The sequence below is a fragment of the Miscanthus floridulus genome, chromosome 10, assembly GCF_019320115.1.
Source record: "Miscanthus floridulus cultivar M001 chromosome 10, ASM1932011v1, whole genome shotgun sequence".
Lineage (NCBI taxonomy): Eukaryota > Viridiplantae > Streptophyta > Magnoliopsida > Poales > Poaceae > Miscanthus > Miscanthus floridulus.
In genome coordinates this window covers 9,028,718-9,088,505 of record NC_089589.1, presented here as the reverse complement: position 1 = coordinate 9,088,505, position 59,788 = coordinate 9,028,718, and the positions used below count along the sequence as shown (strand labels likewise).

General features: G+C 42.3%; 2 long non-coding RNA genes across 3 annotated transcripts; both read right to left on the bottom strand.

Moving 5' to 3' along the window:
- Positions 1–43,974: 43,974 nt before the first annotated feature.
- Positions 43,975–50,888, bottom strand: LOC136487617 (uncharacterized). 2 transcript variants are annotated; one of them, XR_010767309.1, is made up of 3 exons: positions 50,752–50,888; positions 45,720–45,758; positions 43,975–45,617 (listed from the first exon to the last, which is right to left on the bottom strand). It is a non-coding gene; the product is annotated as an uncharacterized lncRNA (long non-coding RNA). The 2 variants fall into 2 exon arrangements; XR_010767310.1 differs by having other exon boundaries at positions 43,975–45,585.
- A 418-nt stretch (positions 50,889–51,306) lies between these two features.
- LOC136487618 (uncharacterized) lies at positions 51,307–52,074 on the bottom strand. The gene is made up of 3 exons (XR_010767311.1): positions 51,850–52,074; positions 51,570–51,723; positions 51,307–51,426 (listed from the first exon to the last, which is right to left on the bottom strand). It is a non-coding gene; the product is annotated as an uncharacterized lncRNA (long non-coding RNA).
- Positions 52,075–59,788: the final 7,714 nt, after the last annotated feature.

Below are 59,788 nucleotides of genomic sequence, written 5' to 3'. Positions count from 1 at the left end.
AAAGGAAATCTGATTGCTTACCACCTGCTTGAAAGTAGCACAGGTGCTTACATAGAATGGTTAGTTAATGAACCAATGCGGCTATTAATAAAAATCGAACATAAGGACGCACGCTTAGTAATGCTTCCTGCAAATGCAATAAACCTACAAGCCAGATAGCCTTGCATATCCTTGGAGTCTTTTCTTTTCCCTGTCGGGTAAGTCTTGCTGAGTACAATTGAGTACTCAGGGTTTTATTCCCCCTGTTGCAGGCAATAGGTGGAGGCTTGAGCTGACCTTTGTGTGTGGATTCCTCCTGGTGGGCTCAGAGAGGATTTTCTTTACGCTGCGATCGTAGTTGTTATTTATAATCCCCACCAAATACTTTTATAAACGAAAGTTTCATAATCTGTTGCCGTAGTCTATATATCAACACTTCATCACGTCATTAATAGATGTTTATTTCCATTGTAACTCTATTCACATGTTTCTATTTTGCTGTTCAATTAAATTGTTTATAACTCTGATAACATGATTTCATTCCGCTGTTATATTAATAAATATTATACTCTGATGTTGTATTAAAAGTGATGTAAGAAATGGTTACGAATAATATAAGCTTTATTCTCTCATTTGTGATCCTGATGGCAAAAATGTGGATTTTTGGGTTCTCCCTTGGGGTGTGTCTGACGGAACCGAGTAATTTAGTGTTCTCCCTTGAGTGCTTAGTGTCTAATATAAGACAAGCACTCCTATGAGGCATTAAATTAGGCGGTTCTGCCACATCAAATAAAACCCAAATTTTTACAGCTGCTAGATGACTTAGTGAACCACATCTCCACCAAATTTCATGGCATTTGTTTCTGTACATTGTGAGATATGCATTTTTTTTGAAGGGTACAGAATCTGCCAGAAAAGTGATAAACATTGGATAGATCTAGGGTCACTTTGATTGAAAGGTCCTCAAGTTTGGAACATGTTTATAAGTGATTAAGGCACCTAAGTTTGGTTTTGTATTGGTCTAGAAGCATGACAAGGAAAGAGTAAAAGGCCATTTGATTGTGGAATATAATTGGCACACAATTGATACTCAATTGAAGATCAAGACCAAGCTCAAGATGAAGATAAAGTTAAAGTTATAGTGCCAATTGGAGATCATTTGGTAGAAAGGAAAGGACTTAAATAATTAGAAAGAAAACGACTTAAAGAAGAATTCATGGTTACTCATCAAATTAAGTCTTTCACTTGGATCAATTAATCAAGATATTTCAAGTGAGTGTCAAGAATGGTTCTTTGGAGAGAGGTCACTTCTCCCTAGTGTAGTGGCTTGCCGCCTATGTGTAGATAAACCAAGTGTGGTACTTGGGAGGCTAATATGGAAGTGGTGATCCAAGAAACATTTGTTATGCTTAGTTGAAGCAATCAAAAGGTTGGTCAAGAAAAGCAAGCAACACCCAAAAAGAGAGCTAGTCATGACAATTCAAGTGGTATTCACACTCATAGTTCTCTCATGCAAGCATTGAATAAAAGAGGAAAGAAGCCAACCATAACTCAAGATAGTGCACTTGATCATTAGTGGTTCTTAAATCATATGGGTGAAGAATGGACTCTATCTATGATGATCGGTCTTCACCAAAGTATAAATTGGACTTCACATTGCTATTACGGAGGGTAATTGGAATCAAATGACTATCCTCTACTCTAAGATAGCAAAGGTATCATTGTAATATGCATGATCATTTTATCCCTTACTAGTATACGGTTAGTACATATAGTACATGCTTATTAGGATCATGCATCACAAATGGAAAATTTTAAGATTCATAGCCTACCACTATTGCTTGTATGATTAATTAATCTAGTGGTAGTGTATGAGTTTGTTCATGAGCTAGTGAACCCAAGTACTTGATTTAATTTGGATTGCTAACAAGTGACAAGTACAACATTGGTAAGATAACCCTTGCAAGAGGTGTAAAGAAGCTTGTCATTGCTTCAAACCGAACTTGGAAGCTTAGGCAAATCATTTTAGTTTAAGTCAACTTAGAAGCTCATGATAGCAACAAGAGTACGAGCACAAGACAACAATGCAAATGGATATCTAGTTTTTCAAGTGGTATCTAGACTCAATTGATTTCTCAAGTGGTATTCACAAGTGATGTCTAGATCAACTAACATGTGATATCCTACAAGTGGTACTCATGAAGGTAGCAAGTGTTCAAGAAATAGTTTTTATTGACAAATCCAACAAGTGATTCCATGCTAGTAAATTCTTCCAAGTGGTATCACATTTCTACACGTGGTATCAATCATATAAGACCATGGTTCCACAAGTGATCCTCAACTTTAAGTGATCATCAAGTGAAAAAAGTTCCCTCACACTACAAGACTCAAGCTTATCAAGTGGATGACCCATGCTATGACATAGGGGGAGGTGTCCCACCAATTGGTATCAAGGTCAAAGATCCTATGTGTGGTATCCCAAGAGCTATCAAAATGGTGTCATTCCAACATATGTAGTGGTGTCCATAAAAAATGCAAGATTCAAGTGTCAACCATCTACCCCAATGCAACCCTTTGTATCAAGATATGCACACCTTTTATGGAAATTGATGACAAAGGGAGAGAGATTGATACAAAGATATTACAAATGGGGGATTTGGACATGGACAATGAACAAAGAGGGAGCAACATTGAGGAATTGAGAAGGATCAAAATTCTTGGACAAGAGAAGCATACAAGTAGGGGGAGCAAGCTCATGAACTTTGATTGTTTGCATTTGATATGTGCATATTCATGTGCTTGCTTGCATTGCATAAGTTTTTAAATTTGATATGAATGCTTCTGTGGTGTATGCTAGTTGTAGAACTTGAATGATGATTTGATAACTAGCATGCATAGGACGGTAGCTAGACTTGTTTTTCTACATATGGTACTAGAACCTTGCTTATAATGTTGATCTCATGGGGTTTCTAGTATTTTTTGTTGTCTAGCTACACATGGTGCCAAGAATGATGTTAAAAGTGCAACTCTGATTGGTATCACACTACAAAGGTCCATCTCTTATACCTTAGCATCATTTGGTAGACATTACTCTCTCACAACTCAAATGCATGTATATGTGCAAGCTTCAAACCAAACTCTTAGCACATATATAGGGGGAGCAAATGCTATCAATTTGGGTTTGTGGTACTTGTCTAAAATCATTTACACATGGTAAAAATTTTTGGGCAAGCAACATGAATCCATTTGAGCTTAAATTCCATATCTTTATAGAGTTGTCATCAATTACCAAAAAGGGGGAGATTGAAAGGTCCTTGTTTGGTTTTGGTAATTGAGTGACAACCTAGGTGGACTAATTGTGTTTAATGTGAGATACATAGGTGATTAGTCCACAGGTACATCATGTGTGAGCAACCTTTGCCATGGAGGTGAAATGGCTTGGAGATGTTGCAAAGCTCACACATGTGATGAGGAGGTCATTGCATATGAGACATGACATAAAGTCATGTGATCAAGGTGGAGTAGATCAAGATAAGACTTGGCTCGATGGACCGGTTGCAAATGTGAAGGGCAAGTTGAGTGATGACTTGGCACCGATGAACTAAAGCAATGGTGAAGAGCAAGTGAAGTCAAGATCGATAAACCAATACGGTCACGTGATGATATGAAGTGGATCATATCATTTGGTGATTGGTTGGTGCATATGTTGCATCAATAATGGAGGAGATGGAATGGAATGCGCAAGGCAAAGGTATAACCTTGGGCATTTCATTTCACTGGTCATAGGCGTGTATAGAAGTTGATGACTGGGTTTAGGATTGATGGTCGTACTATCAAGAGGGGCAAACTTGTTTGCATATCGGTCATCTAGTGCCACTTGAGCGATCTAACTTTGCGATGTTGCTAGGATCGAGTGGCGTGGTGAATTGAGTGACTAATCCTTTGAAAAATATTTGTGAAAATGCTAACACACTTGCACTTGGTGGTGTTGGCATATTTGCAAAGGAAAAGTTGTTGGAGTTGAACTGGATCAACTTGGAGAAGAGAGAAAGGTTTTTCGGTGTACTCCGAACTATAGGATAGCTCTTGATTTGAAATTCTGCATTGATCCATTATGCTTTGGATCAAATATGCAGGTGGGCTATGTAGCCCTCTAAATAAGCTTTCTAAAATGTCCAAGATCATCGAAATCGGAGTTCGGAGCTAAGAGTTATGGTCGTTTTAGCGGTGAACAGTCACCGACCAGACGCTGGACCGGACGCGAGTCCGATCAGGACCTGTGAGTCTGGTCACAGAGTCCGGTCAGTGTTCCTGAGATTTAGGGGCTGCGATCGGACGCTGGCACTAGGGCGCAACCAGACGCACATGTGCCACTGTTTTGGGCCTCGAAACACTAAGGAAAAGTGACAGGACACTGCGGCGAGTCCAGTCAGTGTTGACCGGACGCGTCCGGTCGATGAAAAACCTCTCTGGAACCTCTCTGTTCGTGACCGGACGTTGAGTGATGGCGATTCCGGTCGATCGACCTGACGCGGAGTTCGTTTGCGCACGTTGGGAGCCATTGGTGTCCAACGGTAACATTCAAATGGCTAGTACACATGGCGTGCGCAGCATGACCGGACTCTAGGGTGAGTCCGGTCAGCGAGTCCGGTCAGTGCGCAAAAATCAGGATGAAAGAGGGTAACGACTATTTTAGCCCTTGGGATAATAAAAGGAGTGTGTGGCCGACCTTGGTACATGTTTAGCACCCTTGGGACTTAGTGTCCATGCTTGGAGAGTGCTAGGAGAGCCTCTAACTCACTTGTGCGCATAGTGGTTGCATCCGATTACGAGTGAGTGTGATTCTAGTACGATTGCATCGTGAGGTTGCATCAAGTGACACTAGGTGATCGAGTTGCAAGCCGGTGATGCTTGTTACTCTTGGAGGTTGCCACCTCCTAGACGGCTTGGTGGTGGTCTTTGTCGAAGCACGCAAAGAAGATTGTGTGGTGCTTCGGAGAAGTGATTATGAGGGGGATTGTGCTCATCCCACGGGAGCCACGAAGAGCAACTCTAGTAGAGCGAGACGCAAAGGACGTCAAGTGGTTCGACCAAGTCAAGTTCTAAAGCTTGTGGTAAGCACTCCACATGGTAGAGTGTGACTTGCGGGTCACCACTAGCGTGTCTCAATGGGAACTAGCGTGTTGGCAAGCACGTGAACCTCAGGATAAAAATTATCGTGTCATCTTTGTCTTTTCATTGGTTTGCATCCTCATTACACAAGTTTGTATTTACTTTCATTTATATTGTACTTGTGTAGTTGCTCTTGTAATTAGTTAGCTTATGTAGCTTGCTAGTTACCTTCTTGCTTGTGTAGCATAGAAGTAGCTCCCTTACGTGACTAATTTGGTTTTAGTAACCTTGTTAGTTACATTGCTTAGTTTGTGTAGCTAAGTAATTTGCGCTCTCTAATTTGGCATTAGTTACCTTGTTATTGAGCATTGCTAGTGAGGTTAGGTGGCTTTGTGCTTCTGCTTACTAGATTGTATAGGAGCTCCCCCGTTGCTTGAAGTACTAGTGGCATAGGTTTGTGTGACCTTACTCCTTAAATTGTTTAGGTGAGCTCTATCTAGCCCGGCACCTTAGTTGCCTATTTAGGACCTTTGTAAGGTGCTTGAGAACTTAGATAGAGGGGTGTAGTCTTGGTTAGATCGATAGTTTTAATTTCACATTTGTTTCGGTTAGCCGACGCGATTGGATTTTTAGAAAGGAATATTCACTCCTCTAGTCCGTCATCTCGACCCTACATATACATATATAAAATTTGATATATTGACATGTTATGCATTTTGATATATTGACTTTAGTGGTATGAATTTTGATATATAAGGTTTATTGATGCGAATTTTGATATATATAGACTTATAAAAAAATAACTTCAGTGACATACATATATGAATTTTGATATATTAACTTCAGTGTTTATGCATTTTGGTATATGATAAATATTGACTACAGTTATTTGAATTTTGATATTTGTAGACTTATGAAAAGAAAATTGGCTTAAGTGATATGCATTTTCGTGTATGAAAAATATTGTCTCCAGTGATATAATTTTTGATATATTGACTTTAGTGAGAAGAGATGGCTGGACGTCATGTCCCTTCGTCGGAAGTCATAGGTTTCAGCGGCTATGTAAAGTGGATAGGATTCGATCCAGTGTTGCCGAATGTACTATTTAATCATCCAAGCAAGCAACTCTATATGTTTACAATAAATTAATGTGTCAAATACGCTTGTACAAATATATTTTCTGATATGTATAAATATGTGATTCTTAAATGTACCGTAGGTAATTGACCCAAACATTTGGCTTAAAGAGGCACTCTCAAATTTTGAGGTTCAGGCAGTGGATGTTCAGATCTTTTATGTAGATAATGATCCATTAATCCAATGTCGAATTGGGTTTTCCATCGCCGCTAGGAGGGGGTAGAGGTGTTGTACAAATCTCAGAGATGGAAATAAAGGCACCCCAGCCGACTGTTGCACAAAGATATGTTGTCATTGCATGTGTAACTAAGCTTGCGAATATTGGGTACACCCTGCCTACACTATCATCCGTGCCGATACAAGCTATAAATGCGGACATGCGTCATGTTGTTCAGGTCTTATGTGCAAGCATTGCTCGGAGCAACCGAAATGATGTGGTAAAGTCAAAATCGAACTCATACCTTATATCTGGAATTGTTGTTATATGTTGCAAAGCTTGGTTCTGATAATTTTTATTTCTGCCAACACTTACAGGTTGAGGACTATGACTTAACATACGTAGGGTGCAGTTTTAAAGGCATTCTAAACCAGACAATGTATGGATTGGGTTATGATTGAAAATATGCTCATGAATGGCCAACACTGACTACGGAAGGATTTCAGGCAAAGCTGCTTGCAACTAAGAGGGGAGACCAACGACTTCTCGAGCACGGTTAAACGTCGTTAGTAGACACTGTGCTCATAGTTGTGAAGCAAGGGAGAGTGCACTGGTTAATGCGTCGGTCTTCATCAATGATATTTTTGGATACCACGTCAGTGACCTACACTTCACCGAATTGAAAATACGAGAAAGTCAACTTCATTTGGTAGTATCGGTGACATACTATGTCTGCATGAACTTTAATTTGGAGACTAACTGGACATGCTTGGTTTAAATTTGTTATAGTTTGAATGAAATTTGATCGTGGAATGGATGACCATCGCAATATTAATATACGACATCTTACAACGTTCGATGCAAGGAAACTGTAAAAGAAAACCGTACAGAATGTTCAATGCACCGGCGGCAGCGTGATGGGCTCACGTACAATATTCAACGCTCAAGGCCGGCCGTGCCGGTGCGGGGGCACTCTTCTCTTTTCTCTTTTCTTCTGGTTTGCTTGCGTCAGCCGCCGCCACGCCGGGCGCTGGCCATTCTCTTCCTCCGCGTCGCGTCCTGCGCTCCCCTTGTTCAATCGCGTCGCACGCAGGTCCGTGGACGGTGGACCGTAGTATTCCAACAGTGCCAGCCAGCTCGTTATGCGTTTCTAATTGGTGGGGCCTCACTCCGCACGCGTGCAGACAGGTGCAGCCGTAGTTTTAAGGCGATTTCGTTCTATTTAAAATTTTAAAAATCCGTTAAATTGCTGATGAACTTTTAAAAGTTGCGTTTGATTCTAAGATGGGAGGGATGGAATAGATCCATTCTAGTTTTCTGGGATGGGACGATTCTTGGACGTCCCTGCTCAGTGTTTGGTTACAAGAACGAGGACGAATTCAATACATCCCTATTGTGATTTGTTGTAAAGAAGGCATCAATCTTGAGCTTTTTTTGGTTGTGTTTTCTGCTGTGTGATCAACCGCGCGCCCTTGCGGAAATGGTTTGTGTTGTGTGGTGATCAGCAGAAATTAAATGGAGGCTCCTCAAAAGTATTAACAAAAAAAAATGGCACCATAACTAATAATTGGTTTTTATATTATTTCATTCTGGGATTAACTCTGATCGAGTTCCCTGCGTGTGCTCCTTGCTGTGAATGGAACGGATTTCTGGAGGCCATGCACACGATGCGAATGGACTGCACGGAGCTACAGATGGTTAGATGGTTAACTAGGCAGCACGGCACCCAGCCCATACCAATACGAGGCACGGCCCGATGACACTTAAGGTCGTTTGGATCCCTTTATCGTGGAGGAATTAAAATCTATATAATAGATTAGGTTATTTAGCTTAGAATTTGATATTCCATTCATTTCCTAAGCTCATAAATGAGCCTATCTCAAATTTATAGGGTGAGAAATAGAAATGGATTCTACAGATCATTATGTTATAATTCTATTCTCCAACTTATAGCACACTCTTCAACTCACTTCCCTACAATAGAAATGCAACGTATAAGTATGTCCCTTGAATGCCTAACAATAAATATACAAATATATTCTATATATACAACTGTATTAGCTTAATTAATCTATGTCTAAATTATAATTATTAGAATAAATTCAATTCCAAGGACCCAAACGGCCCCTAAGAGAATGCTGCCACGCTTTGGAGACTTGGTGCTGAAAATCTTGCACAAGTTCGGCCGGTGAAACAAAAGTGGTATACTTGATTGAATCATTTATTTAGTTTTATGTCGAAATGCATTTTGTTACGCCTTTTTGTGAACTATGGTCTACTCCATCTGTCCTAAAATATAGCGCATTCTAATCATTTTCAAAAAAAAATTAAGGGAGATTAAAAGGCGATTCTAGTCCTCACGATTAAAGGGTGTACTCTTAGTTTCCTCATACAAAAATATGGCAGGTATTGAATGACGTATTTTTATTTAGTATAAACATTATTTTTTTATTCTCCAAATTTCTTATACTTCAGAATAAATTTCAAATACTAGAATGTACTATATTATAGGAAGGTGGGAGTAAATGCTACTCTCTTTATCCAATGCAGTTTTTATTTCACAAGGAGTCAAATAATTTCTAGGTTGATCATATCAATATGTACGATACCAATATACCAAATAACAATATGTATGATACCAAATAAAATTCATTATATCAATCCGTAGTAAACATTTTTGAAGACATAAATATCGATACTATTTTATGTATGGTTATACTTTTTTTAAGACATAAATGTCAGGTTTAGCAGCGGTTCTCTTTACCTTAGTAATGTAAAGATCCGCACATGACAATGCAAACCGTTTCTCTTTTGATTTTGGGTAGACACCCTAGGCAATTCACAAAATGTTATGATTTGTGGTGTCGTTGCTACGCTCTATCCAATTCCGTGTGACTTGTCGGTACAAGCGCTCAAACTCGGCCTTGCTTCAAGAATTTCTAATTCCATATAACAATGTTATTTGAAAAATGAAAAAAATGTTAAGAAGACAAGGAATTTTTTTACAATGACACAAAAATTAAAATCCTTAAATAAAGACTTCAAAAACATAGTACCACTTGTCGGAGACCGTCTCCATGCATATATTTAAGGGTATAATGAAATACTCCATCTTATTTATCGAGAAGGCAAATTTCTTTAAATTTTACTATATTTATAGAAAATATTATCAATTTGAACATGTATATAGAAAGTATCATAAATACTATAATTTTGTAATATATTTGGCTAAACTGAAAAATTAATTACTCCTCGAAAAACGAGATGTACAATTATTTTTGGTACAAAAGGAGTACTGTTTTACTAAATAAAACTGTAGATGTATTTTAAAATTTCTCAGAGTGATTTTCAAATGTGATTTGATTGTACACACATAAGAAATCAATCTTTAATAAGTTAAGAAAATATCATGTATTTTTAAATTTCTCAGAGTGATTTTCAAAATTGATTTTGTCTGTCCGTGTTTTCTCGACTTCTCTAAAAGGTCGTTCCATGCACAGTAGAATGACTTTATGTTAACAGCACACTTCAGATAGAGGGGAATCAGAAGAAGCAACAGCAAGGGGAGCGAGGAACGGAGGAGTTCTTCATAGAGTTCAGGATTTTTGGTTTACAATAATATGCGATGCCTTACACAGCGCTCATCGCTCCCCTTTTAGAGCATCTTCAAGAATATCTTATTTTTTCTTTCTAAAACATGATATTTTTCAACTTCTAAAAAAGTATTGGGAGGAATAAAGACGGTCATCTTCAAAGTTTCAAATATTCCACTTCCAAAAGAGTTGTGATGTTTTGCATCAGGAATCCTAAATTTATTTCTATATCCATTTAAGCCCTCCCACCATGTCTTTCTCTCTTGCGATTTTCTCACATGGAACCCTGTATTTTCTCCTTTTCCTTTCCCACATGGAGACCATGGGAGAAAATGACGGCGCAAAAAGAGCGCGCGACGGAGAGGGTGGATACACGCGACGGGCCGTCCGCGTATCGAGCCTTTTTTTCTAAGTGCTAAAAGATTACGAAGTCATTTTAGGAGTTGTTGGAGATAGATTTTTTTCCATTCTTCCTAAAAAATAAGAATTGGGAAGGATTATTTGGTACTTCTGGAGATGCTCTTAGCGGCATTTAGGTGGAGGTGGAAGAGAGTCATTCAGCTACGCCTCCTGAATGGCTTGGACCCACGATGGGCCAGACGTCTTCAGGTTGGGCTTCTTAGCCCGACGTAGTCTTCCTAGGGACGGCCAATCGACTCCTGCTTCCTTGCTGTGCTCATCCAGGTCCACAGGTTCAACAGGTGTAACATCCTCCACCCTTGAGGGTCTGGTTGTCCCCAAACAGATGCCCGAGGAAAAGCTTGCTGCAAAGGAATGAGGTCTTCCCAAGTTGCTAAGAAACCAGGCATGTTAGACCCGCGAATCAAACCTTGCACTTTGGAGGACGCGCCAGCAGGAACCGTGCGTCGCTGAAGAATGGCCACCGGAATGCTCCACTGAACATCAGAATCTGGTGGAGTAGCCGTAACAGACTGATGCTGACCAACCGATTTCTTCAACTGTGAAACGTGAAAAACCGGATGGATAGAGGGCCAATCTGTACGCCATGGTGCCGACCTTAGCAATCATCTGATACGGTCCGAAGAATTTGAAAGACAGTTTGTGACTGGCACGGGCTGCAACGGAGGATATAGTGCTTCGAATGGTGATCGTCCCACTGTTGAATGAAAACGGCAATTATACCAGTATTCGACCAGATGAATCCATTCACTCCACTTGGACGGATAGGCATGAACATAGCATCTCAAAAAGGTCTCGAGGCACTGATTGACTCGCTCGATTTGACCATCCGATTGCGGTTGATAGGCTGTACTCATCCTCAACTCTACTTGAGACAGCCGGAACAATTCTGACCAGAGCTTGCTTGTGAAAACTTTGTCCCGGTCAGAAACAATTGCGGACGGCATACCATGGAGACGATATATGTTCTACATAAAGGTAGAAGCTACCGTTGCTACTGTGAATGGATGCTGGAGGCCCACAAAATGTGCAAACTTAGAAAAGAGATCCACAATGACAAGTATGGCATTGAAACGGCCAGAAACCGGTAAGCCCTCAATGAAGTCAATGCCGATGACTTGCCACGCGCGTTCAGGTACTGCCAGCGGCTGAAGGAGACCAGGAAGCCTAGAACGATTTGGCTTGTCCTGTTGACAGATGTGGCAAGACGAGACAAAATCATGAACAGAAGCATTCATACCTCACTAGGCAAAGAGTTGCTTGGCATGCCTCAGGGTAACTGGAATACCGGAGTGACCGCTATCAGGGCTGGTGCGGAGAGCAGCTAATAGTTGCTGACGTAGAACTAGAACCTGACCCTGTTAGACTCTTGGAATCAATCACAGTAGGTCATCGGAGTACAATACAGTGGGGTATAGAGGAGGAGGAGCCGGATCCTGCCATCGGGTTGTTGGTTTGATCTCCCAACCACAGTGGCCCAACGGCCACTTGGGCCTTGACCTCGCGCCCTGATCGGGAGCGCCCAGTCCATCTATGGCTGGCGGGCTCCCGTCACACTGCGCATTAAATAGAGGTGGGGGCCGGCGGCTCTCGGTACGAGGTTGCCCTGAGCCGTACGTCCCACCGGCAAACCCTACTCCGATCTAACAGAGGGGCGCAGCCAGTGACGGAAAGCACCTCCGCCGCCACGGCACTACGTCACCACGGTCTTCACCCCGGTCTCCACTGCGATGTCCTTCTTCTCCGACCGTCGTTGCCTAGCGCAGATCTTCACCGGCGAACCTGTGATGGCCGGATCCGCCTCCTCAATGCCTACCGATGGTCAGTGCCTAACCCTAACTCTCCCTCTCCATCTCTGTCCTTCTCCGTACACACTATTTCTACGAGAAATCCAATGAAACCCCACTGATCTACACCACAGATGGTCCAAAAGTATCTAACATTGGTATCAGAGCCAGTTCCCTAGGCGTGTGATCAAGATCGGGGCAAAGAAAAGAAGAAAGAAAAGAAAGCGAAACGAACTTCGGTTCGGAGAAAACGAAACCCTAACCCTAGCAAAGAATAGAGATAAAGGGGAGGGGTACCCGTAACCCTAACCCTAACCCTAAATGAACACAGAGAGATGGACGGAGGGGAGGGACCTACCTGGTTCTCTCGTCGCCATCGCAATCGCCATCGCGTGGGGAGAAAGAGGCCCGACGGCGCTACCGATCTCCTGTGCGAGCTCGCCGCCGGTCAAGATCACGGAGCCGCGCCGCTGCTGTCTTGTGCTCGCGCGCGCGCGAACTCGAACCAAAGGGCGCCGGTCTCAAGGCCATTCGACGGGCCCGCGCGCAGCCGCACGCGTGCACCGGCGAAGGGCCTCACGGCGGCGCCATCCTCTCCCGCCGAACGCTTCTTTCCTGGCACCGGTACGTCGAGCTCCCTTGCGGCGGCTTGCCGGTGGCGTGAGAAGAGCGGAGGGAGAGAAAGGAAGAACGAAATGAGCTAGGGTTTGGGGAGGGGCGACCGGCGGGCGGGGTTTTGATCCCGCGGAAGTCATGCATGGCCGTCCGATCAAACTGAATGGCCATGATTAGCCGGGCTGAATGAGACCCAGGCGGGGCGGCGAATTTCCGGCCCAGGCCCAGGTTGCGGCCTGGTGAAAGGTCCTAATATGGCTAGAGGGGGGTGAATAGTCTATTTAAAAATCTACAAATCAACTAGAGCAATTTGATTAGTATGACAAATAGCGAAATGCAAACTTGCTCTAGCTCTACAAGGGTTGCAAGCCACCTATTCAACAATTCTAGTTGCAATGATAGCTAGACACACAATTTGCTATGATACTACTCACTAAGAGCTCTCAATCTTTCTACTCTAAAGAGCTCCACTAAGCAAACTTAAATAGCAAAGCAAGCTCTCAAATCTAATTACACTAAAGAGCTTGCTACAACTAATTTGCAAGAATGTAAACGAGTGAGTAGGATGGTTATACCGCCGTGTAGAGGAATGAACCAATCACAAGATGAATTTGAAACCAATCACCGGGAAAATATCAAATGGCAAGAGACAACCGATTTTTCTCCCGAGGTTCACGTGCTTGCCAACACGCTAGTCCCCGTTGTGTCGACCAACACTTGGTGGTTCGGCAGCTAAGAGGTGTTTCACAAACCTCGTCCACACGATTGGACACCGCAAGAACCTACCCACAAGTGAGGTAACTCAATGACACGAGCAATTTACTAGAGTTATCTTTCGGCACTCCGCCGGGGAAGGTACAACTCCCCTCACAATCACCGGAGACGGCCATGAACAATCACCAACTCGTGCCGATCCTCCACCGCTGCACCAAGCCGTCTAGGTGGTGGCAACCACTAAGAGTAACAAGCGAAATCTATAGCGCAACACGAATACCAAGTGTCTCTAGATGCAATCACTCAAGCAATGTACTTGGATTCTCTCCCAATCTCACAAAGATGATGGATTAATGATGGAGATGAGTGGGAGGGCTTTGGCTAAGCTCACAAGGTTGCTATGTCAATGAAAATGTGCAAGAGAGTGAGCTTGAGCCGGCCATGGGGCTTAAATAGAAGCCCCCCATAAAATAGAGCCGTTGGCTCAAATATTTGGCTGACTGCGCATCGACCGGACGCTCCGGTCACAATGAACCGGACGCAGCACCGGACGCTCCAATCGTGAATATCGGACGCGTCCGGTCAGCATACCGAACGTGTCCGGTAGCTCCCAGACTGCCACATGTCCAGTTCAAACCAGCCTAGCCGTTGCTGCCCATTCGCCGATGATCGGACGCACAAACACAATTGACCGGACGCTGATCCGCCGAGTCCGATCGGGTCCAGTAAGCCACCAGGGCCGGTCGGACGCGTCTGTTAGAAACTGATCGGACGCTGAGCCTCAGCATTCGGTCGAGTACAGTAAGCACCCACCAACGACCGGACGCGTCCGGTCACACCGGACCAGACGCTGCTAGCGTCCGATCAACTGAACTACCGAGCACTGCGTTTTTTGATTCACACCGGACGCATCCTGTGTGGCGACCGAACGCGTCCGGTCGCTGAGTTTGTCGCCGAATACCGGACGTGTCTGGTCACTCTGTAACCAGCGCGACTAACTCCTTTTCAACTCTATCTTCTTCACCCTTGCTCAAATGTGCCAACCACCACGTGTATCACCTTGTGCACATGTGTTAGCATATTTTCACAAACATTTTCAAGGGTGTTAGCACTCCACTAGATCATAAATGCATATGCAATGAATTAGAGCATCTAGTGGCACTTTGATAACCGCATTTCGATATGAGTTTCACTCCTCTTAATAGTACGGCTATCTATCCTAAATGTGATCACACTCGCTAAGTGTCTTGATCACCGAAACAAAATGGCTCCTATAATTTTACCTTTGTCTTGAGCCTTTTGTTTTTCTCTTTCTTCTTTTCCAAGTTTAAGCATTTGACCATCACCATGCCATTGCCATTGTCATGATCTTCACCATTGCTTCATCACTTGGAGTAGTGCTACCTATCTCATAATCACTTTGATAAACTAGGTTAGCACTTAGGGTTTCATCAATTAACCAAAACCAAACTAGGGCTTTCACCTGGGCGCGGGGGAGCGAGCGTTGCGCGCCGCGTGCTGAGCCATGGGCCGCGTCTGCACTACTGCTACTGTGCTGCTAGCCCACGGGCCGAGCGTGGAGCGCACAGAGCTGGGCCGCGGCAAAGCCACACGCAAATAGGCCACATGCCACTTTTCTGAGGTGGGCCAAAAGAATAGAATTAAAGGGTAGCTCATGGTTTTTTGTTTTATCATTTTCAGAAGCATATTTAAATGATTTTTTGATCAATTTTGAAGGTTTAAATCTCTGGTAAAATTGCACCAACGTGTTAGATTTTCCAGAGAGTAGAAAAATATAGTAAAATGCTTCTAAAAAGTACATAAAGAAATTTTGTCAAGTTTCTACTGCAAAGTTAAAGTTTGTTGTCTTCTTATTAAATTCGAACCAATGGGAGAATTTAATTTAAAGAGCAGTTATAGTTATTCAGTAAATGATGAAAAGTTTATCCTCCGGTTAAAATTGGAACCAACGGGATTTTTTTTTAATTGGAGGAATAGTCGGTTTATAGATAAGATGAATTATAATATTGTTATTTTCTAACTAACGTTGATGATAACAATATTATAAGTTCATTTATGAGTTTAAGCTTAACGTTAAATTATGGTATTGTTATTTTCTGACCAACGTTGATGATAACAATATTATAATTCTATGAGTTCTATGTTTAAAGTTTAAATCTTTGATGAATTTTGTATCAAAGTGACCAATTTTCAGAGAATAGATAAAGATCAAGGAATGCTCTTAAACTAGAGAAATGTATTTTCATGTTTCCGCTGAAATGAAGTTGATTGTCTTCTAATTAAATTCGAACCAACGGGAGAATTTAATTCTGAGGAGCAGTTCTATGTTTTCAATATTATTGAGGTTCTATACATTAATTCCATTTCTGCCCAACGATGATATGGAATTAATGTAGAAGAATGATGTTTTATTCTATTTCTGCCCAACGGTGATATAGAATAGAACATAAAGATTTCAAAGTTTAATAAGCATTATTGTTGAATATTTTTTCAGACAAAAGACTTCCATGCTTTCATTCTTGAAGGTAGTAAGAGAAATGAGTTGGGTACTTGTGACTCAGATGATGAAATGCCTAAGGGCAAGTTATGTATGAAAGAATGCCATTGCTTAAGGGACTGTGTTCTCTTTAAAGAATGGCTTCACAAGAAAAGAATTCTAGGATATTGATCCAAGAAAAGAGATAGATCAATGAGAGTCTTCATTGAGAAATGTCTTTTATGTACTCTCTATGAAGAAGAATTTATTTTCATTTTCACTTATGAGAGTTGTAAAAGTCATATACATGTTTAATTTGACTAACATTGGATTAAACATGTGTGTTAAAAGAATATTCAGATTTATTTCTAAATTTGATGATTGAACATGAGCCAATCCTGGCAATTATGTCCGTTCAAGGGAATTATCTCGCATGGCGGGAAAAGTTTGTGATAGTACCCGCATGGCAGGAAAAGTTTAAGAAAATACCTGCATGGCGGGATAAAGTTGGCATAGTACTTATCCCGCATGGCGGGAGGAGGATGTGATGATTCATGTGCTCTAAAGAAATATCCCGCACATGGAGAGAAGTTTGGGATAGCTCTTATGCTATCCTAGTATTGACCGTACACTCTGATTGTGTCATGGTCATTAAGTACTCAATGAGTTTAAGAACAAAAGAAAGTTGCATGTGAACCAAAAGATAAGAATGATATGCAAGTGTGACTTGTAGAAGTATTGATAATAATAGACTATGTTGAGTTTTGAAGTGTAATGAGGAAAATGTACTCCCATACGAATTTTGTTTGCATGATGTAATCATGTAGATGAAGTAAGTAATCAAAGTTTCCTCATTCACAAGAGTTCTGAATGTTTTGAAATTGTGGTAGAAAAGTTCATACCACATTTTGAGGGGGAGAAATGTAAGATTAATTAAGAAAGACAATTAAGAAAGTTACTTCCCCATACTTTAGATAATGCAATGCATACTATGCATTGAAGGTAAAAGCGATCTATAAAAGATGAATGTGATCATTGAGGGAGTAAGACGGTCATAATAACGATACCCCTAAAGTAAAGAAATAGCTAAATTCTTAGACCTTTTACAGTTCTGATAGGAAGATAGCATAGTCAGCTAGTATTCATACTGGACGAGTTCAGAGTTATCAAGGCGGTGCTAAACGCGCCATATGAGTTTTTTTAGCAGATTAAACCCAAAATAAGAAATTGAAGATACACCATCTTTATAGAAGATTGAGTAATCTGGGGGAGCATGGTATGTAGATACCTAAGGCTTGAATAGAAGTGGGATTACATATCCACTACAGTGTTTTAGAGCAACAAATTGCTTAATACATGTTGATGTTATATGACATATACAACACCTGATGTTAGCTCTTAAAGAAGATGAATAAGTAAATAAGGATCTTGTGATATAGAGCCCCATATGAAAGAAGTGCCACGAGGCCCCAAAAGGTCTCAAAGAATAAAAAAATCAGATATTTCTGGTGACTAAGGAGTCAATGTTAAGAAAAAAATTCAAATGGAGGGTAATTCCACCTCATTTGAAAAAAGCCATGAGAGGCATTCACCCGTCTAAATGGCAAGAAGCAAAGGAAGATGAAACAAATTGGGACTTAGAAGAAATTCCCAATGGAGCCCAAATAGTAGGCTATAATGGGTCTACAAGACAAATGTGACTCCAAAGGGAATATGGAAAGCTATAAAGCGCCACTTGTGGCGAAATGATTTACACAAAGAGAAGGAATAGATTATAATGAGAATGCAACGATTCTTTAAGAATCATAATGGCGTTAATGTCACACTACGATTTACAGTGACATCAGAAGGATGTAAAGACGTATTCCTCAACGGGGATTTGTATGGAAAAGTTTACATGGCATAACTCAAAAGGTTTTGTCGTGGAAGGAAAAGAACGTAAGGGATGTTGCCTAAACAAATCCATTTATGGATTAAAGCAAGCTTCAAGACATTGGTATTTGAAGTTTGACAGTACAATAAGAAAGTTTGGGTTTAAAGAGAATGTAGAGGACAATTGTATTTATGCAAAGTTTAAACATGAGAAAATTATTTTCCTAATCCTGCATGTGGGTAGCACCTTACTCGCTAGTAGTGGTGTTAATCTACTGTTGGAGAAGAAACAGTTCTTGTCCTCAAGTTTCAATGAGGATGATCTTGGTAAAGTGTCATTCGTTCCAAAAATTGGAACTTATCGAGACAAAAGGAAAAGGAGTATTAGAACTATCTCAAGTGTATACTTAGAGAAGATTCTAAAGAAATAAAGTATATATGTGGATAAACCTACACCTGTTCCTATAGTAAAGGATAATAGTTTTGGGAACTTCCAGTATTCCAAGAACCAATGTGAGATTGATTAAAAGGACGTCCTATATGCTTCATCTGTTGGAAGCTTAATGAATGCTTATAAGTAAGAACTTACCCTGACATAGTTCATGTATCTGGGATGTTTTGGCAGAAGTCCAGTCCAGATATAGATCACTAGAATGGAGTTGAGAATGTCTTGCAATTGTGCAAAGATTTATAGGCCTCATAGTGAGTAAGAAAGAATAAGTACTCTTAAATAGTTGTGGGTACAAATGTTAAATTTTGGCGAGATGTTTAGTGAAACCCACATAGTAGCTAACACTCGTAGTTGGAGTTTTATTGTGGAAAAGCTCCAAAGAAACAGTTGTGGTGTCATCAAAGATGCATACCCATAGTATAGCTTGTTATGAGGCTTAAAGGACAGGCGAAACAGTTAAGAGAACTTATACCCGGAATTGATAATGGTATACAACAGCAATAACCATTTAAGTAGTTCGCTCCTATAAGAATGGGTCAAGTGTGCTGCCAAACACATTGACGTTAAAGTTATACGTTGTGAAGGAGAAAGTCCAGAATCATACTAAAAGTATTGAACATATAAGTAACAAGTAAGTGCTTGCGGATCCGCGTACAAAAGGCTTACCACCTAGTGTGTTCAGAGAACACACAGTCGGCATGGGTTTATGGTATAGCCTATGATTTCCGGACAATAAAGGGCCCAAAGTTAAAGAATCTGTTTCAGAACAGGGACGTGTATTGTAGTTGTTAAATCTATCGGCGATTGACCGTGACGATGAAGCATGCTCTATGCACTAATCTGTGATGGAACAAATAAAAGTGAAAGGGATTAAAGTCAAAGTTTAAAGTTAAAGTATGAGTTGAGATCAAGGGGGAGAATGTTGGTTTGATCTCCCAACCACAGTGGCCCAATGGCCACTTGGGCCTTGACCTCATGCCCTAATCGGGGGTGTCCAGTCCATCTATGGCTGGCAGGCCCCCGTCACACTGCGCATTAAATAGAGGTGGGGGCCGGCAGCTCTTGGTACAAGGTTGGCCTGAGCCGTACGCCCCACCGGCAAACCCGACTCTGATCTAATAGAGGGGCGCAGCCAGTGACGGGAAGCGCCGCCGCCGCCACGGCACTACGTCAGCACGGTCTTCACCCTGGTCTCTACTGCGATGCCCTTCTTCTCCGACCGTCGCTGCCTAGCGCAGATCTTCACCAACGAACCTGTGATGGCCGGATCTACCTCCTCAATGCCTACCGATGGTCAGTGCCTAACCCTAACTCTCCCTCTCCCTCTCTGTCCTTCTCCGTACACACTATTTCTACAAGAAACCCAATGAAACCCCACTGATCTACACCACAGATTGTCCAAAAGTATCTAACAGACCCCACCCATAGACGGCCTTTGTAGCGCAAAAGACCATCATGAGGTCTTGAGCATACTGATCATCCTAATAGGAATCGGCCATAGCTTGAGTCCAAGCTGGAGTAGCGAATGAAATAGAGTCACAAGTAGCTCCTGGTTCCTAAAAATGGGACAACGCATCGGCCACTCGGTTTCCAGGACCCTTTCGATAGCGAATCGTGTACTGCAACCCGAGCAATTTGGTAAAGACTTTTTGTTGCCAAGCTATGTAAAGGCGCTGCTCAGACAACTGAATGAGACTCCATTGATTAGTAATGATATGAAACTCTGCCAACTGTAGATAACTTCGCCAACGATCGACTGCCATTATGATCGCCATATATTCCTTTTCATACGCCGATAGGCCTTGAGATCGCGATCCAAGAGCCTTGCTGAGGAAAGCCAAGGGGTGACCCGACTGCATGAGAACTGCACCGATACCCACACCACTAGCGTGTCTCAATGATGAATGGCTGATGGAAATTTGGGAGGGCTAGCACGGGTGCTGAAGTAAGTGCAGTCTTTAGAGCATCAAAAGCTTGCTGATGTTCCAATTTTGTTGGACTCCACATGAGTAAATCTACACAGTGAACATATAATATGGTATGATTTAGTACAAAATTTTTGCTGTGGCTTTAGATTTAGGCTTTTCTATAGTTAAATTAAATAATTCATAGTTGCAGTTTCTATGGTCCAATTATGGAGAAATTTTTATGGTTGGCTAATTATTGTATGCTTAAACTATAGTAAAAATTCCATACTCATTGGACCATGTATAACTTAGTTATATATTTTATTTAGGTTTATGCTTGTTTGTAGGATCTACTGGAAGATAAAGAAGGCCTAGAGGGGGGTGAATAGGCCTGTAAAAATTCAACTTGAAACTCTGTTAGAACAGAGGGCGGCACTGCCGGCCTTATAGGGCAGCACTGCCGCTCTACGAAAAATACTCTAACATAGTTTAGATTTAACGGAGATGAACCTGACCCCACTAGCTGCTTAATCTTGCAATATAGAGTCAAGATCTAGTTTGAAGACTGGATACCACAGAAACTTCACACAAAGGTGAATCGAGCAACTAAACCCTAGCAACAGCTAGTAATAATATAAACAGCAGGTATAGTAAAGAAGAAGCATGCAAGACACAAGATTTATCCCGTGGTTCAGCTCACCACTAAGGTTTGCCTAAGTCCACATTGTTGAGGAAGCCACAAAAGGCTTGAGCTTGCCACAAAGGCTTGCTTTACCCTCGTTCTCAAATCAAGAGAGTGAACTCTTGATGTGAGGGTGATTTCTTAGCTTTCAAGTGAGGTTACAAACCTCCCAAGGCTGCCACATGAGTTGGCAAGCACAAGGGCGACACCTAGCCGGCTAGGAGCAAGCTCCAAGAGTAACAAATCCTAGAACTGCCGGCCAAACATGAACCAAATGCTCTTAGACTTTGAGAACCAGTGGATCTCCTCTCCAATCAAGTTTTGCTACCTTTTCTCTCAAGTTTTGATGGTTGGAATCAAGGGTTAGCTTGAGGGATGGAGGAGCAATAATGGAGGAGAGGGATGAGCTTTGGTTCTGTCTGTTTTTGAGCAGAGTGACTCAGTGAAGAAGATGACCGTTGTGGGCCGGGCCTGAAGGGTATAAATACCCCCGAGCCCAACGGTCAGTTAAGGGCGGCACTGCCGCCCTAGCCAAAACAGGTAGTATGATATGAAATTTGGTTGGCTGTTCTGACTAGGTGGGAGGATGTAAATCTATGAATTTGAGCATTTGATTCAACAGTTGACCAACTGTCCTAAAGTCCCTCTTGATAGTACGGCTTTTCCTAAACTCAAATTCAGAACATAAAAGAATTTAAACCTCCTTTGAGCTCGGTCTGGCCACCTTTTGTAATTACGACACCTGCAACCTATACATTATCCTTATTCTTTGATTCCCTGCTTGTCATCTCAATAAATCTCATTAGTCCTCTAATTTGGTGGTCATCAATGCTAAAACCCACAATAGGGCTTGATTGCACTTACAATCTCCCCATTTTTGGTAATTGATGACAACCCAATTAGAGCTTACAAATGATATGAAATTTAAACTGAGATTTTTCGAATCATGGGTGTAGGAGCCTCCCCCTAAATATGTGAATGGAGATTTAAATTCTCAATCTGGCATAAGAGGCCATGATTCACATTTTAGGTGTGATGGGGAACCTCCCCCTACATCCATGCCTACTGTTGGGTGCTGAACAAAGTGTCACAGGAATAAACGTGATGCATATGATAGTTTATATCAGTTCAGGCACCTAAGATTCTAGCTGATACAGCATAGGGCGGCACTACCGGCCCCACAGGACGGCACTACCGTCCTGACCATGTCAGTTAGATAGCAATCAAATTTCTACAGCAGATAATATGAATATACAATAGTTTAAACTGAGAGTATGACAAGCTAAAACAATAACCATGAATACATGTCCATATCCGAAGCAAATTAAGTCACAAAGTAGCATAATTTCATAAAATAGAGTTTTGAGCGACTCTCAAACTCACAACCTAACTACTCTCAATGGATCTGAACATCAAACACAGTAGCAAAGAACATATGGCATCGAAAAACTATTGACCCCTCTAATTTTCTCCCCCTTTGGCATCAAATACCAAAAAGAGAAGAAAAAGAAGAGAAGTCATGCATCACTATCGGAGTCGACGCGGGCATGTCCAGCAACATGGGTGTGCGAAGTGAAGCGTGCTGAACATCGCGATGGTGCAGCCCTAACTAAAGTAGAAGGCCCTACCTGATCCATCGAAGGACGCGGTCTCCTGGAGTATGTGTGAAGCAAAGCTGCATGTACCTATGGATCAGCCTCTGTAGGGTGAATCTCTGCACCAAAGTCCTGCTACAATGGAGGCTCCTCAAAATGCTGCCCCTGTGGGTATCCATAGTACTAACTGAATGGCTCATATGAGTGTTCATGCTGCTGATCATCCTGCTGCTCATCATGGTGCTCATGTGACTGATCCTGCTCCTCATCAGAAGAAGAAAGGTGAGGCAAGTCAGGAAACCGAGGTGGCGACTGCACTGGTGGAAGTGGTGGCAGCCCTGCCATCTCCCTAGCATGCCTTACAGCTTCCCTATTCTCCATTCTATCCTCATAAACAGTCTGTGAAGTATATGCACAATGAGCAAAGATTGCCTTCATCCATGCACTCATCTTTCCCCACTTTGATTTCTTCTTTTGTTCCCTAGCCCTGGATAGCTCAGGAATATCTCTCTGTGCAGCCCTAGAAGGGTGAAGACCTGCTGCCCCACTACCTCCAAGTCCTCCAGAACTAGTGTGCTGAGTAGCTGAACCAAGTCCCCCTAAGCCACCATGGGTCTTCTTGATCTTGTAAACAGTATGCTCACAATCCTTAGGGAACCACATGTCAGTCACTCTCTCAATCATAAACATGAGGTAAGGAGCATAGGGCAAAGATCTTCTCCCATCATCCATGGCATATGCTAGCTCAACCCAAATGAATCTTGGAACATTAAACTTTTCACTGCTGGGAAACCTAGACAACACATTAGTAATATAGCCATTCAAATCTGTTGCATTGTCTTTAGGGTTGAGAGTGATCCTGAAGAGATTGTTCATGATGTAATAAAAGCTCTTGACTTTGTCCTTGACCAATCAGGAAATGCAAGATTTTGATCCTCCCACATGAAGCTTACTTCCATTGGCTCAAAGCGACGCTCATTATGTATCCTCTCATATCCCCTGTGGATGTGACCAAAGCCAAGAATACGATAGAAGGTGACAAAATCAATGCGATAATGTCGCCCATCAGTCATCCAATAAAGCTCATCCATTTCCCTGTTCCAAAAGTAAGTGGCATGAAACTAAGCAAGAATCTCCCTGTTCCAATCATACCTGAAACTCATGATGTCTGTCATCTCAAAGCGGCCACAGGTCTTGATTGCTGTAGCAAACTGATGATCATTCCTGCTCTCCAAGTCACCAAAGTCAATGTACTGCATCTTGCTAATCTTGCCCTTTGACTTGGATAGAATGGTTATAGTATAAAAATCAGATTGGAAAGCATTCCAAAATCTATAATCAATGCCATTGGATCTGTCAGAGGAGTATGGATCAATCTCTCTAGCTTCACCTGTCTTCTTCCAACTCATGGAATAATCAATAACTCTATGACCATCACTATTTTGTGGAGGTATAAGGTCGAACCTATTAGTGTTATCTCTCATGTAGCTGCTATCAAACTCTGAAAGATGTAAAGGAGAATTAGGCCACACACGAATGGTTCTTCCCATCCTCTGAATATTTTCCTCTTCAGCAAGGTCTTCATCAAGATTTCTATCTCTGTGAGTATAGCTTGCCTGTCCCCTGCCTATCTTGACCTTTTGATCATAAATGCATATGCAATGAATTAGAGCATCTAGTGGCACTTTGATAACCGCATTTCGATATGAGTTTCACTCCTCTTAATAGTACGGCTATCTATCCTAAATGTGATCACACTCGCTAAGTGTCTTGATCACCGAAACAAAATGGCTCCTATAATTTTACCTTTGTCTTGAGCCTTTTGTTTTTCTCTTTCTTCTTTTCCAAGTTTAAGCATTTGACCATCACCATGCCATTGCCATTGTCATGATCTTCACCATTGCTTCATCACTTGGAGTAGTGCTACCTATCTCATAATCACTTTGATAAACTAGGTTAGCACTTAGGGTTTCATCAATTAACCAAAACCAAACTAGGGCTTTCACCTGGGCGCGGGGGAGCGAGCGTTGCGCGCCGCGTGCTGAGCCATGGGCCGCGTCTGCACTACTGCTACTGTGCTGCTAGCCCACGGGCCGAGCGTGGAGCGCACAGAGCTGGGCCGCGGCAAAGCCACACGCAAATAGGCCACATGCCACTTTTCTGAGGTGGGCCAAAAGAATAGAATTAAAGGGTAGCTCATGGTTTTTTGTTTTATCATTTTCAGAAGCATATTTAAATGATTTTTTGATCAATTTTGAAGGTTTAAATCTCTGGTAAAATTGCACCAACGTGTTAGATTTTCCAGAGAGTAGAAAAATATAGTAAAATGCTTCTAAAAAGTACATAAAGAAATTTTGTCAAGTTTCTACTGCAAAGTTAAAGTTTGTTGTCTTCTTATTAAATTCGAACCAATGGGAGAATTTAATTTAAAGAGCAGTTATAGTTATTCAGTAAATGATGAAAAGTTTATCCTCCGGTTAAAATTGGAACCAACGGGATTTTTTTTTAATTGGAGGAATAGTCGGTTTATAGATAAGATGAATTATAATATTGTTATTTTCTAACTAACGTTGATGATAACAATATTATAAGTTCATTTATGAGTTTAAGCTTAACGTTAAATTATGGTATTGTTATTTTCTGACCAACGTTGATGATAACAATATTATAATTCTATGAGTTCTATGTTTAAAGTTTAAATCTTTGATGAATTTTGTATCAAAGTGACCAATTTTCAGAGAATAGATAAAGATCAAGGAATGCTCTTAAACTAGAGAAATGTATTTTCATGTTTCCGCTGAAATGAAGTTGATTGTCTTCTAATTAAATTCGAACCAACGGGAGAATTTAATTCTGAGGAGCAGTTCTATGTTTTCAATATTATTGAGGTTCTATACATTAATTCCATTTCTGCCCAACGATGATATGGAATTAATGTAGAAGAATGATGTTTTATTCTATTTCTGCCCAACGGTGATATAGAATAGAACATAAAGATTTCAAAGTTTAATAAGCATTATTGTTGAATATTTTTTCAGACAAAAGACTTCCATGCTTTCATTCTTGAAGGTAGTAAGAGAAATGAGTTGGGTACTTGTGACTCAGATGATGAAATGCCTAAGGGCAAGTTATGTATGAAAGAATGCCATTGCTTAAGGGACTGTGTTCTCTTTAAAGAATGGCTTCACAAGAAAAGAATTCTAGGATATTGATCCAAGAAAAGAGATAGATCAATGAGAGTCTTCATTGAGAAATGTCTTTTATGTACTCTCTATGAAGAAGAATTTATTTTCATTTTCACTTATGAGAGTTGTAAAAGTCATATACATGTTTAATTTGACTAACATTGGATTAAACATGTGTGTTAAAAGAATATTCAGATTTATTTCTAAATTTGATGATTGAACATGAGCCAATCCTGGCAATTATGTCCGTTCAAGGGAATTATCTCGCATGGCGGGAAAAGTTTGTGATAGTACCCGCATGGCAGGAAAAGTTTAAGAAAATACCTGCATGGCGGGATAAAGTTGGCATAGTACTTATCCCGCATGGCGGGAGGAGGATGTGATGATTCATGTGCTCTAAAGAAATATCCCGCACATGGAGAGAAGTTTGGGATAGCTCTTATGCTATCCTAGTATTGACCGTACACTCTGATTGTGTCATGGTCATTAAGTACTCAATGAGTTTAAGAACAAAAGAAAGTTGCATGTGAACCAAAAGATAAGAATGATATGCAAGTGTGACTTGTAGAAGTATTGATAATAATAGACTATGTTGAGTTTTGAAGTGTAATGAGGAAAATGTACTCCCATACGAATTTTGTTTGCATGATGTAATCATGTAGATGAAGTAAGTAATCAAAGTTTCCTCATTCACAAGAGTTCTGAATGTTTTGAAATTGTGGTAGAAAAGTTCATACCACATTTTGAGGGGGAGAAATGTAAGATTAATTAAGAAAGACAATTAAGAAAGTTACTTCCCCATACTTTAGATAATGCAATGCATACTATGCATTGAAGGTAAAAGCGATCTATAAAAGATGAATGTGATCATTGAGGGAGTAAGACGGTCATAATAACGATACCCCTAAAGTAAAGAAATAGCTAAATTCTTAGACCTTTTACAGTTCTGATAGGAAGATAGCATAGTCAGCTAGTATTCATACTGGACGAGTTCAGAGTTATCAAGGCGGTGCTAAACGCGCCATATGAGTTTTTTTAGCAGATTAAACCCAAAATAAGAAATTGAAGATACACCATCTTTATAGAAGATTGAGTAATCTGGGGGAGCATGGTATGTAGATACCTAAGGCTTGAATAGAAGTGGGATTACATATCCACTACAGTGTTTTAGAGCAACAAATTGCTTAATACATGTTGATGTTATATGACATATACAACACCTGATGTTAGCTCTTAAAGAAGATGAATAAGTAAATAAGGATCTTGTGATATAGAGCCCCATATGAAAGAAGTGCCACGAGGCCCCAAAAGGTCTCAAAGAATAAAAAAATCAGATATTTCTGGTGACTAAGGAGTCAATGTTAAGAAAAAAATTCAAATGGAGGGTAATTCCACCTCATTTGAAAAAAGCCATGAGAGGCATTCACCCGTCTAAATGGCAAGAAGCAAAGGAAGATGAAACAAATTGGGACTTAGAAGAAATTCCCAATGGAGCCCAAATAGTAGGCTATAATGGGTCTACAAGACAAATGTGACTCCAAAGGGAATATGGAAAGCTATAAAGCGCCACTTGTGGCGAAATGATTTACACAAAGAGAAGGAATAGATTATAATGAGAATGCAACGATTCTTTAAGAATCATAATGGCGTTAATGTCACACTACGATTTACAGTGACATCAGAAGGATGTAAAGACGTATTCCTCAACGGGGATTTGTATGGAAAAGTTTACATGGCATAACTCAAAAGGTTTTGTCGTGGAAGGAAAAGAACGTAAGGGATGTTGCCTAAACAAATCCATTTATGGATTAAAGCAAGCTTCAAGACATTGGTATTTGAAGTTTGACAGTACAATAAGAAAGTTTGGGTTTAAAGAGAATGTAGAGGACAATTGTATTTATGCAAAGTTTAAACATGAGAAAATTATTTTCCTAATCCTGCATGTGGGTAGCACCTTACTCGCTAGTAGTGGTGTTAATCTACTGTTGGAGAAGAAACAGTTCTTGTCCTCAAGTTTCAATGAGGATGATCTTGGTAAAGTGTCATTCGTTCCAAAAATTGGAACTTATCGAGACAAAAGGAAAAGGAGTATTAGAACTATCTCAAGTGTATACTTAGAGAAGATTCTAAAGAAATAAAGTATATATGTGGATAAACCTACACCTGTTCCTATAGTAAAGGATAATAGTTTTGGGAACTTCCAGTATTCCAAGAACCAATGTGAGATTGATTAAAAGGACGTCCTATATGCTTCATCTGTTGGAAGCTTAATGAATGCTTATAAGTAAGAACTTACCCTGACATAGTTCATGTATCTGGGATGTTTTGGCAGAAGTCCAGTCCAGATATAGATCACTAGAATGGAGTTGAGAATGTCTTGCAATTGTGCAAAGATTTATAGGCCTCATAGTGAGTAAGAAAGAATAAGTACTCTTAAATAGTTGTGGGTACAAATGTTAAATTTTGGCGAGATGTTTAGTGAAACCCACATAGTAGCTAACACTCGTAGTTGGAGTTTTATTGTGGAAAAGCTCCAAAGAAACAGTTGTGGTGTCATCAAAGATGCATACCCATAGTATAGCTTGTTATGAGGCTTAAAGGACAGGCGAAACAGTTAAGAGAACTTATACCCGGAATTGATAATGGTATACAACAGCAATAACCATTTAAGTAGTTCGCTCCTATAAGAATGGGTCAAGTGTGCTGCCAAACACATTGACGTTAAAGTTATACGTTGTGAAGGAGAAAGTCCAGAATCATACTAAAAGTATTGAACATATAAGTAACAAGTAAGTGCTTGCGGATCCGCGTACAAAAGGCTTACCACCTAGTGTGTTCAGAGAACACACAGTCGGCATGGGTTTATGGTATAGCCTATGATTTCCGGACAATAAAGGGCCCAAAGTTAAAGAATCTGTTTCAGAACAGGGACGTGTATTGTAGTTGTTAAATCTATCGGCGATTGACCGTGACGATGAAGCATGCTCTATGCACTAATCTGTGATGGAACAAATAAAAGTGAAAGGGATTAAAGTCAAAGTTTAAAGTTAAAGTATGAGTTGAGATCAAGGGGGAGAATGTTGGTTTGATCTCCCAACCACAGTGGCCCAATGGCCACTTGGGCCTTGACCTCATGCCCTAATCGGGGGTGTCCAGTCCATCTATGGCTGGCAGGCCCCCGTCACACTGCGCATTAAATAGAGGTGGGGGCCGGCAGCTCTTGGTACAAGGTTGGCCTGAGCCGTACGCCCCACCGGCAAACCCGACTCTGATCTAATAGAGGGGCGCAGCCAGTGACGGGAAGCGCCGCCGCCGCCACGGCACTACGTCAGCACGGTCTTCACCCTGGTCTCTACTGCGATGCCCTTCTTCTCCGACCGTCGCTGCCTAGCGCAGATCTTCACCAACGAACCTGTGATGGCCGGATCTACCTCCTCAATGCCTACCGATGGTCAGTGCCTAACCCTAACTCTCCCTCTCCCTCTCTGTCCTTCTCCGTACACACTATTTCTACAAGAAACCCAATGAAACCCCACTGATCTACACCACAGATTGTCCAAAAGTATCTAACAGACCCCACCCATAGACGGCCTTTGTAGCGCAAAAGACCATCATGAGGTCTTGAGCATACTGATCATCCTAATAGGAATCGGCCATAGCTTGAGTCCAAGCTGGAGTAGCGAATGAAATAGAGTCACAAGTAGCTCCTGGTTCCTAAAAATGGGACAACGCATCGGCCACTCGGTTTCCAGGACCCTTTCGATAGCGAATCGTGTACTGCAACCCGAGCAATTTGGTAAAGACTTTTTGTTGCCAAGCTATGTAAAGGCGCTGCTCAGACAACTGAATGAGACTCCATTGATTAGTAATGATATGAAACTCTGCCAACTGTAGATAACTTCGCCAACGATCGACTGCCATTATGATCGCCATATATTCCTTTTCATACGCCGATAGGCCTTGAGATCGCGATCCAAGAGCCTTGCTGAGGAAAGCCAAGGGGTGACCCGACTGCATGAGAACTGCACCGATACCCACACCACTAGCGTGTCTCAATGATGAATGGCTGATGGAAATTTGGGAGGGCTAGCACGGGTGCTGAAGTAAGTGCAGTCTTTAGAGCATCAAAAGCTTGCTGATGTTCCAATTTTGTTGGACTCCACATGAGTAAATCTACACAGTGAACATATAATATGGTATGATTTAGTACAAAATTTTTGCTGTGGCTTTAGATTTAGGCTTTTCTATAGTTAAATTAAATAATTCATAGTTGCAGTTTCTATGGTCCAATTATGGAGAAATTTTTATGGTTGGCTAATTATTGTATGCTTAAACTATAGTAAAAATTCCATACTCATTGGACCATGTATAACTTAGTTATATATTTTATTTAGGTTTATGCTTGTTTGTAGGATCTACTGGAAGATAAAGAAGGCCTAGAGGGGGGTGAATAGGCCTGTAAAAATTCAACTTGAAACTCTGTTAGAACAGAGGGCGGCACTGCCGGCCTTATAGGGCAGCACTGCCGCTCTACGAAAAATACTCTAACATAGTTTAGATTTAACGGAGATGAACCTGACCCCACTAGCTGCTTAATCTTGCAATATAGAGTCAAGATCTAGTTTGAAGACTGGATACCACAGAAACTTCACACAAAGGTGAATCGAGCAACTAAACCCTAGCAACAGCTAGTAATAATATAAACAGCAGGTATAGTAAAGAAGAAGCATGCAAGACACAAGATTTATCCCGTGGTTCAGCTCACCACTAAGGTTTGCCTAAGTCCACATTGTTGAGGAAGCCACAAAAGGCTTGAGCTTGCCACAAAGGCTTGCTTTACCCTCGTTCTCAAATCAAGAGAGTGAACTCTTGATGTGAGGGTGATTTCTTAGCTTTCAAGTGAGGTTACAAACCTCCCAAGGCTGCCACATGAGTTGGCAAGCACAAGGGCGACACCTAGCCGGCTAGGAGCAAGCTCCAAGAGTAACAAATCCTAGAACTGCCGGCCAAACATGAACCAAATGCTCTTAGACTTTGAGAACCAGTGGATCTCCTCTCCAATCAAGTTTTGCTACCTTTTCTCTCAAGTTTTGATGGTTGGAATCAAGGGTTAGCTTGAGGGATGGAGGAGCAATAATGGAGGAGAGGGATGAGCTTTGGTTCTGTCTGTTTTTGAGCAGAGTGACTCAGTGAAGAAGATGACCGTTGTGGGCCGGGCCTGAAGGGTATAAATACCCCCGAGCCCAACGGTCAGTTAAGGGCGGCACTGCCGCCCTAGCCAAAACAGGTAGTATGATATGAAATTTGGTTGGCTGTTCTGACTAGGTGGGAGGATGTAAATCTATGAATTTGAGCATTTGATTCAACAGTTGACCAACTGTCCTAAAGTCCCTCTTGATAGTACGGCTTTTCCTAAACTCAAATTCAGAACATAAAAGAATTTAAACCTCCTTTGAGCTCGGTCTGGCCACCTTTTGTAATTACGACACCTGCAACCTATACATTATCCTTATTCTTTGATTCCCTGCTTGTCATCTCAATAAATCTCATTAGTCCTCTAATTTGGTGGTCATCAATGCTAAAACCCACAATAGGGCTTGATTGCACTTACAATCTCCCCATTTTTGGTAATTGATGACAACCCAATTAGAGCTTACAAATGATATGAAATTTAAACTGAGATTTTTCGAATCATGGGTGTAGGAGCCTCCCCCTAAATATGTGAATGGAGATTTAAATTCTCAATCTGGCATAAGAGGCCATGATTCACATTTTAGGTGTGATGGGGAACCTCCCCCTACATCCATGCCTACTGTTGGGTGCTGAACAAAGTGTCACAGGAATAAACGTGATGCATATGATAGTTTATATCAGTTCAGGCACCTAAGATTCTAGCTGATACAGCATAGGGCGGCACTACCGGCCCCACAGGACGGCACTACCGTCCTGACCATGTCAGTTAGATAGCAATCAAATTTCTACAGCAGATAATATGAATATACAATAGTTTAAACTGAGAGTATGACAAGCTAAAACAATAACCATGAATACATGTCCATATCCGAAGCAAATTAAGTCACAAAGTAGCATAATTTCATAAAATAGAGTTTTGAGCGACTCTCAAACTCACAACCTAACTACTCTCAATGGATCTGAACATCAAACACAGTAGCAAAGAACATATGGCATCGAAAAACTATTGACCCCTCTAATTTTCTCCCCCTTTGGCATCAAATACCAAAAAGAGAAGAAAAAGAAGAGAAGTCATGCATCACTATCGGAGTCGACGCGGGCATGTCCAGCAACATGGGTGTGCGAAGTGAAGCGTGCTGAACATCGCGATGGTGCAGCCCTAACTAAAGTAGAAGGCCCTACCTGATCCATCGAAGGACGCGGTCTCCTGGAGTATGTGTGAAGCAAAGCTGCATGTACCTATGGATCAGCCTCTGTAGGGTGAATCTCTGCACCAAAGTCCTGCTACAATGGAGGCTCCTCAAAATGCTGCCCCTGTGGGTATCCATAGTACTAACTGAATGGCTCATATGAGTGTTCATGCTGCTGATCATCCTGCTGCTCATCATGGTGCTCATGTGACTGATCCTGCTCCTCATCAGAAGAAGAAAGGTGAGGCAAGTCAGGAAACCGAGGTGGCGACTGCACTGGTGGAAGTGGTGGCAGCCCTGCCATCTCCCTAGCATGCCTTACAGCTTCCCTATTCTCCATTCTATCCTCATAAACAGTCTGTGAAGTATATGCACAATGAGCAAAGATTGCCTTCATCCATGCACTCATCTTTCCCCACTTTGATTTCTTCTTTTGTTCCCTAGCCCTGGATAGCTCAGGAATATCTCTCTGTGCAGCCCTAGAAGGGTGAAGACCTGCTGCCCCACTACCTCCAAGTCCTCCAGAACTAGTGTGCTGAGTAGCTGAACCAAGTCCCCCTAAGCCACCATGGGTCTTCTTGATCTTGTAAACAGTATGCTCACAATCCTTAGGGAACCACATGTCAGTCACTCTCTCAATCATAAACATGAGGTAAGGAGCATAGGGCAAAGATCTTCTCCCATCATCCATGGCATATGCTAGCTCAACCCAAATGAATCTTGGAACATTAAACTTTTCACTGCTGGGAAACCTAGACAACACATTAGTAATATAGCCATTCAAATCTGTTGCATTGTCTTTAGGGTTGAGAGTGATCCTGAAGAGATTGTTCATGATGTAATAAAAGCTCTTGACTTTGTCCTTGACCAATCAGGAAATGCAAGATTTTGATCCTCCCACATGAAGCTTACTTCCATTGGCTCAAAGCGACGCTCATTATGTATCCTCTCATATCCCCTGTGGATGTGACCAAAGCCAAGAATACGATAGAAGGTGACAAAATCAATGCGATAATGTCGCCCATCAGTCATCCAATAAAGCTCATCCATTTCCCTGTTCCAAAAGTAAGTGGCATGAAACTAAGCAAGAATCTCCCTGTTCCAATCATACCTGAAACTCATGATGTCTGTCATCTCAAAGCGGCCACAGGTCTTGATTGCTGTAGCAAACTGATGATCATTCCTGCTCTCCAAGTCACCAAAGTCAATGTACTGCATCTTGCTAATCTTGCCCTTTGACTTGGATAGAATGGTTATAGTATAAAAATCAGATTGGAAAGCATTCCAAAATCTATAATCAATGCCATTGGATCTGTCAGAGGAGTATGGATCAATCTCTCTAGCTTCACCTGTCTTCTTCCAACTCATGGAATAATCAATAACTCTATGACCATCACTATTTTGTGGAGGTATAAGGTCGAACCTATTAGTGTTATCTCTCATGTAGCTGCTATCAAACTCTGAAAGATGTAAAGGAGAATTAGGCCACACACGAATGGTTCTTCCCATCCTCTGAATATTTTCCTCTTCAGCAAGGTCTTCATCAAGATTTCTATCTCTGTGAGTATAGCTTGCCTGTCCCCTGCCTATCTTGACCTTTTGCTTGGTTGTCAGTACTTTCCTCTTTCCTTGGTCCATCTATCCAATTAAATGAGACTTGATAAGAAATTGTATAAGATAATGAGTTAGACACAGCTGCAAGCAGGTTTTAACAAGAAAAAGAATTTTGAAGATGAATTAGGAAGCTTTGCTGGATTTGGAATCAGCATGGTAGGGTGGCACTGCCGCCCTCAGTTGCTTCACTATTTCATCTTCAATTTTCTCGTTCTAGCTAAATCCTATTTCCAACATTGTCTATTCATCATTACAATTTCAGAATCACAGTCGAAGCAAAGAATACATGAAACCCTAGCCATGAACTTGAAAGATTGAGTATGAAAATTTTAGTAATAATTTTTTATAAATGAATCCAATCCATTCTGAACTTCATCGGATTTGTGAGATTGAGTATTACAGTTAGAATCTGCTAGGGATGCCATTAATGGTCCCATGGGCGGCATTGCCGCTCTCCCAAAAATCATCCAACCGGTGAAATCCAAAATCAACTCGATTCAACCATCAAAAACCTTTCTAAACCCTTCATACTCCCCCTAGAAACTGAAATCCAAGACTAAAAGCTTCACATTACATAGATCAAAAAGGGGTTAGGGTTTCACCTTTCTTCCAAACCATTGGAGTGGAGGGAGAAGAGAAGAAATGGCTCGGCCAAGAGCCTCCTACAGTGACCAGCGAAGAATGGACCAGGCCGGCTGCAGGAGCGGCACTATTGGGGTGGCAGGTCATGAAGAACGGCGGCGACGCGTGCTTGAGAGAAAGGAAGAGAGAAGCACGGGCATCGACATCGGCTGGGAGAGAAGGAGAGAGTTGGGTCGAGGGCCAAAGAAGGAATAAGTAGAAGAAAATGGGCCCCGCAACCCAGCCAAAATTGGCTGAAAATGGATCAGTTTCCAGAGAGCAGCACTGCCGGCTAGGATGGGTGGCACTACCGCCCTGCCAATTTTTCGGTGCTCACATGACGAATTTCGATATCTCCTTTGGTTTCATGGTCTCTCAAGAAATGATGTCGGATGTCTATATGTTTGGTTCTTGAGTGGCTTACAGGATTGTTTGCAAGCTTTATGGCACTTTCATTGTCACACAAGAGTGGGACTTTGGTGAATTGACATCTGTAATCATGAAGGGTTTTGCCTCATCCAAAGTAGTTGAGCACAGCATGCACCGGCTGCAACATACTCGGCCTTGGCAGTGGAAAGGGCTACATAATTTTGCTTCTTAGAACTCCAAGACACTAGAGACTGTCCAAAGAATTGACATGTCCCCGAAGTGCTTTTTCTATCTACCTTGCAACCGGCATAATCGGAATCCGAATAGCCAAGTAAATTAAACTTGGAGCCCTTAGGATACCACAAGCCAAGGTTAGGAGTGTGTACTAAATATCTCAAGATTCTTTTAATAGCCATTAAATGGCACTCTTTCGGGTTAGCTTGAAATCTAGCACACATGCACACGCTAAGCATTATGTCCGGCCTAGATGCACATAAGTAAAGTAAAGAGCCGATCATGGAACGATATACCTTGATATCGATGGCTTTCCCTTCTTCATTTAGATCAAGATGTCCATTAGTTGGCATGGGAGTTTTGATAGGCTTGGCATTCTCCATGTCAAACTTGTTGAGCATATCATGGGTGTACTTGGTTTGGCTAATGAACATCCCTTCCTTCATTTGCTTGATTTGAAATCCAAGGAAGAATTTCAGCTCACCCATCATGGACATCTCAAATCTCTTATCATAGTCCTACTAAACTCATCACAATACACATGATTAGTACTACCAAATATTATGTCATTGACATATATTTGGCACACAAATATATCATTCCTAACTTTGTGAGTAAAGAGTGTAGGGTCAGCTTTGCCTATTTCAAAGCCTTGTTTGAGCAAGAATTCCTTAAGGCATTCATACCATGCTCTTGGTGCTTGCTTGAGCCCATAGAGCGCCTTTTGGAGTTTATAGACATGGTGAGGAAATTTGGGATCTTCAAACCCTGATGGCTGCTCCACATACACCAACTCTTGTATTGGGCCGTTGAGAAATGCACTCTTGACATCCATTTGGTACAATTTGAAGTCATGATGGGCAGCAAAGGCTAGAAGCATTCGGATTGCCTCAAGTCTTGCCACCGGTGCATACGTTTCTTCAAAGTCCAAGCCCTCTACTTGAGTGAAGCCTTGAGCCACCAATCTTGCCTTGTTCCTTGTCACCACGCCATTTTCATCTTGCTTATTGCGGAAGACCCATTTGGTACCAATGGCATTGGTATTGGGCCTTTCCACTAATTTCCACACTTGATTTCTTTCAAAGTTGTTGAGCTCTTCTTGCATAGCCATGACCCAATTCGGATCTCCAAGTGCTTGTTCTACCTTGAGAGGTTCCAAAGAGGAAACAAACGAGTAATAGTGACAAAAATTTGCTAAATGTGAACGAGTTGTTACCCCCTTTCGAATACTTCCAAGGATGTTGTCAACGGGGTGATCCCGTTGTATAGTTTGACGTAGCCTTGGGTGCTCAACACCTCTCTGTTCCTCTTCTGAACTTCCAGCCTCTTCTTGTTCAAAGATAGACTCTAGGTTGAGTCCTTGAGGTGGTGAAGTAGGAGTTGAGGGAACTGCTGCTGAGGTAGATGGGGCAGCACTGCCACCCTTATGAGCGGCACTACCGCCCTACTGATGTTCAGCAGGTGAGTGCTACCCTTGTCGATGGAGTACGTCAGTGGAAATTTATGCAGCAGTAGCCTGGGGATCCTCATCATCAGTGGCTTGATCTTCTTGTGGCCTAATATCGCCTATAGCCATTTGCTTGATTGCCTCACATGGTGGATCCTCCTTTCCTACAACACTTGAATCAACTTGCTCCACTTGAGAGCCATTAGATTCATCAAATGTCACATCTACTGTGACTTCAACTCTACCAATGGTTTTGTTGAAGACACGATAGGTATGCTCATTTGATCCATAACCAAGAAGAATGCCTTCATCAACTTTAGGTGCAAATTTAGAGGGTTTGGGTCTTTTATTAAGTATAAAACATTTGCACCCAAACACTCTAAAGTATGACATCATAGGCTTGTTACCGGTTAGAAGCTCATATGAAGTCTTCTTGAGTTTCTTGTGTAAGTAGAGATGGTTGATGGCATGGCAAGCGGTATTGACGGCATCACTTCAAAAGAGGTTCGACGTCTTGATTCATCTAGCATTGTCCTTGCCATATCAAGAAGTGTACGGTTCTTCCTCTCTACCACACCATTTTGTTGAGGGGTGTAAGAAGTTGAAAACTCATGCTTGATGCCCCCATCATCAAGAAACTCTTCAACTAGAGTGTTCTTGAATTCGGTCCCATTGTCACTTCTTATCTTCTTGATAGGAAGACCGAACTCTCTTTGTGCCATTCTCGCAAATATCTTGACTTTCTCTTGCACCTGGGACTTATCATAAACAAAGAACACCCAAGTGAACCAGGAATAATCATCAACAATAACTAAACCATATTTGTTACCCCCAATGCTTATGTAGGTGACCGGTCCAAAGAGATCCATGTGAATCAACTCCAGTGGTTGTGTGGTGGTCATGATGCTCTTTGGTGGGTGAGGTACACCTACTTACTTTCTGGCTTGGCAAGCACTACAAATCCTGTTTTTCTCAAATTGAATATTGGTTAGTCCAAGAATGTGGTTGTCTTTTAGGAGTTTGGCCAAGTTCCTCATTCCAACATGAGCTAGTCGGTGATGCCATAGCCAACCCATGCTAGATTTTGCCACTAGACAGGTCTCAAGCTTAGCTTTTCCTTTGTTGAAATCAACTAGGTAAAGCTTGTTCTTGAGGTGACCCGTAAAGACAATACAGGAATCATCCCTCTTAGAGACTTCCACACCCTTATCCATGAAAAGACAATTGTAGCCCATCTCACATAATTGAGAAATGGACAGCAGATTGTATTTCAAGAAATCAACATATAAGACATTTGTAATTGAATGATCAAGTGTAATAGCTACTTTACCAAGTCCAATCACACCCCCTTTTGAATTATCACCAAATATAATATTCTCATCTGAATTTGTAGTTGGGGAATATGATGAGAACATACTCCTTTCTCCAATCATATGATTTGTACAGCCACTGTCAAGCACCCAACTTGACCCACCGGAGGAGTACGCCTGCAAAACAAGTTTAGTTCCTAGTTTTAGGTCCCCAAATATTCTTGGGGCCTTGCATGTTAGTCATAAGAACTTTAAGAACCCAAATGGAAGCATTATGATAAACATTTCGACCATTGCCAACAAACTTGGCAAACACCTCCCCCTTGCTGTTGTGCTGCAAAACAAAGTTAGAATCCAAACATTGAGAAGGTGTTTTTGCCTTTGGTTGATAAGTATATCTATTTGGAGTGACCTAGATAGATTTCTTTGGTTTCTGGACAACCTACTCTGGATGAGACACCTTCTTGGGCTTGACATGAGTAGAGGAGGAGGAGGTGGTCTCCCCTTTTCTATGGGGGGCGGCACTGCCGCCCATAGGCTGCGGTGCTGCTCTGGGCTAGCCTTGTGCCACTATCTATGCAGACTTATCTATACCTTCCTGCCCTTTGCTCATAAATTGAACACACTCATATCCATTGATTACCTTTCTTCCATTGGTTTTACCTCCATGAGTGTGCACAAGCCCATCTTTGATGCGTGGATTTCTTCCATCTTTGTATTGTGGCCTCTTTGGTTTTTCACCTTTGCCACCAGTAGGTTTCTTTCCTTCCATGCACCTTTTTCCTAACATAGCATTGAGCCTAACAATCTCCTTTTTCATAACCTCCAAGTTTGTAAGGTTAGTGGAATGAACATTGAAGTCAAGATTATAGCATTTTCCACATCCTTAGCTAGTGGAGGGAATAGAAGTGTCATTTGTGTTAGAGGGATGTGAGGTGCTCTCGCATAGGAGGGTATATTGCTTCTCAAGTTTGTTGTTCTTTTCAATTAAGACACAATACTTGTCATTGAGTGTAATATTTGCCTTCTTTGTGAGAGCATGTTCTCTTTGTTCTTCGGCCAAGGCCTTGCTCAAAGAGTCCAACTCACTTCTCTCTAACTCAAGAGCTTCCTTGCAGCCAATATACATCTTTTCGGTTTCCTCAAGATAATCATCTCTATCGGCTAGCTCGGCTTTGACACTTTCTAATTCCACTATTAGATTCATAATAAAGAACTTGGTTTTAGAATCTAACTTCTTAGTTAATTTAGCATATTTCTCAATATCACTAGTATCATCATCACTAGAATCACTAAGTTCACTACTAGAGATGTCACTAGGAGGTGGAGGAGATTTGGCTCTTCGTTTTACCTTCTCACCCTTTGCCATAAGACAAACGTGAGTGGAGTGGTGGTCATCATCATTGGACATGTTGTTGAGGAGCCTTGGTGTAGAGGATGACTTTTGAATAGCCACAGTTGCAATCTTCACATCCTCTTCACTTGACTCCTTAGTTGAGTCCCACTCATGCCCAATGTGTGCCTCTCCCACTTGCTTGTATCTCTTTTTGTGTTCATGCTTGCCCTCATTGTTGTCCCTCTTGTATTTGTTTTCTTTCTTGTCATAGGGACACTTAGCAACGAAGTGCTCCATGCTGCCACAATTATAGCAAGTCCTCTTCTTCTTGTTGGGAAACCTTCTTTGCACGATCTTATACCCATTCTTTTTCAACCCCTTGTGATAGCTTTTCATGAACAAAGCCATGTCATCAATCTTCATATAATCAGCCCTACCATCTTCATCTTCACTTGAGGATGAACTTGGATCATCATTTTGTGGAGTTGACTTGATTTCCTTGGGTTTACTTGTTGATGCTTGCTTGCTACCCTTTGCCTTATTGGAGGTGCCTTGATTGCTTGATTTATTTGTCTTGAGAGCCACTTCCTTGATTTTCATGCCTTCTAACTTGGCTTGCAACTCACCAAGTCTTCTCCTCTCATTTGCTTTTTCTCTTTGCATGTCAAATGTCAACAATCTTCCAAGCACATCATTTAGTGTGAAGTGCTCAAACTTCTTCTTATCTCTAATCAAGGTGACTACGGTCTCATTTCTTGGTGAGTAAGCTTCCAACATGACCTTCACCACTTTGTGATCATCAAGCTCATCACATCCATAGCCTCTAATCTTGCCCACCAAGGTCATCAATCTGTCAAACATCTCTTGTGACCCCTCTCCATCAACAATTACAAACCTATTGAGCTTGGCCATCAATAAATCAATCTTTGCCTTCCTTACTTTATCAACACCTTCATGTGCTAGATGCAAAGTGTCCCAATCTGTTTTGCAACATTAACATTCATCACTCGGTTGTACTCATTTCCATCCAAGGCACTAAGAAGAATACTTGTGGCTTAGCCATTGAGATGGACAGCAGCTAGCTCTTCATTTGTTGGTGCTTCGGGATCTTCCGGTGGCTGCAATCCATTCACCACAATCTCCCAAAGACCGGGGTGAAGACCTACAAGATAAGCACTCATCAAGTGCTTCCACTTGGCAAAGTTTGTCCCATCAAAATGAGGCAACTTGCCTGCGGGCACATTGACAAAAGATCTCTTATTATGGTTAGACGAATAAGAATAGTTAAAGGATACGGCGGCATATTTGTTCTTGTTGTTGCTGCCCTTGTCCTTGCTATCCTTCTTTTTGTCCTTGCTCTTCACCTCCTTGCTATCTTTTGAAGCATGGTATGACACATCATCATCTCCATCGTCCGAGCTACTAGAGAGCTCACTAGATGATGCATCATACTCATTCTTCTCTTGCTCTTTAGCTCTTGTTGTCCTTCTCTTAGCTCTTGCCTCTCTTGCGATTCTTCTAGCTTCTTTTCTCTTCTTCTTGTCTTTGAGCCGCTGCTCTTCCTTTTTCTTTTCTCTAGCTTCTCTTGTTGCGATCTTGATGGTTTTTCTTTCTTTTCTTGCCTTTCTTCTTTCGGCATCGGTGGTCTTTGGTTCTTTGATGGTGGCATCGCTTGCTATGGACATGGACAGCTCACTGCTGCTGCCGACATCCTCAACGTGCACACCACTTGCGTCTGCAACGCGAACGTTCTTCGAACCTTCTCCTTCTTCCATACTTCATGCGGTAAAGCGTATACGAAGCAACATCACTCTAATACCACTTGTAGGATCTACTAGAAGATAAAGAAGGCCTAGAGGGGGTGAATAGGCCTGTAAAAATTCAACTTGAAACTCTATTAGAACAGAGGGCGGCACTACCGCTCTATGAAAAATACTCTAACACAGTTGAGATTTAACGGAGATGAACCTGACCCCACTAGCTGCTTAATCCTACAATATAGAGTCAAGATCCAGTTCGAAGACTGAATACCATAGAAACTTCACACAAAGGTGAATCGAGCAACTAAACCCTAGCAATAGCTAGCAATAATATAAATAGCAGGTATAGTAAAGAAGAAGCACGCAAGACACAAGATTTATCCCGTGGTTCAGCTCACCACTAAGGTTTGACTAAGTCCACGTTGTTGAGAAAGCCACAAAAGGCTTGAGCTTGCCACAAAGGCTTGCTTTACCCTCGTTCTCAAATCAAGAGAGTGAACTCTTGAAGTGAGGGGTGATTTCTTAGCTTTCAAGTGAGGTTACAAACCTCCCAAGGCTGCCACACGAGTTGGCAAGCACAAGGGCGACGCCTAGCCGGCTAGGAGCAAGCTCCAAGAGTAACAAACCCTAGAACCGCCGGCCAAACATGAACCAAATGCTCTTAGACTTTGAGAATCAGTGGATCTCCTCTCTAATCAAGTTTTGCTGCCTTTTCTCTCAAGTTTTGATGGTTGGAATCAATGGTTAGCTTGAGGGATGAAGGAGCAACAATGGAGGAGAGGGATGAGCTTTGGTTCTGTCTGTTTTCGAGCAGAGTGACTCAGTGAAGAAGATGACCGTTGTGGGCCGGGCCTGAAGGGTATAAATACCCCCCGAGCCCAACGATCAGTTAAGGGCGGCACTGCCGCTCTTAACAGGGCGGTACTGCCGCCCTAGCCAAAGTAGGTAGTATGATATGAAATTTGGCTGGTTGTTTTGACTAGGTGGAAGGATGTAAATCTGTGAATTTGAGCATTTGATTCAACAGTTGACCAACTGTCCTAAAGTCCCTCTTGATAGTACGGCTTTTCCTAAACTCAAATTCTGAACATAAAAGAATTTAAACCTCCTTTAAGCTCGGTCTGGCCACCTTTTGTAATTACGACACCTGCAACCTATACATTATCCTCATCTTGGATTCCCTGCTTGTCATCTCGATAAATCTTATTAGTCCTCTAATTTGGTGGTCATCAATGCCAAAACCCACAATAGGGCTTGATTGCACTTATATTGTTAAATATAAATAAATCTATAACTAAGCTATATATGATCTAATGAGTATGAAATTTTTCCTACAGTTCAATCATACAATAATTAGCCCACCATAAAAATTTCATCACAACTGGACTATAGAAAATGTAGCTACGAATTATTCTAATTAATTTCAAAAAAGCATAGATCTAAAGCCACAGCAAAAACTTTATACTAAAGCATACTATATTATATGTTCACTGTGTAGATCTACTATGTGGAGTCCAACAAAATTGGATTTTCTATTTTATGATTTTTTTGTGATTTACTATGATTTTTCAAAGATTCAGCTGAAATAAATAAAAAAGATAAAGATAAAATCGTCTTCAAAATTGCTTATAACAGGGCGAGAAATGTAAGATGAACGGTTTTAAAAGTTGAGGGAGGTGTTTTGCTCGGTTTTAGAGTTCACGGAGGAAAAGCGGACTTTCGCGAAAATTAAGGGAGGCAGAACTTCTTCATAAATACCGCCCTCTTCTGTTTCATCTTTGCTCTTGTTTTCGCTGTTAAGTGCTTGTTTAGTTCCCAAAAAGTTTTCCAAAAAATGCTACAGTAGCCATTACATCGAATCTTGCGATACGTGCATGGAGCATTAAATGTAGACGAAAAAAACTAATTGCACAGTTTGATTGGAAATTACGATACGAACATTTTGAGTCTAATTAGTCCATAATTAAACACTAATTACTAAATAAAAACAAAAATACTACAGTAGTCGAATTCCCAAAATTCTCGAACTAAACGCAGACTTACAAGTTCGAGCACCAATGCTTCAACACACGGCAGCCCAGCCAAGGGTGATGGGTGCGGCACATCAATCGCATCTGTTATACGGCAGCCCGGCAGCGGTTTCCACTGTTTACCTTCTCGTCAACGTCCACTCAAAAAAAAAACTTCTCGTCAACGGCAAGCGTCTCCACATAAAAGGCCCCGTTGCAACTCCGGCAGCAGCACATGGGCAATGGCGGCCCAGTAACAAGCGATGGCAGCCTGGAGATGGGAACAGCGTCCCGATGGCAGCAGAACGTACGGCAGCCCGGCGGTGCCCCGCAGCATGCAGCCCAGCTAGCTATCGTGGAGTCCCGGCCCGTCAATGACCAACTCTATCTCAGACAATATTGCGGCCGAGGCGCCGAGCACTGAGGCGTACAAAGCTGCATGAACGTGCCTACAAGCAAGCAAATAAAGTAACGCCTGAGATATAGTAACCACAAAATTATAAAAAAGAATTCAAAAACACTCTAATGAAGTCTAAAAGTGTTCTAAAAACGTTTCACAAAAAATATGAGATGAAACATACATCTAATGCCGAATTCATTCCTGCTATGCATTCAAGACAGTTTACCACCTCAACTTGTGAAACCCCGCTTAAATTACATCCATTTCCCAATTAGAAGCGATTTTCAAGGCGATTTTATCCGTTTTTAGTTGAAAACGCTCAGTAACCACGAAAACTGTTGCTTTTAAGTTTCTACAAATTTTTATAAAAAACGTAAAGACAGATTGGGAGACGAGAAAACCAAACAAAATATTTGGAGTTCATGAAATTATCTTTTCAAGCTTAAAAAGATACACTCAACTCTAGCAAAATGTGATAAATAAACAGAAAATTTTGGAAACTTTCTTAAACATGCTAGTTGATTGATGTTTAAACATGTCTTGAAAACTCTTTAATTAGGGGTATAGTGCCCGTGCTAACGCCACGGCGGCATTTCTGGGATATACATGAAAACAAATGAACGATGATATTTTTTCCATACTTTTCTTCAGGGTACATAGTATACAGCCCGTGGTAACACTATGGTAACAACCAAAATACTATATATAGTATGTCGTTTCAAAAAAATACTATATGCAAGAAAAATACTATATGTCATTTCCCCTCAAACAACCAAGTCATTTCATTAAGAAATGAATTTTACAACTATAAGACATCAAGGTCTCGACCTGTTCTAAGGGGGTGTTTGTTCCGCACCCCAAATTATGTAATCCAGCTTACAATATATAAACTGAAACAAACATGCACATATTATGGCTAGATTATTACAATTTATAGGCCAGATTCTCATAAACTACACGATATTTAAAATTCAGATTACTCCACCCACAAGAGAGCAATGGGCTTCTTTTCCAAATCAAAACAAGGGTGTGTACTTCTGCAGGGAAACCAACGGTAAATATTCTCAACATACCTTGATTTTATAGCTTGTCATATATTAGAAAAATGAAATGGAAAGAAACGGTTCAATTTCAGAGAAATATATAGAATAAAGCATGCCTTGAGCACGGTACATATATTTAATATAGCAAATAATTCCTATGCATCACATAGATACACATAATACTGAAACAAGTAGATCAGAACTCAAGAGAATGGAAGGGTATAAGTAAAAAAGGGGAACCTGTATTCTGTTCTCTCAAATACACAAAATAATCAGTTATAAGTTCATCTCAATGTGTCCTTTTTAGAACCAAGAGATGGAACAGAGATGACATCTCAACAAAGCACCAGATCAGATAAATGGCACAATTGAGCAGATAACGGGTTGCAGATATTTAGATTTTAGTAGGGTATCTCTAAAGCATAAATGTCACTAATCATGCGGATCAAAACTGGTTGCAGATATTTAGATTTCAGTAGGTTATCTCTAAAGCATAAATGTCTTGGTACAAAAGCAAACCAGAAATAGGCTTACAGAACTAATTCAACAACAGAATGGAACCTAGATATCACTGTGCGCTCATGTCAGATCCTCATCTGCATCCACAGTTGACCTCCAATTGGAACACCTCACTACCTCAAACTTACCTTTGTAAAAACCTAACTCATCAAGCATCAAAACCCAATTAAAAAAGCCATTGGAATGATGCAACGAACGTAGAAGAATCCATCCCAACCACCCAGCCTCACAATAAAATAGGATAAAAAAAACTATCAGGATAGTCGTAGAAACATCTCCAGTTTGAATAAAAAGACAACAGCGAAAAATATTTTATTTAGAACCATTACACATAAGGACCTTTTGTCACGCAAGCCACCACGAACAGGACCTCCTGCCACCGTCGCTTGCCCCATGGAACTGTCGGCCACCAGGGATCACTGCTGCTGATGTGGAAGCGGCTCCCTGAAAGCCCGTGCAAGGGAAGCTCGCTGTGGTCATGCAGGGAGCTCGGCAACACCTTGAGTTAGAGCTAGGAGACTGGACAGGCATTTCAACAAGCGCCTTGGGTTCAATCCTGGATAGATCCATTAATCCAAGATAACAGCGGCATGTCCATCCACCAAATACCAGCAGCGCATGTCATCGAGCACTAACAGGACGACAGTTACTCACCAAATCAGTCTGAGGAGTTGGAGGATGGAGACGTCGCCGTCATGGCAGCATGCGAGCTAAGTCTCATCGTCGACCGGGGCCAGACCCCGCCACATGCCAAGAGAAGGCCCAGCATGCTGCCGCCACATCTCCGACCAGGTTTAGGCAAATATGATATTCCGTCCAGGAATCAAGTAAATCTTGCTAACATGTGGATTAAAACAAAGATTGTCACTCTGGTACATGGATTAGAAATAATCAAACATATCAGAAGAAATCTTACTATGAAAATAATTTACTAAAAGACACCTAAGATCCTGTAGAAGCTAGGAAGTTACCAAAAGGCTTGCAGCTAATGTTTTGTGGTACACATACACCTGCAAGAAAACAGTGCAGCAACAAAAATAATCAGATATATAGGTATGTTTCTTTTGTCATACATGTTACAATTTTTTCTACATCAGAGGGGAATGTTTGTCATCCTATTCCTTTTGGAAATCAAGTGCAAGCAAATAAATAGCTCATTATATGCCACTGTATATCTTATTTTCCTTTTCAAAATGAAAGGTCCATTCTGTTATCTATCCATGGGTTGGAATTTGACGAAAAAGCAACATTACACCAGGTTGGAGACCATGACATAAATCCTACATATATATAAACAAAAATCCATATTAGAACTTTTTCTGTATTAAGCTAGTTGACAAGTTACATGTAGAAATACGTAATCCATGTATGGATGGAGGTAGCTCTCAATTCTTTCGAAGCCAGATGGGACTGCTCATCATTATTCAGTTTATTTTGGAAACCAAGGTTATGCAAGTCATTATATGCCATTGCCCCAGTTTCCATTCATCAACTTTGGAGCATCACAAGAAGTCCGTTGTATGTGCTAGCGCCTACTGTAACATAAGAACTGCAGTTTTTTTGTTTCTTTTGTCGTTAAGAACCCAATCAGTTTACCAGGTATAAATAGGTTTAAATAACTTATTATTTCATTACAATGGTATTTTTTCTAGAACCATTCTGTCCAAACGTAGACAATTTTTAATGTTTTTGCTAGGAAGATAAAGGTCATACCATAAGATTTCTGCTCTGCTACAAGGCCACAATTTTTAATGTTTTTGCTAGGTAGTTGGAATGTAGGGTCATTTACAGGTAAGTTAAGAGAATTAGTTGATACCGCGACTAGGAGGCGTATAAATATATTATGCGTTCAAGAGACTAAATGGAAGGGTCAGAAGACGAAGGAGGTGGACAATACAGGTTTTAAGCTTTGGTACACAGGGACAGTCGCGAATAGAAATGGAGTAGGAGTTTTGATTGATAAGAGCCTCAAGAATGGTGTGGTGGGAGTGAGAAGGCAAGGAGATAGGATTATCTTAGTCAAGCTTGTCGTTGGTGATATGGTATTGAACGTAATTAGTGCGTATGCCCCCCAAATAGGTCTCGATGAGAGTGCTAAGAGACAGTTCTAGGAAGACTTAGATGGCCTGGTTAGAGCTATACCTAGTAGTGAGAAGCTTTTTATAGGAGGAGATCTTAATGGGCATATAGGTACTACAAGCGCAGGTTTCGAGGCAGTTCATGGAGGTTTTGGGTATGGTAGTAGGAATCAGGAGGGGGAGGAAGTTCTGGATTTCGCGGTAGCTTTTGACCTGATGATAGCCAACACTTTCTTTAGAAAGAGAGAATCTCATCTAGTGACCTTCAGTAGCAGACAACACAGTAGCCAGATTGACTTTGTCCTCGCAAGAAGAAAGGACAAACGAGCATGCTTGGATTGCAAGGTGATACCAAGGGAGTGTGTTGTTTCTCAACATAAGCTTTTGGTGGCAGATTTTCGTTTTCAGATGCGTGCCCGTAGGGATAAACAAGCTAAGATTGAAAAAATAAAGTGGTGGAAACTGAAAGGAGAGACGTCAGAGGTATTCAGGGAAAGGGTTATCAAAGAGGGCTCTTGGAAGGAAGAAGACGACATAAACAACATGTGGGAGAAGATGGCAACCAACATTCGGAAGGTGGCCTCAGAGGTGTGTGGAGTAACCAAAGGAAGTGGAGGCGAGGCTAAAGATACTTGGTGGTGGAACGAGGAAGTCCAAAGGGCTATTAAGGAGAAGAAAGAATGCTATAGACGCTTGTACCATGACAGGAGTGTGGACAACATAGAGAAGTACAAGGTGGCAAAGAAGACTGCAAAGCGAGCTGTAAGTGTGGCAAATGGTAGAGCGTACGAGGATCTTTACCAACATTTGAGTACGAAGAAAGGAGAGAAGGACATTTATAGGATGGCTAGGGTTCGTGAGAGAAAGACACGGGACTTCAACCAAGTTAAGTGCATTAAGGATGAAAGGGAGCATCTCTTGATGAAGGAGGATGAGATCCGACATCGATGGCAAGAGTATTTTGACAAAAGTTCAATGGTGAGAATATGGACACAATCTTTCAGTTGGATGACTCTTTTGATGACACCAATAGGCGCTTTGTGCGGAGAATCCAAGAATCTGAGGTCAGAGAGACGTTGAAAAGGATGAAAGGAGGTAAGGCAATGGGACCGGATGATATCCCAATCGAGGTGTGGAGATGCCTCGGGGACATAGCTATAGTATGGCTAACCAAGCTGTTCAACCATATTTTTTGATCGAACAAGATGCCTGATGAGTGGAGAAGAAGTATATTGGTACCGATCTACAAGAATAAATGGGATATTCAAAGTTGTACTAATTACCGGGGAATTAAGTTGATGAGCCATACTATGAAGCTATGGGAGAGAGTTATCGAGCATCGTTTGAGAGCAATAACGCGGGTCTCTATGAACCAATTTGGTTTCATGCTCGGAAGGTCAACCATGGAAGCTATTTTCTTAATAAGACAAGTTATGGAGCGGTATAGGGAGAAGAAGAAGGACCTACACATGGTTTTTATTGACTTGGAGAAGGCTTATGATAAAATACCAAGAAATGTTATGTGGTGGGCTTTGGACAAACATAAAGTCCCAACGAAGTACGTCGGGCTCATTAAGGACATGTACAACAATGTTGTGACTAGAGTTCGAACAAGTGATGGAGACACAGATGACTTTCCGATTAGGATAGGACTACATCAAGGGTCAGCTTTGAGCCCTTATTTGTTTGCTTTAGTGATGGATGAGGTCACAAGGGACATACAAGGGGACATCCCTTGGTGTATGCTTTTCGCGGACGATGTAGTGCTAGTTGATGAAAGCCGGACAGGAGTGAATTAGAAACTGGAGTTATGGAGGAAGACTTTGGAGTCCAAAGGTTTTAGACTCAGTAGAACTAAAACTGAGTATATGAGATGTGACTTCGGTACTACTACTCGGGAGGAGGAAGATGTTAGTTTGGAATGTCAAGTAGTGCTTAGGAATGATACCTTTCGATATTTAGGATCAATGCTACAGAGGGACGGGGATATTGATGAAGATGTTAGCCATAGAATCAAAGCAGGGTGGATGAAGTGGCGGCAAGCGTCTGGTGTCCTATGTGACAAAAGAGTACCACAGAAGCTAAAAGGCAAGTTTTATAGGACGGCGATTAGACCTGCTATGTTGTATGGTGCAGAATGTTGGCCTACGAAAAGACGACATGTTCAACAGCTAAGTGTCGTGGAAATACGTATGTTGCGTTGGATTTGTGGTCATACAAGAAGGGATCGAGTTCGGAACGATGATATACGTGATAGATTAGGGGTAGCGCCAATTGAAGAAAAGCTTGTCCAACACCGGTTGAGATGGTTTGGACATGTGCAACGGAGACCTCCAGAGGCACCGGTGCGTAGTGGAATCCTAAGCCAGGATAGTAACGTGAAGAGAGGCAGAGGAAGACCGAAGTTGACTTGGGTAGAGACAATAAAAGGAGACTTGAAAGGATGGAATATACCCAAAGACTTAGCCTTAGATTAGAGTGCTTGGAAGACAGCTATTCACGTGTCTGAACCTTGATTGCTTCTGATGGGTTTCAACTCTAGCCTACCCCAACTTGTTTGGAATTTAAAAGCTTTGTTGTTGTTGTTGTTGTTGTTGTACAAGGCCACACTCAAGGACGGCAGCCTGGTGGCCGTCAAGCGGCTCCGGGAAAAGATCACCAAGGGTCACAAGGAGTTTGAGGCCGAGGCGGTGGTGCTTGGCAGGATCCGTCACCCCAACCTGCTGGCGCTCAGGGCTTACCACCTGGGAACAAAGGAGGAGAACCTACTCTTTTTCAATTACATGCCCAATGGCAGCCTCCACTCATTCTTGCACGGTCAGATTTTCTGCTCTGCTACTCTGTTCATTGTTCAGTACTATTCATTTCTGAATTCTGTATACAGTATGGTTCACAAATCGTAATTCATAGCTAACTCTTTCAGCTACTGTTAAGCAATTCGTACGAGAGATGCTTGGGACACTGCCAATTGACAGGGAATTTTGCTATGTATTAGGGAATTTGTGTGTCAGCAGTTCTAGCTTGTTAATTGCTGTCTGCTAGTATGTTTCAGCAAATGCTATGCTTGGTCTGAACATGTACAGATTCAGTCATCGGAAGACTGATAATCTGATATAGCTGTGATTATGCTAGCATTACATTTTCTTTTGATTAAGCTAAAAGAATGAAGTGAGCTTTTAGACCTTAACGTCCTAAAAATCCTGTCAGTCAGAGGTTCGTAGCATCAGCCAAAAAAGTTAGGTAGTATGCATGGACTGCTGCTGCTACTAGGTTCAGTGAAAACAAACACATCACCTTGTGCAGTTTTGGGCCAAACAAACTAAGGATGTTTTATGATTTGATGCCCAAGTAATGAAGTAAAGAGCTGTAATTCATCTTCTCAACACTATTCTACTGCTTTGTTACTTGAAATATGTTGATAGTTTTTGTCCCCAGCTAGAAAATTTTCAGCATTCAGTATTCAACTCTGCAATATTTGTGAACTGAAACTCTGAAGTTGTGTTGAAACCGAAAAATTTCAGTATTCAGTATTCAATTGTTGTTTGAACAGAACGGCTACATCGGCAGCATTCAACTTTCTTTTTGATTTGTGAACTTGACATTCCTTTCATTTCAGGAACTTTGGCACTGGAACTGACAATCTGAACTTTGATATTTGCTAATGATCTGGTTCAGCTCGCGCTCCGAACACGCCGGTGGACCGGGCGACGCGGATGATGATCGCCATGGGCACGGCGCGTTAGGAAATACAAAACGCATATGTATACATGTTTGCTAACGATTCGTTAAACGCTGCAGCACATCATCCAAAAAATGCATATGTATACATCTAGGTCAAGCAGAATCAGAATGAGAAAGGAAAATTAAATCCATGTCAAGCTTCCAGAGATGAAATCAATTGCAACATGTAATGAGCCATCGTTACCTTGCAGCTCATGACCTGCAGGCTGAATTAGATCCAGTGAAAGGACCCGGTGAAAGCGAAAACCCACCGTCTTCCCCTCATCCTGCTCATCCGGGCTGCCGCTGCGATGGGCTAGTGACGCGGGTGGACGGAAAAGGCGCTGGAGCCTGTTCGGCGTAGGCCCGTAGCCGCCTCCGCCTCCGCCTGAGCCTCCACCACGGCGTCACGCGGATCAGGTGAGGTGGGTCGGCGGAGCAAGAGGCGTCGCCCTTCCGTCGCTGCCTTCCACCGCCGGTGGCGAGGCGACGCGCCGCCTCCACCACCGCGGCCGGCGGCGATTCACCACCTCGCCGCGCCGCCGACCCACCGCCGGAGGTGAGGAGAGCGGTTTCGTTTACACGTAGACGAGGAGTATATAGTACTCCTAGTAGTATAGTACATCCACAAGTAGTACTAACATATATTAATAATAGGAGTCTCCAAGCCATACATCACGACAAACAAGGTTACATAACCGCAAACTCGAAATACTAGGAGTCTCACTGCTCACAAGGTTTCGAAGCAAAGAGCCCCTCGCTCAGGGGAACAGGCAACCTAAGCAACGAGACCTTTTTGGAGCTCCAGCAGCATCATCCTCGTTACTCGCCGCGTCGTGGTCATTCTCGTGTGCTGCCTGCAGATCCATTTCGCCATTGCCTGCGCGCACGCACAAGATTAACATCTACGGAGTATTATTGCAACAATAAGATGCACGCAGATCGATCTAGCTGGATCGATTCACAAACAACCATTAAAATTATATTATATAGTTCTAGTAAAAGACTACTCCAGTAACTAACCTTGCTGTTCGTGGCCCCACGGGGCAACCATCAGCTTACAGTTTGGCATAGCATTCGCGCATGTGATGTGGATGGCGCCATCGGCGTTCTTTTGCGGCATCCAACGCGCAGGATCTCCGTGGACACGAGGGTGGAAATAAGCGCTATCAGACAGCTTTTGCCGTCGCGCGAGAATAATGGGGGGAAAACACCGTTACCGTCCAAGTTAGTCACACACATGGTTAAAAAAAAAAACCGACATCTAGAATAGGTTGTACTTGTACATATACAAAATACTTACGACTGATATGTGACGATTCGTCATAATCCATGACGCCTCCCTGTTCACCAGGACGAAGCTGCCGTCGGGCTGAAAGATGTACTCCCATCTCTGGTACGTGTCCCATGGGTTAGCGGCTGCGAAGCTAAGGCGGTCTTCGGAGGGCACTAGAGCGAGGCAGTGCAGAGTGTCGGGGCAGATGACCTTGACCGTCGCAGCCGGCGCTCCTGCAAAAACGGCGTAGTCAAAGGCGGCAGCACCGTCCATCTCTCTCGATCGATCTCTCTGTGGAGGAGGAGGAGGAGGAGTGCTGCTGGTTTTCGTGCTAATTAAGCCTGTTTATGCTGTCGTCTTGCCTTCTTGGTGAATCATCTTGGGAGCTTTATAAACACGGCTGCTGTGCAATGCGTTGCAGCGGAGCTCCTCTGTAAGTGGGGATAAAAAATTGTCTTTTCCCCTCTTTCCGATTTGTTTTTTTTAATTAATTAAAGATTAATTTGTGCTTTTTCCCCTCTCCTTTTGGAAATCAGTGTGAAGGGCTCTAAGGCCCCGCCCAGTGCGGGGGCAAGTAGTCACTGTGACCAGTGGCAAATTGTCCACAGAAGGAAAAGGCGGCCGTGGTGGTGGACCGAGAGGCGAGAGCCGGCGGGGAGGCCATCCATAGATAGTGTCGCAGGCAGGCAAATCTCTTCCTCGCTGGGGAGGGCGTGCTTCGGCTCACGTGCGTGCCATTTCTTCGTTCCAGCAAAGGAAAAGAATTCAAACCCACTGGCTATCCAAGAAGTGGAGCATTTTATTTGTATTTATCCAGTAGATAAGGTCAGCAGCCCTTCCTGTTTTCACAGAAAAAAGCTGGCCATCCAAGAAATTGAGGGACCGAGCCATCGAGGGAGCATGTGCGCGCAGGCTACGGTACCAAATGTCGCGAGATTATTCACGCGAGGGAATGCCGTTATTATCAGTACTCTCTCTGTTTATATGCTCACTCCGTCCCCCAAAAGTGACGTTCTAGGATCTTGCAGAGAGATCAGTGGAGAAGATAAGGGCGTGTTCGGTACACTTCTCAGCCTACCCTGGCTCGCATCAGCCAGCCAGGTCCCCTTTGGCCTGGCCCTGTGCATGCAAGGAGTGGGAGTTTGGTTGGCTGGCTCTCTGCGGCCTGGACACATGCAACCGGTGTTTGGTTTCCTAAACTTGCATCTAAATCAAATTGTGAGGGTGCAGGAACCATGTTTGGTTGCCCGCATAGAAGCTGGTGGAGTTACCACTTTGTTTGAGTGGTAAGGTTACCACCAGCAAGTCCAAACATTGGTACAACAATTTGTTTGCAATGAATATTACATCATTTTGGAAAGCAAAATTAAAATTACTAAAGCCTGGACTAATATTATTAGACCCTCCACTAAAATTACAACATCCTTCCAGTTGTGACCTCCCTTCTTTGCAATACATATTGCAGGCTCCACTACGAACATGCCATCTGTTGTATGCTTTGGCCCAGCTAGAGTAGACCCCAGGCTCCTTCCCAACATGAACAACATACCAAGCCATAAGATCAATCAAAAAACATCACAGGCAATGGACATGTGCTCAGATTAATCAAAATAACATCACAGACAATGGACATGTGCTCAGATCAATCAAAAAACATCACAGGCAATGAACATGTGCTCAGATCAATCCAAAAACATCACAGGCAATGGACAAGTGCTCAGTTCAGTCATAAAGCATAACAGGCAATGGACATGTGCTCAGATATAAGAAAACAAACATCACAGGCAATAAGGCAAGTGCTCAGAATGAAATTGTGCAAATCGCAGGCACAGGCTGGTGCCCATATCAAGTTCAGAACCACAAGGTTCACATAATTGGCAATGGACTCATGGTTATATTACCACCACTAGGTTGATCTAGGTTGTAGGTGCAGGGTTATCTAAGACACTAACTATATGTTAGTGTTAGTAAGTAAGCTATGCAGGATCAGATCAACTGTACAAAAGAGAAGGTCAACCCACTACACATCCACCAGCTGTAGTTAGGTATGCACAAAAGAGGCACTGCACAAAAAGATCAACCCCAAGCTGTGAAGCCTTCATATGTAGTAGTGCTTGGCCAAGTAGGTCCTTAGCCACAACTCGGTGGGAGTCAGACATCTTAACAAAAGCTGAACCCAAGGCCTTGTTGTCTAGCAGATGGCCATAAGCACACATCAGTGCTTCTCCAGTGAAGCCTGGCACAAACATAACAGCACCATACAGCTCAGGGTGGGAATCCTCAACCTTGGTCGACCTAATAGCATCAGCAACATCCTTCACTGCCTCTGCCATGCCAGTGAACAGAACAACATCCTCTTCTGCCAGCATGGATCTCTTCCTCTTGTTACCAACTCCTCCCTCACTCTTGGTATCCTCAGGAGTCACAGTCTTGCCACTGTTCAGGATCTCAGTCTTCAGTGAGCTCTCAGCACAGTCAGATGGTGTGCCAAGTAGCTCGTTGGAGCCCATAGCCCACTTGCCTGTTGCCTGACCATTGGCAAAGATGACCATCATCTGCTTGTAGTGTTGTATGGGCTTGATGAGCAGTGGAGCATCATTGGGGTGGTCCTGCATTATGAACTGTCCCTTGTTAGCCATAATGACAAAATGTTTCAAAGAGTCATCTAACAAATCAAGTTGTAGTATCACAGGTTCTTGCTCACCTTGGTATGACCATTGTAGTGTTCCTCCTTAAGAACAATCATGCAGTTGTCCTTATCCCACTGAGCTCCACTGAGGTCCCTCAGCTTGGACAGTTTCACCCACCTCTGCCTCCACTTCCTCAGGTGGTTGTACACCTGGGTACCACTAACTTCATGACCACAGAACTTTTGCAGGGCCTTTGCCACCTTGTTCAGGTGCACTTCTTTGAAGCCCTTATCAGTCCTCACTCCAATGGTAATGAGCTAGCACATTTGCTTCAGCACAAAGGCAGACATGGGCTCAGTCCACCTCAGAGAGGTCCTCTGCTGAGCAGGTTCCTGTGATGCTAGTATGAAACCAGTCACATCATCCCCAGCAACCACATTGTCACCAGCCAAAAGACCACCATCCAGTCTAGGGAACACAAGCTCATCAGCAGGCATCATCTCCTCAGCCATAGCCTAATTCATCATTGCACATGCCCAGAGCCTTAGCACAGGTGTATTATGTCAAGAAAAAAACATCATTGCACATGTCCAAAGCCTCAGATCAAGTGTAGTATCACAGAAAAAAACGTCATTGCACATGCCCAGAGCCTCAGCATAGGTGTATTATGTCAAGAAAAAACATCATTGCACATGCCTAAAGCCTTAGATCAAGTGTAGTATCACAGAAAAAACGTCATTGCACATGCCCAGAGCCTCAGCACAGGTGTATTATGTCAAGAAAAAACATCATTGCACATGCCCAAAGTCTCAGATCAAGTGTAGTATCACAGAAAAAAACGTCATTGCACATGCCCAGAGCCTCAGCACAGGTGTATTATGTCAAGAAAAAACATCATTGCACATGCCCAAAGTCTCAGATCAAGTGTAGTATCATAGAAAAAACATCATTGCTATTGCCCAAAGTCTCAGATCAAGTGTAGTATCACAGAAAAAAAAAACATCATTGCTATTGCCCAAAGTCTTAGATCAAGTGTAGAATCATAGGAAAAAACAGCATTTGTCCATGAATAAAATGAATTACAGGCAACTTAATGATACATAATAGAACTCTAGATTCTAGAAAGACCCCTATTAGCCCACATGTGATTAGCCCATTCATCCCTCTGAAGTGCCCAGGCAGCATTGTCATCCATATGAGCAGGATGGAGCTGACTGTTTGTGTCATTTGGTACCCAAGAGAACTCTTCTGGAATAACCTCATCAACCCCAAAACTAAGGATCCAGTTATGCATTATACAACATGCAAGCACAAGCTTGATTTGTGTCCTCAAGCGATGGAATGGTTTGTTGGTGTAGAGCCCCAAATGCCCTTTCTACAGTTACTCTCAAACTAGAGTGCCTCAAATTATATAACTCTTTTGGGTTGGTTGGGTAGTTCCTATTCCCATATTCTTTAAGATGGTACCTACAACCTCGATAAGGAGGAAGAAATCCAGGCCGACAAGCATATCCAGCATCTACTAAGAAGAATTTGCCTAAAACAAATGTGGAGTTCAATTAGATTCATCATTTTGCAGTTACATTTGCTTCTTATTATCACAGTTGATTTAATTATCTGGTGAAACCCTCAACCCATCCTCTCTCTATAATGCATCAGCAAGAATTGTGGCATCATGAGATGATCCCTCCCAACCAGCCAGCACATAGGTAAATTTCAAGTCAAAGCTAACTGCTGCTAGCACATTTTATGTGGGGGCATTCTTTCTACCCCTAAATGCAGCTTGCATCTTGGCTGGAACTTTAGCAAATACATGAGTCCCATCAATGGCCCCAATGCAGTCCTACATGGCATCCAAAATTGCATAGTAAATTAACATGAGCTAATGCAACAATATCCTAGCAGCTATATGACAGGTTTTTTTACCTTAAAGTAAGGATACCATCTATGGCTGTTGCTAATCTTTACTGGTGTCTCATTGCTTGGAGGTCTAATCATCTCTTGTCTAAGCTCACCAATAGCATACAACACATCTTTAAAATGGCGGTGGACTGTCTCTATAGACCTTCTCCAGTTTTGCTTTACAACTCTAAATCATTGGTTATGACCAACAATATGGAGAAACATTGCAACTTGCTCTTCAACACAAGAATTTATGTTGTCAGCAAGTAGTTTCTTCTCCCTAAGCAAGTTGCACAAACTAAAAAAGGGTGCCCTTCTCATTCTAAGTATGTTCACACACTCTATATCATTGTAGTTGTAAATTAAGTTCAAGTTCCTTTGGCGCTCCTCATCCCTAATGCTCATTGGACCATAATTGATCTGAGGCCGCTAACTCTGAAGCATTCTAAGTCTAGCAAACAGCAGGGCATACATAGCAGTGATAAGAGCAGCAGCACGAGCAAAAAGAATGCGTCTCTTCTCTTCCAAGTACATCTAGAAAAAATGAATAGAATTTAAGGACAAATGCTCAGAATGACAATGTCATCATCATGGACTTGGACAAAAGCTCAGAAAAAGGATTCATCGAATACTAGAACATGCTAAAAATAAGACTTTCATCATCATAGACTAGGGCAATAGCTCAGAAAAAAGGCATCATCATAGACTAAGGCAATAGCTCAGGACAAAAGGAATCATCACAGACTTGGACAATAGCTTAGACAAAATGGTAACTTCATATACTTGCTCATAATCTCACAAAGTAGGCCATGCATCCGAATCCAAGAACGCATGACTCACTATCGCACGGTACAGATTGGGGGGGAGGCGAGAGGGGGAGTAGATATACAAAATACCCACGTCAACAAGCAGTAGCACCAGCAAAAGCCCAACCCAGCAGGTGAGGGAGCTCAGATCTGCAAGCACACAAGCAAAGAAAAGTGGATTAGCATACACAAAATAGGATTTTTACTTGAAAAAAACAAGAAAAAAATTGAGACCTAAGAACAAGGATCCATACCGTAATAACAGCCAAGAAATCAGATCTGGTGTGCCTGCAGCGAGATCAACAAACAATGGTGACCTAGGGTTTCAAATCGCACAGAAAAAATAGAGAAAGAGAAGGGGAAAAACTCACTTGCTTCGAGAGGACGCAAATCCACGGCACCTGCAACAAATCGAGAGAGAGGGTAGGCATTAGGAGGCCACGAATCCATCAAGAACACCGGGGGGAGGAGGAAGAGGAGGTGGAGCTTACCGGCGGCGCAGACGGGGAGCGACAAGAAGAAGAAGAGAGGGAAGCGACAGGAGGAAAGATATATAGGCGGTGAATGACGGGAACGGGGGAGGTAACCCTAGGATCTTCGCGCCATCTCCCCGCGCACGGAATTGCCAGGTGCGCGAGCTCGCGGGAGCACGGAGCGAGCCAGGCTGAAGAAAAACGGCCGATTTAGGTGTTTCTCGCGAGCCAGGCCAGGAGGGGGGTTTTGCATGAGCGGAGCCTGGCTCGGGAGCCTGGCCAGGGAACCAAACATGAGCAGGCTGCATCCCGGGAGCCTGGTTTGCCCTTATGCGGGCAACCAAACACGCCCTAAATACCCCTAATACCCTTGGTTTGTTAAACTTGATTGCCTTAAAAAAGATGTCTCGTGCTTTACTTGCCTAATTAACATACGCTGCATGGAAGCATGCAGATTTCGTGTGGGCCAAAAGCATGTCTTAAGCTCAGAACATCATTTTTTCTAAGACAAATTTCAAATCACAGAACATCACTTTTTCTGAGACGGAGGGAGTAGAAAAATACAATTATGGAAAAACTTGCTGATCAAACTAGCTTAAGTTAGACAAGTTTACAATAGCATTTATGTCTTCAAATAAATTTATTATAAAAATATATTCAATAACTAATCTAATGCTACTTTTTTTTTGTTTCATGAATGTTAGTAGTATTTTTAGATATAATTTTAGTCAAAATTTAAATTGTTTAACTCCTAAAAATATGAGAATTGCACGTTGCACTAATTCTTTTCGTGGAGGGAAGGAGTATTGCTAGACGCAGGACGCACACGGGACACGCCGCTTTCCTCCCACGCCCGCCAGCCGAACTGGCTCATGTACGGGGTTCTTGAAACCGTGGCCCCAAATATGCATGCATGCATGTCATGGCATAACCGGCAGGTACAGTGGATCGCTAACTTAGGTGGTTTTCATCTTTTTTCATCTTGGCGTGCAAATTGTAGCTTTGTATAGGTAGTCTAAACTATCTGAGAGCAGTCCTAACTTCCAACAGGAGGAGAAGAAAACTGCCCTAAATCTTCATCAAATTTATAAAAAGAACAGCGATGTTTATAACATCAAGTAGGTATTATATGAAAATATAGTCCAAGATGAATATAATAATGTTCAAATGGATGTAATCTCACTAATATGCATGGTTTAATCGGTGTAATCTCGCTGCTACGTGTTTTATCTAGATACGTAACTAAACTCTAAAAATCGATATATTTTTAGGTCGGATGTAGTGATAATAATAATAACATTTTTTTCTATACAACAGGCGACTGAAAAAGAGTGACTCCTTCAGGCGACGATTTCGGCTCCTTCGCTTCTTCCCTTTCTCACTCTCTATCTCGCGACGCTCCTTCCTGACGCGGAGGCGCATCGGCGCGAGCGGGCGTCCCCTCCCCAGATGCGAACGACATCCCCAGCGAGGGATGCCCTCGACGCGATGGCCCAGCACGACGGTGCTGGCACGGACGGGCCCTGATGCGGCAACCCCGGCGTGGCGGTGGCGCGTATCCAGTGGCGAGGTAGGCCCTCCTCCTCCTCTTCCTGGATCTGTGGCCACCGGAGACGAAGATGATGATGGCGGTGGCTAGGGTTTTGGTGAGCCTCTCCCCCTCTTTCTTCTCCAACTCCGACGGTTATAGAAGGGGCCGACCGGGAGAGGCAGGCAGGGCTGGCGGTGGGGACGGTGATCGGGCGGTTTAGGGGTCCTGACGGTGATAGCGGCGGCCGAGCTAGGTCAAGGCGGGGGTGGCTCGCCGGAGTTGGAGACAGTAGCAGTGGGAGGAGGGGAAGAGGGGAAGAGGGTGGCCGCCGTGGGCGTGGGAGGGCTTGGTCGGAGCTCCACGGCCGTGGGCCACGGCCGCAGAGCTCCGAGCAAGTCCTACCACGCCGTGGTAGGGCAGCTGGGGCGCGCGGTCACCGAACATAGGCACGGTCGGGACGACAGGAGAAAGAAGATAAATAGGAAACAAAGGTGGAGCGCTGGATGAAGATCCAACGGCTCAGATCAATCGCCATAAAAAAGGAAAATTTTAGGCGCATGTAGGATAGCAAATCCCTAATAATAAAAATGCTTTCAGATAATAGGAAAGATGGATGGACCGCAG